Source organism: Euphorbia lathyris, chromosome 5, assembly GCF_963576675.1.
Source record: "Euphorbia lathyris chromosome 5, ddEupLath1.1, whole genome shotgun sequence".
NCBI classification, from domain to species: domain Eukaryota; kingdom Viridiplantae; phylum Streptophyta; class Magnoliopsida; order Malpighiales; family Euphorbiaceae; genus Euphorbia; species Euphorbia lathyris.
In genome coordinates this window covers 79,009,422-79,081,510 of record NC_088914.1, presented here as the reverse complement: position 1 = coordinate 79,081,510, position 72,089 = coordinate 79,009,422, and the positions used below count along the sequence as shown (strand labels likewise).

Here is a 72,089-nt window from a genome sequence, read left to right as displayed (position 1 = left end):
ACTCCTTTTACTTCTGTCTCCGACGCCGCTCCGGCCGGTGCATCTAGGTGGTTTCCGGGGACAATGGCCTCTTCCTCAATTCCTCCTAAGAAAAAGAATCCCCGAGCGGAGTCTACTCCGTCTCATATGAGCACCGCGGATCTAGTGGATCTGGCGAATCACTTCCCCTGGATCAAGAACTATGAGACTCAGCTTGCCGCATCTCATCAACGTCCTTCCTGTCCGCCTAGCGGTTTCCTTACAGTATACTGTAGTCAGGTGGAGAGAGGGTTCAGACTTCCTCTTCCGAAGATGATGGCGGACATCCTCTCCTATTTTGACATCACGGTTAGCCAGCTACATCCTAACTGCTGGTTGGATATCGTTTTAGACTGCTACCTCGCCTCAAATTTAGGAGTAGTATATACGGGTCGTATCTTTAGAGCTTTTCACAAACCATCAAAACGGAAGTCCGAATCCTATCTTTCGTTCGCCAAATTCGGAGTGTATTCGCCCTTTAGTGACAAAATGTCCAATGTTCATTACTGGGATGAGAGATTCTTCTACGTGAAGATAAAAGATGGCGAACCACTGGGTTTTCCTTCATTTTGGAATCGCAGGCCGTTACATATGGCGGGCGATATGCGAATTTTAACGGATAGTGATGAGAAGGTGGCGGAGCTCATGAAGCAGATCAAGGCGGATGCATGGACATATGCGGATGCCTTAGCTTTCATGATGAGTGATATTCCATTGATTCGCCGGGAAGGGGATCAATTCATTTACTCAAAGATTACGCAATTTGACCAAGGTACCTTTCATTTCTTCGTGAACTTTGATTACTTTAATGTTTTCTTTGGCAGGGGTTTATCTAAGGCCAATCACGCTCTTGCAGAGAAGCGTAAGAAGTTTCTGGAGGCTGAAGCACGCAAGAAAGATCAAGCGGCGAATCCTCAAGCGGATACTGGAAAACATCCTGCAGAAACAGTGGTTGAGCCGCCACTAAAGAGGAGGAAGACTACCACCACTGGAGGCCTTAAGCTTATGGCGGATGCCATGAGGCCCGCCAGGCCTGCTGGGGAGATTGCACAGGTAGGTTACCGTTTATTTTTATTTGTTCATCAAGTTTTGGGCTTGAGTTTTGATCTTTGAACGTTTGTGTAGACGGCGAAGCCCGATATTGGTGGATACTGGTCCGCCAAATTTGGAGCCCAAGGATCTTTCGAGAATGAATCCATCCTAAACGATTTGGATGAGGCCTTGGGTCAGGTGGGCGAAGTGCAGAGGAACCATAACTAGATTCCTGGTTCCATTCATGCGCAAAAGGGGAAAACGGAGCTCCTCATGGTGAGTTCCTTTAGCAAGGATTTCGTTTTGCAGAAAATACTGGTCCTTCATTCCCTTTTGCTTTTTGGCTGAATTGTTGAGCTTTTGACAGTTGTATTCTCGCATACGTACCATAGAAACAGAGCTCCTTCAAAATGTGGCGGATAAGGCAACCATCGAGAAGTTAGAGAAAGAGGTAGCGGAAGCCAATGCGAATATCGCTTCTGTTAATGCAAACCTCGCTTCCGCTAATGCAAACCTTGCTTTCGCCACAGCCGCCTTGGTTCTTAGGGACGCAGAAATTGAGAAGTTAAAGGCAAAGATCGTGTCTGATGCCAAAAATCATGAGGACGCCCTTGGAGAAGCGGAATATATGGTGGGTGAGCAAGCCTTTTATTACGGCGAAATGCTCATGGCGTACTTCTCACTGGCGCATCCTGAGACTAATTTCACAGATCCGCAATTCGCCATCCCTGAACCAGAGGATGTGGCGAATTTCAACAAAATGTCAGATGCTAAGGAGTACCTCCGTGATTATGTTCGGAGATGGATGAAGGGGCCTATGGAGGAAACCAAGCCGTCCACTACTGTCACGTTAGATGAGCTTGAGGAGGTGCCCCCTAAGGCGGATGAAGGTCCGATTCTTGACCAGACTCTTCCCCTTGGTCCCACATCCTCTGTGGATAAGGAGGTATCTCCGGCTGGCGTATCTGTGGATATGGAGAAGGAAGATCCCCAAGCAAGCGCAGTGAGCAAGGAAAGCGCAAAGGAGGATGCTCCCATTGTTACTTAGTTTGTTTTTATTTGTGACATTGTAAAAACGCTTTTAAGTACAATTTGTTTTAATCCTTTATGGAAGCTATGTTATTTTACCTTTACGTTTGCGTAAGGAAATATATATAGGCATTTAGGATTTGGAGTAGGTGGCCAGCCATACTCCATTGTATGAACCTTTGTGAAGGTTAGAAGCTGTTCTATTCCTTCTAGAGGAAGTAAAGCTGCCCAGGGGATCAATTTGCTACCTATCTTTGAGGTGAAGTGATCCGCCCGTAGGACTTGTGAATCCTTCTCTGGGAAGGATAAGAGAGTGTAAAGACCTTGCGTCCAAGGATCGTTTTAACTCTATTGGAGATTGGGATCCGCTTAGAGACGGATCCGCCCATAAGATTGATGTTCTTATGTCTTTAAGGCGAAAAGAAAGTAGCTATAAGATAGCGATACGTTGTAAATGTGGAGAGCGTTGGATGCCCCCCTTCTTTTTAAGACTGGAATATTGATATTGCTGCAATAAACTTTAAAAAGAACATAGATAATAGAACAAATGATGTTTATTAATGGGAGAGATGCTTTATTACAGCAAGTAGGTCTTATAGGTGAGCCTCGTTAAAACCTTTAATAAGAAAAACCACATGGGAAAAAGCTTATTAAAGGAAAAAGAGTACTCAAGACCGTGTGTACACTTTATTTTCTGACAAAATATTTGCGGAGATTTTGGAGGTTCCATGTGCGTGGCAGTGTGTTGCCCTCCATGTCTTGGATTTTAAATGTGGCGAATCCAATCTTGTCCACTATCTGATATGGACCCGTCCAGTTGAGCCCTAACTTGCCCTTGCCTTCTCGAGACTGGACTTTGTCAGCCTTTCGGAGCACAAGATCACCCACATTTAGATCCACAAGCTTGGCGTTTTTATCATGGTAAGCTGCGATCCGCTGTTTATATGCCGCCATGCACACATAAGATTGGTCCTTGCGATCTTCTATCTGATCTAGATGCTCCCTTAGTCGTTTACCGTTGTCCTCTTCACAATAAAAGGCCACTCTATCACTGGGGACCTGTATTTCGACTGGGATCACGGCTTCGACACCATGAGATAGGGCGAATGGTGTTTCCCCTGTGGCCGTCCTTGGGGTGGTGCGATAAGCCCATAGAACGCTTGTCAGCTGGTCCGCCCACTTCTTATCATGCTCTCCCAATCTCTTCTTTATCCCCTTTACGATCGTCTGATTGGTAACTTCAGTCATCCCATTGGACTGGGGATAATAAACGGAGGCGAATCTGTTCAGGATGCCCAACCCTTCACAGAAAGCTTTGAATTCGCCACAGTTGAACTGTGTTCCGTTATCGGTGATGATGGTATGTGGAACATCGTATCTGCCCACGATGTTGTCTTTGACAAATTCCACCATTCGTTCTGCAGTAATGGAGGAAATGGTCCACCGCCACTACCACGTACCTCCTCTGTCGGCGAGTCGGAGGAAATGGGCCAACAATGTCTATTCCCCAGAGGGCAAATGGACGTCCTTCTATGATGGGCCTCTGGATATGTTTGGCAGTATGTGATTCATTCGCATGAATCTGGCAACTGTGACAAGATTCTACCAATTTTTGGGCATCCAATTCAGCCGTGGGCCAGTAGAAACCCGCTAACCTGGATTTCTTCAAGATGGCGGCGGATGCTTCATGAGCCCCACATGATCCCTCATGTAGCTCCTTGAGGATTTGTTGTCCCTCTTCCGGCAGAATGCACTTCAACCAGGGATGGCTAAAGGATTTTCTGTAAAGGCCGTCATTGATCATGGAGAAATAAGCCGCTCTCCTAACTATCCGCCGTGCCTCTTCTTTGTCCTCAGGTAAGGTTCCATTTAGCAGATATTGGCGGATGACTGATCTCCAATCATCTTCTACTGTTGTGAGTAGGGATACTTCCTCTGAGGCGAAGGCTGGAGCTATTTTAACTTCGAAGGGACAATCCGGATCTGTCCAGTTCTCCTCACAAGAGGCCATTTTGGCCAAATAATCCGCCTCTGTGTTGGACTCCCTTGGTACGTGGATCAGTTCCCATTTAGTTTCCTTAGCCTCAAGGTGATCCAGCAATTTTTTGACTTCCGCTACGTATTTGGCCAGAACTTCGTCTTTCACCTCATAATTCTTGATTACTTGGTTGACCATTAGCTTAGAATCACTATAGATCACAATCCGCTCATGAGTGATTTCTTTGAGTAGGTGTAATCCCAATATCAGAGCTTCATATTCAGCAACATTATTAGTTGCATGGAATTTAATTTTGCTGCGTACCGTAATTTTATGTATTGGGGACCCTTGATCACAACGCCTACACCAGCTCCCTCCGCCAAGGAAGCGCCGTCGGTGTACATTGTCCATTCCTCTATTGGAGGCTTGGGATGATCTATCCCTTCATCAGTGAATTCATTCACAAAGTCTGCCAGGACCTGACTCTTTAAAGCTGACCTGCTTTCATATCTTACATCGAATTCGCCTAGGCGAATCGCCCATTCCATCAACCTTCCCGAAGTGTCTGGTTTCTGTAATACCTTTATCATTGGTATATTTGTTCGAACCACTACAGTATGCGCCTGAAAATATGGTCTAAGGCGGATTGCCGTGGTGACAACAGCCAGTGCCATTTTATCAAGTTTGGAATATCTGGTTTCGGCGTCTTTCAGAACCTTGCTCACATAATAAATCGGAAATTGCTGGCCATCCTCCTCTCGTATCATGACCGTGCATACGGCTTTATCCGTAACCGATACATACATGTAGAGGTCCTCTCCCTTCAAAGGTCGACTCATCATGGGTGGTTCCGTGAGGAACCGCTTGATTCCTTCGAAGGCCCTTTCACAATCCTCATTCCACTCGAATGCCTTTTGCTTCTTAATGACCTCGTAAAAGGGCTGACATCTGCGAGCTGAACAAGAGATAAACCTGCCCAAGGCTATGATATGCCCATTAAGGCGTTGTACTTCTCTGATATTCCGTGGGGCTTGCATTTCTAGGACAGCCTTAACCTTGTCAGGATTTGGGCTAACTCCTTTTTCGCTGATCATGAACCCTAAGAATTTTCCATACGTCGCACTAAAAGTGCACTTCTCCGGGTTCAGCTTAATGTTGTGGCGTCGGAGTACGTCCAGTACCTCCTTTATATCATCCGCATGCTTTTCTATGGTCGTACTTTTGATGATCATGTCATCCACATAGACAGAATAGTTATCCCCTTTACTATCTGCGAATATCTTGTTCATCATCCTCTGATAAGTTGCACCCGCGTTCTTAAGCCCAAAGGGCATAACTTTGAAACAATAAGTGGCTTGGTGTGTTATGAACGAGGTCTTGATTCTATCTGAGGGCTCCATGGGGATCTGATGATAACTTGACTTCACATCAGTAAAGGAGTACATGGCGTGACCGGTAGTTCCGTCTACAAGCATGTCAATACATGGCAAAGGATAGTTGTCTTTGGGGCAAGCTTTGTTGAGATCCGTAAAGTCAATGCACATGCGGTAAGATCCGCCTGCTTTTTTCACCAAAACGACGTTCGCCAATCACTGTGTGTAAAGCACCTCTTCAATGGCATCCGCCCGCTGGAGCTTGGTGATCTCTTCTTCTATCACCTTCTGTCTTTCTGGGCCATGATTTCTCCGCTTCTGAGCCACGGGAACTGCATCTTTATCAATGTTGAGCTTGTGAGTGATCACGTCTGGACTGATTCCGGGGAGAATTTCATCCTTCCACGCGAAGACATCCTCCGCCTCACAGAGTACCTTGGTGATTGCATTTTTAATTTCGCCTTTGAGCCCTTTAGCCATTCGCACCTGCTTTTCATCCGCCATAAGGTACATTTCGGTCTCGCCCAAGGCCATTGTGACGCGCTCCTCTTCATCTTCCTCCTTAGATTGTGGGCGAATCATTAGTGATGCCGAATATGTCTCCTGGGCCACCTTTTGGCTACCTCTGATCATTACACCTCCCTTGGCCGTGGGAATGTAAAGTATTAAGTGGCGTATGGAGATAAGGGCTGCAACTTCGGAGATAAAGGGCCGTCCGAGGATGATATTGTAAGCTAACTGACCATCCAAGACGGAAAATTCCAGATCACCCTTCCAGACCTGATCATCGTCTGTAAGCTCACAATCCAGAGTGACTTGGCCTTTTGTTTGGATAGTATGTCCCGTCACTCCCAAGATATCGACCACAGTTGGCTCTACTTGAACGGGATCAATCATGAGTTTGGCGAAAGCTCCTCTGGTGATGACATTGCATGAACTCCCAGTATCAATCATTACTCTTTTCATCTCCCAGCCTTCCACCATCATAGTGACAACCAGTGCATCCGCATGGGGGGATATTTCAGGACCTACATCGGAAAAGGGGCGATTTAACGACGTCCTGTCAAGGGCGGCAGTCCTTGCCTTTTTTAGCATTGGCTGGTATCCAGGTCCGCCTGCTATGACATTGATGGTACCCTTTCCTTTCTTCTTTGGGTCCTCCTTGGGTCTATCACCATCTCCTTTTTTGCCTTCAGTTTGGATGAACCGATCCAATTTGCCCCTCTCTATGAGACGCTCGATCTCTCGAGCTAACTCCCAGCATGCGTCAGTGTCGTGGCCATTTTTCCTGTGATATTTACAATAGTTTTTAAGATTTTTACCATTATTGGTGTACTCCCCTCCCTTCGGTTCGGGGTATGAAATGCTCCGTTTGTGTTGACTGTTCTCGATCCACATAAGGACTTCACTTTTAGAAGCATTGAGAGGTGTGAAAGAGGTGACAAACGTTGATTTGCTCTTAGAATCTCTTCACCGGTTTCTAGAGGAAGAGTCCTGACGCTTGTCCCTGTCTCTATCTCGGGGACGAGATTCGCCTTTGTCCCTTCTAGGCGACGATGGTGATCCTCGGCGAATGTCATCCACCTGTATAAAATCTTTACAACGCTCCATCAACTCTGCCATGCTGGTGGGTTTCTTTCGAATGAGATCTTCCTGCAAACTCTTACAGGTGGTGTTTCATACGAAACACTCCACATCTACGGAGATATCCACATCAACGATTTGTATGCACAGCTGGTTGAAATTGTCCACATACTCTCGAAGGGATTCATTCGCCTTCTGTTTTAACTCAAAAAGCTTCCCAGATTTCACCACTGCAGGAATACAGCCGGCGAATTTAGCACAAAATTCCCTGCTCAATTGATCAAAGCTGTTTATCGAGCCTGGAGGTAAAGATTGAAACCACAAATAGGCTGGACCCCCCCAGCGTGGTAATAAACATTTTACAAAGCACGGGCTCGGTGGCACGGTTGAGCCTAAGCAATATTCGATATTTTCTAACGTGAGCTTCTGGATTGTCACTTCCTGTGTATATTGCAAGATTGGGAATTTTAAAAGCTCTGTCTGTTTCCTCCGCCTCAATCCAAGCTGCGAAAGGCGAATCCCTATTGGCGAACGGGTTATGCCTAGCATTTTCTTCATTCATACGGAGCACCAAGGCCCTAACTCTATCATCAAAATTTTCTGGATCCGCCATGGGACGACCTCTTCGTGGCGATCTGCTTGGAGAAGAAGAAGAAGAACTTGAATCAGACGATGGATCTGATGGCGAACGCCCTCCCCCATTACCGCGTCCGCCTCCTCCTCCACTACCTCCTCCTCCGCCACCTCCACCTCCGCCTCCTCCGCCAGGGGGAGCCGGCCCGTTTCCCCCTCCCTGGCTTCCTAACGGGATGTGTCCAACAGTTCCCGAAGGTGGTGGTGGTGGTGGTGGTCCACTTGGATGGGGTGTCTCTCTTGGCCTTTTACTCCGTCCACGACCAGTAGATGGGGGCGATCTACCACGATGGGAGGATCTCGGTCGTCGGGGCGAAGGTGACCTGGACCGCCTGCCTTTCTCCTTTCTATGCTTTTTGTGTGTTCGCCCTTTAGATCCGCCAGGGGGAAGATTCGTCCATGGACGCCTGGGAATATTGGGTCCGTCCAGATTTAATCCAGGTCCCGCGGATCCACCCGGTAAGGATGAATTATTTCTTTGACTTCCTTCAGCGCCATCAGGAAATAACTCACGATTGATTTGCCGTTCGCCAGTCGACGTCGTGGTGGTTATTATAGAATCCGTGTTGTGAGCGTGGAGGAATGAAGAACTTTGGGCGCCCGGTCCAAAGCTTAACAAAGGCCAAGATGATACGGCCGATGTGGACGCCATGCTCCAATGTGGAGGGAGGATCATAAATGACCGCAGGCGATTCCCTGTCTCGGTTCCAAACCGTTCTCCAATTGCTTGGGCACACATATTGATGAAAGCATCTGGAGGCATACTATTTTCGACGTGCGTTGCAGGAGCAGTTGAATCAGTGCGGTCAGCACTAGATGGTGTAACTAATGGTGTTTCAATCCCTGAGGAGGGATTTTGATCTCCGTTTGTCATAGTTTTTTAGTGTGAACGAAAAACCCTTTGTTTGGTTAAGGATTCCACCTTCACCGCACCAATTGTTAACAAGTAGAGAAATTCGGATCAACTTCCGTCCCTGTGGGGGCGTCGTTGGGTTCGACGGGGGGAAGCTCCGATGCCAAAGTCAGTAAGATGATTCAAGGAAACAAACTGAATTGACAAAGGTTGTGAGAATGTGTACCTTGATAGCCTAGGGAATCAGGCTATATATAGCTGTGGAGTCGTAACCTTCAGGTAACTAGAAAGTCTCCATTAATACTCCATTAATGGCGGTTACGAGTTATCTTTAACCTGGCAGTTAGCTAATTGATAACTCATTAATGATCTTTATGGCCGAGTCGGCGGCCAGCCGTTATAATGGCGAATCAGGTGAATGAAGAGATACGCCTCATAGGTCCGCCAGCGGATCTCTCAGAACAGATCCGTGGAGATCCGCCTGCCAGCTCCCCTTTGGGGATCACTACGCGGCGTTCTTGAGGGGAATATCCCTTTTAGTCCTCGGGTTAATATCACGATGTTATCAGGAAAGATTATACCTGCGTCGAGGAGTTTGATTACCTCGGTCTTCACTACCTCTTTCATATTGGGGTTAAGTCGTCATTGCGGCTGCACGGAGGGTTTGACTTTATTCTCCATAAAGATGCGGTGTGTGAAAATGGTGGGGCTGATCCCCTTAATGTCGTGAATAGTCCACCCAAATGCGCCCTTGTGTTTTTGTAACACCACAATTAATGCTTCCTCCATTTCCGCTGTCAAAAGCGAAGAAATAACAACCGGTAAGAAATTAGGAGGTTGTAAAAATGCGTATTTTAAATTAGGAGGCAAGGGTTTAAGTTCCAAAGTTGGAGGTTCCTCAAGATAGGTCTTCGGCTTTGCTTTGCTATCCGGGTTTAAACCCTCGAACCGACTCCTTGCCAACAGTCATTGTTCTATTTCGGAGGAGTATTCAAACGGCTTGTTCAATGGCTCCTCGTCCAAATGCTCAATACCATCTATTTCCGAAGAGGTTCCCGCAGAAGACCTATCACAAAAATCCTCAACAAAAAGATCAATAAAGTCTACGGAATTTAAAAAATTACAGTCCTCCATGGTGTTAGACGGGAATTTCATGGAGTTATACACGTTAAACTCTACCTCTTCGTCTTGCAACCGTAGGATAAGTTTACCTTCGTGGACGTCAATGAGAGTCCTACCTGTTGCAAAAAATGGTCGTCCTAGGAGGATCGGTACCGTATCGTCTTCCGCCATATCGAGCACTACAAAATCGGCGGGGAAAATGAACTTGTCCACTTTCACTAAGACATCCTCCACAACCCCTTTTGGCTGGGCAATGGATCTATCGGCCAGCTGGAGCGTCATATTGGTAGGCTTTGGTTCTCCCAAGCCGAGCTTCCTAAACACAGATAAAGGCATTAGATTGATACTTGCACCCAAATCACATAAAGCTCTCCTAAACTCAACATTACCAATCGTGCAAGGGATAGAAAAACTACCTAAATCCTTGAGTTTAGGTGGGAGTTTGTTTGTTATAATCGCGGAGCATTCCTCCGTGAGCGCTACCGTTTCATTATAATCCAACTTCCTCTTTTTGGCGAGGATTTCTTTAAGAAACTTCGCATATATAGGCATTTGTTCCAATGCCTCCGCAAGCGGGATGTTAATGTGAAGTTTCTTAAAAATTTCCAAAAACTTGCCATATTGGTGGTCCAATTTTTCCTTTTTAAGTCGTTGTGGAAAAGGGAGCTTCGGTACGTAAGCTCCAATTGGATCACACACATTTTTATTCTTATCCAAGGAAGTCGCAGGTTTTGGATCCGAACCGGGGTTGCTTACCACTTCCGGTTCATCACTTACCTGTGGAGCGGGTGGAGTCGCCTTTGGAACCGGTGGTTCCAAACCCTTACCACTTCGGAGAGTTATTGCTTGCGCGGTCTCCTGATCTTTTGGTCTCGGGTTTTGTTCGGTGTTAATCGGGGGAGACTCATGTTGTCTCTCTTGTCGTTGGCGACTTAATTGGGCCATTTGCTGTCCCAAGTCCCTGCAAAATGCTTCATTGTTAGCAAGGCGGGAAGATATTTCTTTAAAAAGATCAATTACCATTGCGTCTTGCGCATTGCTAGGAGGTTGCAATTTTTGCCCTCCTTGGGCATGAGGGAATTGGCCCAAACCTTGTTCCACGAATCTACTATGGGGTTCGGATGGGGGCTTCAACACAGTCCGCTTGTTACCATAATAGAATCGGGTGTTCGTGTTGAGGCCTCCATCCGTTATTATTATTGTTATGGTGGTGATGAGCATGCGTGTTAGGATAGGAGTTATAGTGAGAATTATACCTTTGTTGTCCCCCTACATAACTTACGCTTTCGGTGTCGCCAGCAAAAGGGCTTCCGGCTTGACAATCCTTACCTTGGTGGTCACCACCACAATGAGAGCACACTAGGACTTGTGCTGTATTCTTGAGGCTCATGTGCGCCATTAAGGCGTCCAACTTCTTATTCATTTCGACCATGAAGATTGTGGGAGCCTCGTCTTCTACGGTAAAGGTTTGATGTTGCGAGGGTCCGGCAAGCCGATCTTCTTGCTATTGGACACTTTTCCTAGCTAATTCGTGAATGAGCTCATACGCCTCGCTTGCCGATTTGCGAAACAAATCCCCACCTGCGGCAGAATTAACGGTTGCACGATTAGTAGGTGTTAAACCATGATAAAAGGTACTTACTAGATCATGCTTAGGGATATCGTGATGGGGACAGCTTCAGAGCAACTTTCGGAACCTAGCCCAAGCTGAATGGAGGGCCTCATATCGAAGTTGCCGAAAGGAAGTGATATCTTTCCTCAACTTAACCGTTTTTGAAGGCGGGAAGTAGTAAGATAGGAACTCCTTCTCAAGTTCCTCCCAAGATGTGATCGATCCCGCCTCTAACGAGTGCAACCATTCCAACGCTTGCTGATGCGCCTCCCGTAAAGAAGCGCTACGTTATAGTCGGTGAGCTCGACATAGAATTCCCGCCTAGGTGTATGCTGACATTCGCGTTAGGAATTCAAATTCCTGAATAAATAATCCGTACCTGCAAAACAGATTATCAGTTTCAAAGAATTTTAATGAAAACAAAGGATCAAATTTAAATAAATTATGAAAAAGTTTAGTTTGCTCCCTTTTTGATTCTCTAGGTAGATCAAAGAGAATGAAATTTTCTGGACATGGAGCAAAACCGAACTCTTCTATTTTTGGATTCTTCTCTAGAGGCTCAATTTCAACTGATTCCTCAATTTAATATTGAAACTTTTGGTTTCTCATAATTAGGGATCAGTTCTTCATTGTTAATGGGAAAAGATATTACCTTATCAACCTGACCTACCAAATTGGGTTCTTTAATTGATTCGTCCGCGGTTGAATCAACTAGGATCCCTTTTTGTATGCATAAATTTTTAATTGAGGCATACAAATCGTCAGTTTGATCTTCGTGAGTAGATAGAAAGTTAAGCAAATGCGTAATAGACTCCTTATTTCCATTGTTTCTAGCCATTTTCTCAAAAAAGAAGAATCATTAGAAATAACAATAAAAATTAAAAACAAATATTCACAAAAAGAAAAGTATAAAGGATTATATATAAACAAGTATAAACGATTATAAACAAGTATAGATGATATTCACAAAGGAATGCCTAAACTAACAAATCAACCTTTGGTTCGATATTGCAGAAGAAATAAATCCCCGGCAACGGCGCCAAAAATTTGATGCGCCTCACGGCGTTCGGTACCGCAAGTTGTTGGGGTTTAGTGTCCTATAGACAATTGTTGCAGGATACAAACTTAATGTAAATGAATTGTTCTTTATATCATTTGTTTTAATGAGATATATGTTTTATAACTATATAAAGGCAATCCCTTTTAAGCACTAAATAAAGTCTAATAAAAGGAAATCCGTAAGTTTGTTTAAAGTGATTATAAAGTGTTCATACAAGCATGAAGTGAGACAAAACTTTATAATAAACTAATAAACTTAAAACCACCCCAAGTCAAGTGATATGTTTAGGATTGATATATCACTGTTGAGACTTGTATGTAACAATGTCTTCTGTCCGACAGAAAGCTGATCTCACAAGCTTCATATATATAGATATCTGGACAGTTACATAGATCCGATGAAACGTCGTTCATTAGGATTGGGGATCCGATTTGAGATAACAGGATGGGTAGATTCTTCCTTGTCACCTATTCATCTCATTGGTATTAATAGGTATAACTAATCCTCAGACTCAAAGGAATGTTAATTGGTCATCCTGAATTACTGAATGTGAGACTTTGATCCTGTGGTCCCACGATCCTTAACAGAGATGACTCTAGGGTGTGAACTGCAAAGGTTGGGTGTCACAGGAGGTAATGTCAGGGTAGTTATATATTGGATTGAGCATTTATCACTCCCGATTAATGGGAGATACATCCAAGGATCGCTTGTGGAAGACTCGACTCTAAATCCTTGCAAGGTGATAGCTTAAGAGTAGAAATACAGATTTCACTTAACCTATCTATTTGAGTTGACTCGGCCTGTACAAGTAAAATGAACGTCTCGCTATATGTGACTTGACATCACCCATAGTCATAAGATTCAGTTCAAGGATGTAGTTGATAAAGGATCGAATTATACTGTAACTAATACGAAAGGGTTAACGACAGAATCAACCTGTCTTCTTAACGGACTCTGGGGGAATGATTACAGACTTGCCTATAACATACTCAGTACATCATTCCGTTATGCAAGGATTAAATATAATTCTTGAAGAAATTAATTTAATAGTTGCATACGGCCAGAAGTAGTAAGAACCTAATGGATCACACATAAGACTTGGAACCAAAAGAGAGATGGATGTAATTAATAGATGGAAGCCCAATTGAGCCCAGTAAGGCCCATTTAAACAAGGGGGGCGAAATTTATATATAATTAGTGAGTAATTATTTTAATTCTATTAATCCTAATTTGATTAGGAATATGAATTAAATTAATTAAGAGATAATTAAGTTAGGAGTTTTAATTAGATTAATATACTCCTATTATTATCCAATAAGGTTATTTATTATTATCCTAGATATATTAAATATATAGTGAGATAATAATTAGGAATTCTATTCCGAATTGAATTCCTATTAAGTAACCTAATTCTATCTAACTAGGGTTTAGATACAAGTGATTATATATACCCCTTGCTATTAGAATTTCGGCCAATGCTCCCTAACCAACCCTAGTGGATTTTCGAAATCCCCTATTAGAGAGAAAGAGAATTCGACTCCCCCAGTTTGAGGACAAGAATTCATACGGCTTCCGTCGATTGATTAATTTTCATTCATCTCCTTTTCTCTTTGATCTTGTGTTGGTTAATTAGAGGCAATCTATTTTGGTTGCATAAGGGTTGATTCTAACTTAATCTCACCGTGTTCACGAAAGAAGGAAAAACAAACAAAAGGGAGAAATTCGTTTTTCTTCGCCTACATCAGGTCAGTTCACTATTTCGCGGATTCCCGGAGATTGAACCGTCGGATCGTCGCGATTTTTGGACAGTAGCTTCTAGACATATTTTTCCACGTTTGCACCGAAGGGATTGTCGTTCGGAGGTCTGGAAGGTCTGTTTCGGATAGGGGCAGATTGGTAAAACAGTTTACATCTCCTTTGAAGTTGTGGGCACTTCGTTTGCAACGGTAGATTGATCATCGAAAGGTATTTCTTCTTATCCATCTTTATATGAAATAACGATTAACGGATCCTATGGTTAAAAGGAAGTAGGCTAAAATTTTTATATTTCCGCTGCTATACCTTAGCCTTATTTTCCTTCAGTGGTATCAGAGCCATCGTTAAATCCGTTATTTCATATATGAAAATTTAGAAGTTTTTCAATAGGATTGAATAAATATTTATAGTTAGGATTAATTAACAAATTGTTTTGATTAATTGATTCTAAAGATAAATAAGTTTTAATTAATTGTTAATTAAAATAGATTATGCGTATGTTCCTGATTATTTCGGTTGATAATCATTATAACAAAATCTATTAGTTTTATAGTTAGGTTAATAAAATTAGTTTTATTAATTCTAAATGATAAAACGGAAATCTATTGTAGTTTTTCCTATTTCTGAAAATCGTTTTAAAACCGTTTTAAAATCTGATATATATATATATATTTTTAGATAAAAAAAAATTACAATACGACAGCGGCTCGGGTCGCGCCTCACAGCGCGACCAGCCGCTGTCGCGCGGCTGCTGCCTCGCGACAGCAGCCGCGTGCGCAGTCGCAGGGCTGCTGCCAAACGACATCAGCCCAGTTTCGGGCCCCGGCCCGAATCCCACTTGATTTTAATTGTTAAAATCGGCTTGAATATAATTTATATATATATATGTTTCGGAAATTAATAGTTTTCTGTTTTGATTATCGAATGAAAATTCGTTTAAAAGTTTGTTTTTTACAACTTTGTAAATCAAAGTGTTAAATGAATTGAAATCAAAATAATTGGGACGTGCATAATCGACGTTTTATATGGTTATAAGTCTTTTGGTATTTTTGAAATAGGGTCTGCGCGTCCTGCCTTTCTACTATCTATTGTAATTTCTCCTCTCATCTGATTCCCTTCAATTCAATTGAAGTTTTCTTATAGTAGTATAGAAATTAATATGTAATTTCAAGGCGCCATGGAGAAGACGGAGGACCTAAAGAGAAATATGTAATAGTTAGTATTTCCTTAGGTTTGGCCTTTTATTCCGTCTCTGGCTCGACGGAATAATTTAGATGATATGTCCATAACGCCAATGTATGTGAATGTATGTATGTATGTCTGATGTATGCTAAAGCAAATCAAGACTAAGTTAGATTATGAGACTTAAATAAAATCCCTCGTTAAAAAGTTAAGTAAATAAGCAAGTTATTAAAATCGGTTGCCCCTCCCTAATATTATAATTCAGCCGGCAGTACTGGGGGCCTTTGGGTTGTTGAGCAAACTCAAGCTCGGGGTCTTATGGTAACACCTGAATTATCGAAAGTCATTCTTTCATGAATATGGGGTAATACTTAAATTAGATTATGATAATTGGATGAGCAAACTCATGTTGTCATAAACTAATGGGCAATATGGTTGGGATTAATGTGAATAACATATTAGTTACTAATGTGGTTAGTAACCCAATAACCTAGGAATCACATTCAAGATGTGATTGATTACATGAATCTACCTAACAAATGGGACTAGCTTGTTGAGCAAACTCAAGGCGAAATCTCAGGAGTTAGGATCCTAGCTCACTAAAGGATTTGTGAAATTCTTCAAATTAATATGGAGGGCTATTAATTTGACAAAATAGTGGGAGCAATCTGAAATAAATTAAAAGGCCTATAATTTTAGATCGTTATACTTTAAAGCAAATGAATGACATACGTTTACTCTTTCTCACTCTCAGGTTTTGTTTAAACACACACTCTTAAAATCATGACTAAAACCAATCTGCAAAACATTCTTACCGATAACAAATTGAATGGTTCGAACTTCACCGACTGGTTTCGTAACCTCAAAATTGTTTTGAAGTTCGAGAAAATTGGGTATGTACTTGATACATCGATACCCCATGTCCCTGAAGATGATGCTCCCATCGAGGAAATTGATGCTTATCAGAAGCACAAGGCTGATGATGATCATGCCGCTTGCATCATACTTGCATCGATGACATCGGAATTACAAAGGCAAAATGAGGAGATGAATGCCTATTCCATCATCATGCACCTAAAGGAATTGTTTGGGAAACAAACTAGGTGCGAACGCTACGAGATATCAAAATTGTTATATCGTTGCAGGATGCAAGAGGGCACATCTGTCATGACACATTGTGTCAAGATGATAGGCTATATTACCAAACTTTCTAGTATTGGATTTGTGATGGACAATGAATTAAGTACCGACTTGGTTCTTCAGTCCCTCCCAGAGAGTTATTCACAGTTCATCATGAACTACCAAATGAATGACTTGCAAACCTCTCTTGAAGAGCTTGCAAACATGCTCAAATCAGTTGAGCCCAATATGAAGAAAGACAAGGCCATACCGGCTCTTGTAATCGAGGGATCGAAGAAAAGGAAAGGGAATTTTCCTAATCCTAAACATCCCAAGAAAGGTAAGAGAGATGTGTCCAAGGGAAAGGAAGTGAAGAAGCCCAAAGGAGAATGCCACTTCTGTGGTAAAGACGGGCATTGGAAGAGAAACTGCAAGGAGTATCTAGCCACCCTCAAGAAGGGAAAAGGCGGTGCTTCTACGTCTGGTATGTTCTATATTGAAATAAATACGGTTTCATTGTCTGAATCTTGGGTACTTGATACCGGATGTGGATCTCATATTTGTACAAATATGCAGGAGCTAAAACAGACTAAGGAACTAAAGAAAGGAAGCATAAACTTGCGAGTGGGAAATGGAGCAAGAGTTGCCGCCCTCGCAATTGGAGATTATGTTTTACTTTTGCCCTCTGGGCTTGTAATAGAATTAAGGAATTGTTTATACGTTCCTGAGATGTCTCGTAACATTATTTCTATTAGCCGTCTCGTTGACGACGGTTTTCATATTTCAATAAAGAACAATAGTTGCAATTTTTATAAAGATTCGATCTTTTATTTTTCAGGAATATCACAAAATGGGATTTACGTGTTAGATGATAAAACTCCTGTTTTTGCAATTGATACCAAAAGACATAAGCTAGATAATTCAACTTACTTGTGGCATTGTCGTTTAGGCCATATAAACAAGAGACGCATGCTAAAGCTACATTCAGATGGGCTTATAGATCCAATCGATTCTGAATCATTGGAAACATGCGAATCATGTTTAAAAGGTAAAATGACAAAGACACCCTTTAGCAATAAAGGTGAGCGTGTATCAGACACTCTAGGACTTATTCATTCAGATGTATGTGGTCCTATGTCAGTCCAAGCAAGAGGAGGATTCAGATACTTCATTAGCTTCATAGATGATCATACTCGCTATGGTTATATCTACTTGATGAGGCACAAATCAGAAGCCTTTGACAAGTTCAAATGCTTCAAGAATGAAGTGGAAAATCAATTAGGAAAGAAAATAAAAACACTTCGATCTGATCGAGGTGGCGAATATCTTTCTGATGATTTTCTGAATTATCTAACTGAATATGGGATATGCTCACAATGGACACCTCCCTATACACCACAACACAATGGTGTATCCGAGAGGAGAAACCGTACCCTATTAGATATGGTACGATCTATGATGAGCATGGCCTTACTTCCAAAGATGTTCTGGGGCTATGCCTTAGAAACTGCCCTCTTCACCCTGAACCGAGTACCAACTAAATCCGCTGTTTCCACACCATATGAATTGTTCGTTGGTAAGAAACCCGTGTTCTCGTTTATGAGAGTATGGGGTTGTTCAGCATATGTCAAACGCGTTGCGTCCAACAAATTAGATTCTAAATCTGATAAATGTTTCTTCATTGGATATCCCAGGGAAACCATAAGGTATTACTTCTATCATCCAGATGATCAGAAAGTAATAGTATCCAAACACGCAACCTTCTTAGAGAAAGAATTTCTCGAAGAAACACAAAAGGGAAGCGTGATTAAACTCGACAAAGTTCAAGAGGAAGAAACAACGACTGAAACAACAGAAGCGGTAGAGGTACCCGAAGAAGTCCCATTAGATGAGACTCCAGTGGCACCTATTCGTAGATCAAGAAGAGTTCGTGAACTCCCAGTTAGATATGGTTTTCTAGTGGGAGATGATGACGAGGTTCCCGTGTTAGACGACGAACCCGAAAACTACGAAGAGGCTCTTACTAGTCCAGATTCTAAAGCATGGCTTGAGGCTATGGATTCTGAAATGGATTCCATGTATACTAACCAAGTTTGGACTTTGGTTGATCCACCCGAAGGGATAAAACCCATTGGGTGCAGGTGGATCTTCAAAAAGAAGACTGACATGGATGGAAAGGTTAGCACCTACAAGGCTAGGTTGGTAGCGAAGGGATATCGTCAGAAACAAGGTGTTGATTATGACGAAACCTTCTCTCCTGTTGCTATGTCCAAATCAATCAGAATCATGCTTGCAATTGTCGCTCATTTTGATTATGAGATTTGGCAAATGGATGTGAAAACAGCTTTCCTAAATGGAAATCTGCTTGAGGATGTATACATGATGCAGCCTGAAGGTTTCATATCAAAGGATGCAAATAAAGTTTGCAAACTTCAGAGATCCATTTATGGACTCAAGCAAGCATCTAGAAGCTGGAACAAGCGTTTTGACGAAACCATAAAACAATTTGGTTTCGAACAAAATTGCGAAGAAGCTTGCATTTACAAGAAAGCAAGTGGGAGCTCTATAGCATTTCTCATACTATATGTGGACGATATACTATTAATGGGAAATGACATTGCTCTATTACAATCGGTGAAAGTTTGGTTATCTGGTAACTTCTCAATGAAAGACCTTGGTGAAGCAGCCTATATACTTGGTATAAAGATCTACAGAGATAGATCGCGTAGACTGCTTGGTCTTTCACAGGCTACATACATTGAAAAGGTGCTAAATCGGTTTAGCATGCTTGAATCGAAATGAGGTAACTTACCCATGGTACATGGAGTAAAGTTAAACAATCATCAATGTCCTAAAACTGATGATGACAAATGACGCATGGCTATAGTCCCGTACGCCAGCGTGATCGGTTCGATTATGTATGCTATGCTATGCACTAGACCTGACGTAGCGTTCGCGTTATCTGTAACGAGTCGTTACCAAGGGAATCCGGGAGACGAGCATTGGATTGCCGTCAAGAACATTCTTAAGTACTTGAGAAGGACTAAAGATATGTTCCTAGTGTACGGAGAAGGAGATCTGAAAATACAAGGATTTTCAGACGCTAGTCATCTCATAGATGAGAATGATTTTAAATCCCAATCAGGATACATGTTTATCCTAAATGGGGGCGCGGTCAGTTGGAAAAGTTCCAAGCAGGGAAGCGTAGCTTTCTCTACGACCGAGTCAGAGTACATCGCTGCTGCGGAAGCGGCAAAGGAAGCAGTTTCGATTAGAAAGTTCATTACAGAACTAGGTGTGGTGCCTGAAATTGTCAATCCCATTACTCTGTACTGTGATAACAATGGAGCCATTGCGCAAGCAAAGGAACCACGGTCTCATAATGCATCCAAGCACTACCTAAAGCGATACCACATCATAAGAGAGATTGTGGCTAGAGGAGATGTGAGAATAGAAAGAGTACCTATAGAGGACAACGTTGCAGATCCGTTGACAAAGCCTTTAACCCAGAAAGTACATGATCGTCATTTAACTTCTACTGGGATAAGTTTTAGAAACAATTGGCTTTAGTCCAAGTGGGAGTATGTTGGGGTTTAGTGTCCTATAGACAATTATTGCAGGATAGAAACTTAATGTAAATGAATTGTTCTTTATATCATTTGTTTTAATGAGATATATGTTTTATAACTATATAAAGGCAATCCCTTTTAAGCACTAAATAAAGTCTAATAAAAGAAAATCCGTAAGTTTGTTTAAAGTGATTATAAAGTGTTCATACAAGCATGAAGTGAGACAAAACTTTATAATAAACTTAAAACCACCCCAAGTCAAGTGATATGTTTAGGATTGATATATCACTGTTGAGACTTGTATGTAACAATGTCTTCTGTCCGACAGAAAGCTGATCTCACAAGCTTCATATATATAGATATCTGGACAGTTACATAGATCCGATGAAACGTCGTTCATTAGGATTGGGGATCTGATTTGAGATAACAGGATGGGTAGATTCTTCCTTGTCACCTATTCATCTCATTGGTATTAATAGGTATAACTAATCCTCAGACTCAAAGGAATGTTAATTGGTCATCCTGAATTACTGAATGTGAGACTTTGATCCTGTGGTCCCACGATCCTTAACAGAGATGACTCTAGGGTGTGAACTGCAAAGGTTGGGTGTCACAGGAGGTAATGTCAGGGTAGTTATACATTGGATTGAGCATTTATCACTCCCGATTAATGGGAGATACATCCAAGGATCGCTTGTGGAAGACTCGACTCTAAATCCTTGCAAGGTGATAGCTTAAGAGTAGAAATACAGATTTCACTTAACCTATCTATTTGAGTTGACTCGGCCTGTACAAGTAAAACGAACGTCTCGCTATATGTGACTTGACATCACCCATAGTCATAAGATTCAGTTCAAGGATGTAGTTGATAAAGGATCGAATTATACTGTAACTAATACGAAAGGGTTAACGACAGAATCAACCTGTCTTCTTAACGGACTCTGGGGGAATGATTACAGACTTGCCTATAAGATACTCAGTACATCATTCCGTTATGCAAGGATTAAATATAATTCTTGAAGAAATTAATTTAATAGTTGCATACGGCCAGAAGTAGTAAGAACCTAATGGATCACGCATAAGACTTGGAACCAAAAGAGAGATGGATGTAATTAATAGATGTAAGCCCAATTGAGCCCAGTAAGGCCCATTTAAACAAGGGGGGCGAAATTTATACATAATTAGTGAGTAATTATTTTAATTCTATTAATCCTAATTTGATTAGGAATATGAATTAAATTAATTAAGAGATAATTAAGTTAGGAGTTTTAATTAGATTAATATACTCCTATTATTATCCAATAAGGTTATTTATTATTATCCTAGATATATTAGATATATAGTGAGATAATAATTAGGAATTCTATTCCGAATTGAATTCCTATTAAGTAACCTAATCCTATCTAACTAGGGTTTAGATACAAGTGATTATATATACCCCATTGCTATTAGAATTTCGGCCAATGCTCCCTAACCAACCCTAGTGGATTTTCGAAATCCCCTATTAGAGAGAAAGAGAATTCGACTCCCCCAGTTTGAGGACAAGAATTCATACGGCTTCTGTCGATTGATTAATTTTCATTCATCTCCTTTTCTCTTTGATCTTGTGTTGGTTAATTAGAGGCAATCTATTTTGGCTGCATCTCATAAGGGTTGATTCTAACTTAATCTCACCGTGTTCACGAAAGAAGGAAAAACAAACAAAAGGGAGAAATTCGTTTTTCTTCGCCTACATCAGGTCAGTTCACTATTTCACGGATTCCCGGAGATTGAACCGTCGGATCGTCGCGATGTTTGGACAGTAGCTTCTAGACATATTTTTCCACGTTTCCACCGAAGGGATTGTCGTTCGGAGGTCTGGAAGGTCTGTTTCGGATAGGGGCAGATTGGTAAAACAGTTTACATCTCCTTTGAAGTTGTGGGCACTTCGTTTGCAACGGTAGATTGATCATCGAAAGGTATTTCTTCTTATCCCTCTTTATATGAAATAACGATTAACGGATCCTATGGTTAAAAGGAAGTAGGCTAAAATTTTTATATTTCCGCTGCTATACCTTAGCCTTATTTTCCTTCACAAGGGTCACTAAGGGATAAGTGTACCCCGTCGTTATCAAGTAATAAAATTCTGGAAAAGTCTAGGTATCGTCCACAGGATTTATTTCTGCAAGTATCGATCTACTTGGTTTCAGGTGTTATCTAGGCTTAGGGGGTTTTGAGTTTGTTTTTGTTAAGTTAATCTATTCCTAGGTTGAATTATACTATTCCTAGCTAAGTTATCTAATTCTAACTAAGTTATTCTACGCCTAATTAAGTTACTCTACCCCTAATTAAGTTAAACTACTCCTAAGTGATCTTTTACCAATGCAATTATCTGAAGGAACATGAAGGGATACGATGATAATGAAAATAGGCTGTTTAAGCAATTGAATTAAAATCTAAGTCGCTTGTGTCCGAGGCGATTAACACTACCTATCCTCCTGAGGTCCCTAGTTCGTGATTCCCTTGTAAGGCCGAAACTAGCTCTAAGGCTCAGTAATTTGGGCTTAATCTTCTATAGGGTCGTCAATCCTATAGGCACTGACTAGGTCAGATTCAGCTCGCAATATGTGCCAACTTAATTTTGGGATTATCGAATGAGTTAAACCAATCAGACAAAGCGTAAGACAAAGATTAAAGCATTAAAACAATTGAATGAACAAAAACTATATATATATATCAAAGATGAAAGTATTGTCACGAAGATACAATGAGCCTAGGATTCATAACATGGATCAGAGGCTAGACAGAATATAAAAGAAGAAAAATCCCTTTCAGGGAACCTGTCTACCAATGCAGGCGTCTTCCTAGGACTTAAGGATGGAGCTTGAGCAATCCTCGGTGAGCGGAGCTTCGGAGGTGTCTTCAATGGAGGTTTGAAGGATATGGAGGAGGTGGAGAGGATTTCTCAAGGTGAAAAGCTAAGAAAATTACAAAGATAAAAGATGTTTAATTTACATTGGAAAAATCCTATTTATAGACGCGGCTCGGGCCCTCTTCTTGACCTATTTCGTGTCCTTATGCAGGTAGGAAGTCGTGGGACCGGTCGTGGAGTCATGGGGGCGAAATTGGTCTTTTTGACCAATTCCCGCAGGTCTGCTCGCCGAGCAGAGCGAGCTGCTCGACGAGCAGGCACTGCTCGTCGCAAGCAGGCTCCCTGCTCGCCCGAGCAGGCCTCTGAGGGCCTGCTCGGCGTGTAGGAGCAGTGCCCGAGCAGTGCCTGGGCAGTGCCTGGGCAGCTCACCGAGCAGCGCCTGGGCTGCTCGCCGAGCAGCGCCCAGGCTGCGCGCCGAGCAGCGCCTGGGCTGCTCAATTCGCTGAGCGACTGTTGGGGGTCCCTGAGACACGATTTTTGCTTGAAATTGATCATGTTTTAACCTGCACACACACATAAACTCCAAACAACATTAGTCCAAAGGCTAAATTGACCCGCCAATCGCTTATTTTGAGCAAACGCTTCGTTTGGTGCGACTTTTGACGGATCAATTAGCTTTAAAAGATAACGGAATTATAATATGCATGCCATTTTGGCCGTATTTGCCTAAATTGATCATAAAATGAGCCTAAACAACGAAAAGTAAATAAAACATTTCCAATTTCTAACTAACTCACACAAAAGCATTTAAATGCGAGAATTGCTCGCTTATTAACTAAATAACGCTAAAAACCGTTCTAAAACCGTACCCAAAGATAGGGGTTTTTGACCCCTATCACTTGCCCTGTCAAAGAGAAAGGAAATAGTTTTAGTTGGATGGCCTCAACTAGAACACCGTTTTGCCGAGAAGTTTCGGCACACATAAGAAATTTATCAAGGTGTTCGTTAGGGTTTTCATGGGGTTCCCCTCCGAATTAACCGAGTTGTTGGATTAATTGGATCATGCTAGTCTTTATTTCAAATGTGTCGGCCGGAATGGTGGGGGCAACGATTCCATGGCGGATTTGAGGGCGATATGGAGCAAGAATCTCCGACATCGAACGCGTGTCATTGCCTCCACCATTACGGTTGTTATTCACGGGTTGTTCCGGAACCCTTTGGTTGACCTTGGGCTAGTTAGCTTCATTATTGAGGTTTGCCATTCTCTCTTTTCGAATCCTACAAAGAGTACGTTCAATTTCGAGATCAATAGGAATAAGAGAATCACTCCGAGATCGGGTATGCATAAAATAAGTGAAATAAAATATAATATCAACAAGAAAAGAATGATGTTAGTAAAAGTATATATAAACAATTTATACAAAAAGAATGCTTAAACTAACAATAAAACGTTTTTGTCTAATATTACAAGATGTTATAAATCCCCGGCAACGGCGCCAAAAACTTGATGCGTGGCGCCTAGTAGTGTTCTTTTTAACGACGAAATGTATATTGCGATGATTGCGCTATGACTATGGATGTGGTCTTTCTAAGTGCTTTGTTTCTACTAGACGTCACTACTTAGGGGCAAGTGTACCCCGTCGTATCAAGTAATAATCTGGTTAAGACCGGGTATCGAATCTACGGGATTTATAACTACAAGTATTAAATGACTCGGTTTTATATGTTATTCAAGCTGTGAATACTTTGAGGTTGATATGAGAACCAACTACAAACTACTCCTAACTACGGGTGAGGCAAATTTATATGTCGAAACTCTTAAGAAGTGATACGGTTGGCGATAAGTTATAACTATGACAAATAACGACTCCTAATACATATACGGTTAATGTTTTGCTCTTGCAAAGACGACTACATGTAGTTCGACCGACCCGTGAAGTACTTAGACTACGTGGTTCCTAGTCAAGGCGTGTCTAATGCTTGCGACCAGAAATTAGGGCCTGTAAGTTCCGTGGCTTGTCAATTCCTACGGTTTCCAGAGCGTCACTTTCGGTAAGGCAACACCTATATGAATCCCTAAAGATAGCCCGAATGGCGTCGGAAATCGCGTTCCCCTACACAATAGTCAATTACGAATATCAAAACAAGCAACAAACATCAACACATATATAGAAAAAGAGGTTATGAATCATAAATTATAAATATGGAAAGTGTAAATATGGATTACAAACAAGCCTAGTACATAGGATGAGATCAAGCTAATTAGCAAGTGTAAAGGGAAGAATCCACCCTCGGAACTAGCTAACCGGACTCAAAAGTCGTCTCTAAGGACTTGAATGGTGGAGCTCTCGATCTTGGTGTGCGGAGATGGAGCGAGACTTTGATGAAATGTCGGGAGCAACAGACAAGCTCTCGAGATGGAAGAGTTTAGTTACACAAAGCCTAAAAACAAATCTAAAACTACAATAATAAAAACAAGTATAGTTTGCTCTCTCTAATATATCGTGTAATGAGTGCTAGTCACTCTTATTTATAGATCAAGCTAGGGGCAAGATTGTATTTTCACAAGGTGCAAGCATGGGGGAACATAATTTTATGCAGAAATCCCATAATACGCCCCGCGTATGGTGGAGTACGCCCCGCGTGTATGCCCATTCCGTCGGAAATCTCCTGCATGTGGACCAACTTCGGATCTTGTTGTCTCAAACATGCCCCGCGTAGAATGGACTACGCCTTGCGTGTTTGAGTCTCTGACTTTTTATTGCTTGATTTGGTTCTTTTACGCCGTGCGTAGCTTGAGGCACGCCCTGCGTAAATGAGTTTCTGATCGTTTTGCATTGAAGAACTCCCTTACACGCCCTGCGTGTAAGGTGGTACGCCCCGCGTATGGATCGTTGACTCAGGGAGACCATGCAGTCTGACTTTTCAGGATTAGACAATTATTTCTGACATGTGTTATACGCCTCGCGTAAGTTGGCATACGCCTCGCGTATGCTGACTAGATTCCGCGTGGTGTTTGTGGATAGGGCAATCATTTTTGACTTTATGTTTTACGCCCCGCATATGGGATGATGCGCCTCGCGTATTTGAGTGGATTTTCACTCCTTGCTCGTACCTGAAATACAAATCTCGGGGCCGAGTTAGCTTGACGTTTTTATTTCCTAAATTACTCAAAAATAAGGGAAAATAACTGAAAGCATGGAATTTATTTTTATTCCGTTGTTTTATTAAAACACTCTATTTTTGTAATTAAACTTATTTGTTTCTTCTAAAATTAACAAGTAAATCACGCTAAAAGATAGGGGTAAAATACCCCTATCACTTACTTTGCTTGACATAGGTGAATGTCGTCATTAGAGTATTGAATTTCAATGCCTAAGAAGTATTCTGCTCGACCAAGATTACGAATGGGAAATTCAGCCTCAATAGGTGATATAGTACTGACAATGTGTGCTGGTGAGTTGCCTGTGATGAGGATGTCATCCACATAACAAAGAATGTATGTCTGAATCAAACCATTTTTGTGAACAAATAGAGATTATCTGCCAGAGACATATGAAAACCAATCGATACTAGAAAGTTTCGTAGGCGAGTGAACCATTCACGTGGAGCCTGTTTTAGTCCATAAAGACTCTTTTGAAGAAGACACACATGGTCAGCATTGTCCGGATCCCGAAATCCTTGAGGTTGTTCCATATAAATCGGTTCAAAGAGATTTCCGTGTAGAAACGCATTTGAAACATCGAGTTGATTGATGAACCACTTGTTTGCAGCAGCAATAACAATAATAGTTCTAATCGTTGTGGCTTTCACAACCGGGCTGAACATCTCCTTGTAATCAATTCTCGATTTTTGAGTGAATCCACGTGCAACAAGTCGTGCTTCATAACGATTTATCGACCCATCAGATTTCCGTTTTGTGCGAAACAGCCAACGAGAGGTGATGACATGTCTCCCGATAGGACGCAGAACAAGTTTCCAAGTTCCATTGTCAATTAGGGCTTTAATTTCATCCGACATAGCTTGCCGCCATTCGGGCAATTTGTGAGCCTTGCTGAAGCAGGATGGGTCGATTACCCCATTTTTGTGAGAGACCGGAAGTGCCTCAAACTTGCTGCGAGAGTGCAGCGTCAAATGTCGTAGTTGCATCACGTGGCGTCTGGCTGTGTCATGTTCAAGCGATGGAAGAGGTGTAGCACCGAGACCCTCAGGTTCAAGGGCAACAGTTGTTGTTGTCGATGAGATACGGGGAAACCAAGTCACCGTTGGTGAGTTCGACACGCCTGTATTTGCCATCGGTGAGCCATTTGCATTTTCCATTTGCATAAGTTCGAGCGCACGCCCCGTCTGCATCTCGTCCTGCATAGGCCAAGGGGCAGTAGTACCCGATGCAGCAGACAGTGATGGAGATCGTGTAGTGTTGCTCGATTATGCACATACATGAGGTCCTATTCCATCACACCAAGAGCAGGTTGATCGAGCACGCAAGTCATGCGATTGCTGTGGACGATAGGTGCAGGCATGCTGCCTGGTGAGGACATCAGCGACGTGGAACCCGCAGCGGCAGAAACTTCAAGCCTACCCAGAATTAGACCAGCAAACATACCAGGTAGGTTGCTAACACTCGAGGGTTCACTGTTTACAGTAGTGGTGACCGTAGGAGGTATATAGGATGGGGATGAAGAGATATGCAAAGGATGAATGAAGTTTGGAGGATTACCTAGATACGATCCAAGTAGAAAAGGTAGCTCATGCGTTGTCGCTTCCAACCCTGTGCTAGAGGAGATAGGCGCGGACGGTGTCTGTGTTGCCGGGAAAACTCCTTCATCATGTTTCACAAATTTGCATATGTATATCCTATTCATTGAGAAATCTAGACACACATCTCCAGAATGATTTGAGGAGGGTCCTAGGTATATACATAGTTTGGAACGAAAATCAAACTTGTTTTTATTATATGGACGAAGTAAGGGATAGATCCCGCTACCAAAGGTACGAAGTGATGAGTAATTGGGTCGTTCTCGATGAAACAATAAGTAAGGAGAACGATTTCGAAGTGTTTTAATGGGGAGAATATTGATCATACGTACACTATGAATCATGGCATAATTCCATAATTGCAAAGGTAAAGAAGCATTGGCAAACATTGTTAAGCACGTATCTACCACATGTCTAATTTTTTGTTCAGCTATGCCGTTTTGAGCATGAGTATAAGGACATGCAATTTTGTGTACAATTACATTTGCTTGAAGAAAGGGTTGCAATTTTTGAAATTCACCCCAAGACCAGAATAAAAGTTCTTAACCTTAGCATTAAATTGATTTCTAATCATGGCAAGAAAGTTCTGAAAAGTTAAAGCAACTTCACTCTTATTTTTCAAACAGAATACCCAACTATAACGAGTAAATTCATCAATAATAATTAGAAAATAACGATGTCCATTAAAAGAAAGCACAGGAGCAGGGCCCCAAATAGATATAACTGATAATGTTGTGATTGCATTTGAGATTTTACACAGTATGAAAAGGAATCTTAACAAAAAACAGGGGGTGGTAGCTCTTATTTAGTTATACACTTTTAGCCTATCAAGTTTTTGGCATTAACTATTCCAAATCGGGTCTGATGTTAGCAATAATGTAACCCTTAAGCTTTTCGATGGTGTCTATTTTATTTTGGGTGTCTCTAACCCAATTAACACAAGCGGTATTTGAGGCTTACTTCCCTTGTTAGAAAGAGTAAATGGTCTATTTTCTCACACCTTAATGATTGTTTATGGAATAAATTACAGAGTTGGAGGGGGAAACATTTGTCTAAGTTAGGTCGAGCTTTACTTATTCGAGTTGCGGGTCAAACTATTCCAATTTATTATATGGTTTTCTTGCTTCTTCCTATTGAGACAACAAGAGAGCTTCAACGTATGTTAAATTCCTTTTGGTGGGGGAATAAAAAGAATGGCGAGAGATCAATAAATTAGTTGGCTTGGGAGACGATTTGCATTCCTAAATTTTTAAGAGGTTTGAGTTTCAACGATTTTGCAGCTTTCAATTTGGCAATGTTGGGAAATTAGGAGTGTCATTTTATGACGGGCCCAAATGCTCTGGTTAGTCGAGTTTTCAAAGTAAAATATTATCCACAAGGGGAATTTCTCACCGCTTGTTTAGGACATTCTCCGAGTTTTTTTGTGTGGAGCATTTGACATTCTTAGTTATTGTTAAGGGAAGGTTATTATTGGAAAATTGGGGGTAAGAGTAATATTAAAGTATGGAATGAACTGTAGCTTAAGGGTCCTTAAACTAGGTATATTAATACTCTAATTAATGTCAACTTCGACCAATTGAAGGTTAGCGAGCTCTTTATCCCCAACTCGAGAGAATGGGATTTCGAACTCCTTGAAGAACGGTTTGAAGATCATGATGTAACGGAAATAATAAAACTTCAACCCTAATGGAATATGGGGGAGGATTCAAGAATCTGGAAAGGCAGCAAATCAGGATTATATTTAGTGAAATTATCCTACAAGATTGCAGTTGAGGAGCTGACTTCTTTTAATCACCTGACGATCAAAGAGGATTGGCATCGAATTTGGTTGGTAAAGGTTTCGTATAAGGTACGCTACTTTGCTTGATGGGTTGGTAAGGATTGTCTTTCTCACCGTGTTAATTTGCATAAACATGAAATTGATCTTCTGACTTATTGCCTTTTTTTTTTCAATTCTGAAATTGAAGACAATTGACACATATTTATCGAATGCGTTTTTTAGAAACATTTGGGAGGCGGTGGGGCTGCTGGTTTAGTTCACAGTAAGGCGGCTAATGTAGATAATTTCTTGAATTTTCTGTTTGAAGTGTTTACGGTTGTGTCTAAATCAGTGGCAGGGAAATTTCCGATGCTCATCTTGAATATTTTGCGCTGCACAATGAGAAATTCTGGAACAATAATATTGTTTCTCCCTATCGAACTATGACATGAGAAAATAAAATGCTTGGTGATTGGGTTTAGGCTAAGAAATTCCATCGTTCTTAGTCTCCCGTGGCAGCGACTATCCAATGTACTCTTTGGCACGTTCCGCCGACTGGTTGGATCAAATGCAATATGGATGTAGGCTCCTTTGTGCATTTAGCTCAAGCTGGTATTAATGCCATCTTTCTGGGCTCAGGGGGCAATTTCTTGGCAATTGTATGCTAGGATTTGTACTCAAGATCTAGAGACCATTAACCACTCAAGCCAACCTTAATTGGTTAAAAAAAAAGGGCGGTCCAGTGCACTACGCGTCCCCGCTGAGTGAGGGTCCGAGGAAGGATCCCACCACAAGGGTGTACTGGGGGCAAGCCTTCCCCTGCCAATTTATTTAGCAAGAGGCCGCTCCTAAGACTCGAACCCGTGACCTCTTGGTCACACGACAACAACGTTTACCTTAATTGGTTATTAAGAGTTAATTTTAATAGTATAATTTAATTGTAATTTTATAACTGATTATGATTTCACGTAATTTTATAACTAATTATTAGGGATTGCAATGGGTACTGTACCCACGAGTACCTGGTACTATCCGATCCTAATGAGACTATCTGTACCCTATATAAAAGGGTATGAGACGAGTTTGGGATCAAAACCATTACCCATTAGAGTAATGGGAATGATATGGAAATACCCCCCTAGGGTACCTGGTACCCGTTATAACTCTTTTATATATTAAATAAGATTATTATTTTTTAGACGTAAGATGTGAGATTTGAACCCCAACCTTTAGTTATTTAAACATTGAGTGATACCACTAAGTTACTTTATTCTTATTGATCAAAATTCATTTTGTTCAATTTTTAGATGAATGATTTATTAAATTTATACTTTGTTAAATTCGTAATATTTTTTATTTTAATTATTAATTCTTAAAGGGTAAAGGTACCCGCAGGTACCTGTGAGTTAAATGGGAAGGGTATGGAATGCAAAAAGTATACCGTTAGAGTAATGACATGGATACGAGTAATTAAAAAATAAAAAGATAAAGGTTTGAGATTGACACTACCGGCGGGTACCTTACCCGTTGCCATCCGTACAAATTATAAACCCTTGATTTTTCTTTGAAAAACACACACGAAAGACTAAGGCCTTTAAATAAACGAATCTAATTACTAACAGGACCCCAGGCCCAAAACAACAAACAAACAAAAAAGTCACCAGGCCCACTTCACCAAGCCTTACGATCTCCATTCTCCTTCCCCAGACAAAATTCCTAATTCCCTGAAATTTCTGAAAACCCTAGAAGTTAAACGGTCGATCATCACATCACTCACCTCCGGTCGTCCCTGCGTTTCCGTCCATCCTTTCTTCGAAGTTCGATTTCTCTGTCTGCTTTTCTTCCCCAAGAGGTAATTTCTCTGTCCTTGAGTCAATTAACAGGGATCTTATACTGCTTGAGCTTTGATGCTTCTGCTTCAGTTTTTGCTCATTGATGCTTGAGCCTTTATGCTTTTATACTTCTGCAGTTCTGCCTCTTTTTAATGGAAGAGGGTTTAATTGAGAAGTTTGGTCTTAAATATTAATTGCTTAAAGAAGAACCTTGTAAATTTGTAATTGCTCTATGAATCCTATTGGTATGAATCTTCTAATTGCTTAAAACATTAAATTGTACATTCTTGATGTTCTGTTGAGTATTTTTAATTAAATGTGTGTATGATATATATATTAATGCTTAAAATAGAAGGGGGGACTATGAAATGAGTCAGATGGACTATGAAATTAGTTGACCACAAAATGAGTCAGATGGATGCCTAGTTAAAATACTTAGAGCTGGATGCTTAGTTAAAATACATAGTTAATCACTTAGAGTTGGATGCATTAGTTGACCACAAAATGGACTATGAAACTGATGTAAAAATGGTAGACACGACATGACCCGATCTTTAAACAACTTAACAACTGTCAGTAACAGAAATTTACAATAGAGTACCCTCTATGCTTATAAATGATTTCAATAATCAATTCTGTCAAAAAGGGAGCAAAAGGAGAACAATGTTTTTCACATAATGATATTTCCATTTATTTGGCAGGAAACATGAACCCATGAAATGAAGTCTTTTCTTGTGATTATTTGTTTGACTATATAGTTTGCCCCCAGATCAGTAAGTCCTTAATGCCTAATCCTCCCTTATCTTTTTGCATACAAATTTGATCCCAAGAAACTCTAGCTCCCTTACTCATCTGACTAGATCCTATCCATAAGAAATTTCTGCATATGAAAGACTTTTAGTAGCCCAAGCATCAATCCTAGATGTAATTTTATTAACAAGCATCATTGGACAATGGCTCTTAGATAGTCTTGTTGAAATTAAGGGGACTCCTAGTATCTGACTGACAGCTGACCCTCCTTGAAAGAAATCTGATTCAATATAACCACTTTGTCCGTCTTCAATACCACTGAAAAATACTTCACTTTTTTTTTTTTTTTTTTTTTAATTAACTCGTAAGCATGGCATTTCTCCAAATCTCACAAAATTCCATGTAACTCTATAACTGAACTCAATGTCAGCTTTAAAAAATAGAAACAGGTCATCCGCGAAGCAAAGATGATTCAATCTCAGCTTTTTAAGAGCAGAGGAAAAAGTGATATTCGATATTCTGGACAAGTAATCTATGACAATGACATATAATAGGGGAGAAAGAGGATCACCCTTCCAAATTTCCCTTGAAAAAAAAACAAAATTGGGTCCATTCAAAGAGATAGTGTAATGAGTAGTTCTCACACAAGGCATTACCCGTCTGATGAATCTGTTTGGAAGTTGATATCCGCATAACCTCCTCTAGAAAATCCCAAGCTACTTTCATGAGCTTTATGTAAAGAAACTTCTAAAGCACAATTGTTTCAAGTATTAACCTAGTGATAATTATGAATAGACTTGTGTGCCAACAGTATATTGTCAACAATTTTCCTTCCCTTCAGAAAAGCACTCTGATTCAAAGAGATGCTCCTAGGCAATATGTTGCTCAATCTAGTGCACATAATCTTAGACATGATATGACTTTATAAAACACAGTGCAGCAAGATGTCTTCCTACTTTTAAGGCATCCGCGACCTGGTTGGTCTGTCCAAGCTTATATTGAAAGAGAACTCACTTCAGGAAATAGCTTCCAACCACAGTCGTATTGACTTGCTTTAATAACTTCCCAGAGTGAGAAAACTCTTTTACAACTTTGCAAATGCCCTTGCCAATAACATGCCACATTTTCTTGAAAAAGTGACTATTAAATCCATCTATGCTAGGACTCTTGTCAGATCCAATACTCCACATAGCTTCTTTAATCTCTGTCAGTCACAGAAGCTAAAAGATTTCCAGCTTCTTCATCAGTAACATGAGGGACAAAAGAAAATCCTGCTGTTACAATGCTTTCTCCCAGCCTTCTCAGTACCCAATAACTTCCTATAGAAATTAACCATAGCTTTTCCAATGTCCTCCATCTCAGCTAAAACCTCCCCACTATCAATCTTCAAATAATTGATGTGATTCCTTGTGTTTCTAGCTTTAAAATATCTGTGAAAATAACCTGTGTTTGAATTTCTTTAATTGTATATTGTCGTATAATTCATTTATATATATATATTTATATATATATTATGTTATTTCTGGGGACTTATGTATAGTTTTTGTTTGGAAGTTTTTGATTGCAAGAAGTAATGAGGGAGATAGTAACTGTCCAAGTTGGAAATTTCGCAAACTTCATTGGCTCTCATTTCTGGAACTTCCAAGTAAGAGCTTTATACTCCATTAATTTTAGAAACATGTTATCTCCTTTTATTTTGAATTTCTCAATGAATTTTGGATGCTTTGTGTGCTAAGGATGAGTTGCTTGGGTTGGCTGATGATCCTGGTAGCGATACAGTGTTCAAGAATTATAATCAGTATCTAAACATGGATGTATTCTACCGTAATGGTGAAACACAGCAGGTATCCTTTTTTCTTCTCATTGGATTTTTTCACATTAAGGAAATGCTTTGAATTTACCATTAGTTAGAAAAAACAAAGTGTTGGATGTTATGTTTTAAAAGGCGGTTGTGGATGTTAATTTGTTAGTGTTAGTGTTAGTGAATATCAGATACTCCAGGAAGTCTGCATTCATGTAGTTATTCTTTCGGATAATACATCTTCCTTGTTACTGAAAGATGGCATACTACCTGTAGGCTTGGTTGCTTTATTGCTTGTATGAAACAATATTTTGCTTATAGTTGTGAAACAAAAACTATATATCTGTTCTAACATTCCTTAATTCAAATAACTTGAGGATGTATATCATTTGATGCATGTATGAACACTTGAAGTCTTTTCTACTGAATATTCTATTTTTGTAACTTACAATGTAGTCACGTTCTTGGTTGTTTTGTTATTTTCTTTCAAGCATTACACCAGTTTCTTATAGCATGATTGCTTACTAGAGTTCCACGAGGCACAAAATTATTGGCAGCCATTTGACTCACTTGCTGTGATCATTTTGTCTTAATTAATTGCCATGGAAATGAAATTCTCTTATCAGTGTTCCTCAACCCTTTGCAGGGAATCCCTACTTATACTCCTCGCCTCATATCCATAGGCAGTCAAGGTAGTTGTTCACGTTCAATTTTAAGAAGTGATGGTCTAGTTTATGTTTGGATTTTCATGGTCAACCCGGTCTATAATCATTACATTTAAATATAGTCAAAAGCATACATATCCTATGTGAAGATTTTGTACATCTCTTTTCACATTCTGAAGAATACTGACCAACATTGCAGAATTTTTTTTTTTTTATCTTGATTGTTTAAGCAGTTAAGGTGAAAATCATTTGTATAACATCTAGAGGTGTCTGTTCTTCAGTCTAGTGTCAGGAAGTGTGTTCTTCAGTCTAGTGCTGAAGGGTATGATATTTTTTCTTCCTGAGGTTTTAAGCTTTAGTCATGCTCTTAGCAATTATGTAAAATGGGGTCTGTAGCTACCATGCCTCCTTATAAAAGAAGTTGGCTGTGGTTAAGTTATTAGTTGAACTTTGACATTGCAGGGTCCCTTGGATCTATGAGTTCAGATGGTACACTGTATAATGAGGGCACATCGGCACAATCAGAAATTACTACATGGTAAGACTTCTAATATTGAGTTGTTAAGTTGCTGCTTCAGTATTTTTTATAACTGGATCAGAGTTTTTTTTTTTTTGCCCCTCGAGTCAAGAGTGAAAGGCATAATCAAGGGGATTGGTCTCTCAAGCACCTAAAGTGCAAAACTCAGTGGAAGTGCTTGTTTTATTTTTATTTGATAAATGAAAGTGCTTGTCGTCGAGGTCCAGCCCAATTGAGAATTAGAATGGTGACACGGGCAAAGAAGGAAAGAAAGCGAAATTATTAGAATGGACTAGCACTTTTCATTAGACTTAGTAAACAAAATGACTTGTAGATAGTTTATTAGTAAAAACTTGTTAAGCCTGTAAACTGTAATTCAATGAGCTCTATGTTTTTATCTTAGAAGTGGTGCATTAGAGCCAACGATGAGCTATATATACATTCTGTTGTAATGGGTCATTGATGAATTCAGACAATATTAAAAAATTTGCTCTTTTTCTGATTATCTCTTCTCTCCTATTCTTTCTCTCACTGATTGGTTCTTTTTATGATTCATCTCATCTCTATAAGAAGCTAAAAACACATTATTTTGAATGGATTTTCCCTCTCTCCTGACTCAAAAATTATGTTGACCTTTTTTTTTGTTCCTTTTCTAACTGAATTTTGTTTTAATTTCCTCAGTTTAAGGCTTTTCCATAAAGTGAATTTACTTAGGCTTAATAAAGATTTAAGAAAATCTTGATCATTAATTATGCTTTGGCTGTTAAGTACGGCACATTTTGTTTATTCAGTACCCTTTCTGACCAAATATGATCTCTTATTCTTTAGTGGTGTCCAAACGCCTAAACTCCAAACACTATGTGCAGGACTGGCAAGGTTTCCTCATCTCCATCTGAACCTCATAAGAAGAACTTGTTCTTGCAAAGATTGTATGAAGAAGAGCTGAAGAACTTAAGCCTTAGTGAAATAAAAAAATTGGATAGTACTGGAGAAGGAAAAATTCAAGATGGGGATATAGTTGAAAGCTTAGAGAATGGTGTTCAGTATTGGACTGACTTCTCAAAAGTACACTATCATCCGCAGAGTTTATATGAAGTATGTGGATTGTGGATGGATACTGTGGAATTTGACAATTATGGAGCTGGAAAAGATATCTTCTCTACAAATTTACGAGGGGAAGATATAAGTGAGAGGCTTCGTTTTTTTGTGGAAGAGTGCGACCATATTCAGGTTTTTTTTTCTCAAGCAAATTTTACTACAACTTAGGCTTGTTTGCGAACTTAAAAGTGATCCTTTCCATTCCTCAAAAAAAGAAGAAACTTTAGTTAGATGGTTGGCTCTTGCTTGTTCCTTATGATGTTTGAACTCGCTGCTAGTGTTCTTACCTGTCATTCAGAAGTAAAAGTAAGGCCTAAACCATACGCCGCCCCCTGAACTTGTCACTTTTAGTCATTTTGCCCCCTGAACTTACGGGACGACCCATTTGCCCCTTCAACTATTTAAAAGTGGTATTAGCAACCCCCTATTTTCATTATAACGGAAACAATTATTACATTTCTCATTGCAAGCACCAAGGTCATAATAAAAAGGGTTGTGCACTACTAAAATAAGCTGCAAATGAGGTTAGTATAGACAATACACAAGTTCTCTTGTAAAAATTGCATATATGGTTATGCACTACTAAAACAAGCTGCAAATGAGGTTATATATATGCATGCTGGTTACAATACTTCCATGAACACTTGTACTAATGTTGAAATTTCATTTTGTTTCTGTTATAATGAAAATAGGGGGTTGCTAATACCACTTTTAAATAGTTGAGGGGGCAAATAGGTCGTCCCGTAAGTTCAGGGGACAAAATGACCAAAATTGACAAGTTCAGGGGGCTGCATATGGTTTAGGCCTAAAAGTAATTATGTAGAAATATGAAAGACGAGCATTGGATAAGACCTTGATCTATTCTACATTCATTAGTGAATGTCATCTCTCTTGGAAAAAATTGTATAACATGATAATATTGGATATAGGACTTCCCAATGTATAGATACATTAAAAATGATTATGACATGTTGAGATGAAAACTATTGCCTTTTGGTAAAAGAATTGGTTAATTCTACGCAGTCCCTTTGGGAGAGGATTTTCATTTGATCAATTGCTTCTGATCTGGAACATCTGTATATACTTTGGTTAATCCTAATCTTCAATGCGAATTTCATTGATCTATCAAAGACTTTTCCTTGATTCTGAATCTTTGTTGGAATATACAGGGTTTTCAATTCATTGTTGATGACTCAGGTGGCTTCTCTGCTCTGGGTGCAGACTTTTTGGAGACGATTGCAGATGAATACACTAATACACCAGTTTTACTCTACTCTGCTAGAGGTCCAGGTTCCCATACAAACCCAAAAAGTCTGAAGCAAACAATTTCTACGAATGTTCATGATGCTGTATCATTTTCAAGACTATCATCCTTTAGTAAATTGATTGTGCCGATTGGTGTACCCTTCCTAAGTAGAAGTAAGCAGATTTGCATTTTGTTTTTCTTTTCTAACACTGTCACTTCACACTTTCGGCTAAGAAGTTCTTTAAAGTTGCTTTACATGTTTGTGCCGAAGAAACTTTTTAATCATATGTTTGCTTAACAACTATATTTTTTTTTTTGCGACTTCTTTCACCTTACTCTAGTTTCCTTTTTGGACATCTTCTTGGTACTCAAGGTAAAGCTTCTGTGAACCTCTGCATCAAAGATGAGAAGCCTTATCACTGCAGTAGTGTTTATGCTGCTGCTTTGCACTCTATTAGTCTTCCGTTCCGCATGAACCCAATTCAACCAACTGCAGACTCTAGTTGTGTTTCTGGTGCTATGAACCTATATGAGCTTGTACAAATGTTAGTAGGGCAAGATAGACAGAATACGGCAACCATTCTGGACGTTGCAATGCCAGCACCTCATCTATCAGGTAATTATCTAACAACGTTTTGCTGCACGCTCTTATATTTACCAATGAATTGTGATTTACTATTTGGCTTTATAAAACCCAGGAAAACAGGTTGAGCAATCTTTGCTGGGGAAATTGCAGCCATTGATACCAGAGATAGCAGAAGTGGAAGATTTATTGGCAGTTGAATCCATGACTGTTCATGGAGCCCTATGGTCAGGTACTGGTTATGTTAACATTAGTATACGTGCTAAACAAAGATACTTAAGATCCCTATGGTCAGTTGAATCCAGTTGACAGCTCTTATATGCGATCTGGTTTAAACTCTCCAATATTTCTATTGTCAAATAAACTCTAGAATAAGGACCCCATCGGAATCAGGCATCTTATCCTGAAAAGTTCATTTCTTTCTTTCCAACCATACTCAATACGCTGTTACTCCTAGAACAATCCTATGAAGACGAGCATTCCCATTATGTCATTCCATGCAGCTGCTAAACCAACTTATATACCTTTTTGTCACATAAATGTCCTCTATGGACCCCCCATTATTGCAGCATAGAAATTCAAATCAAAATAGCAAACGGGCATTCGAAAAACAAATGCTCCACTTTCTCGAGCTCAACTTTATACAAACATGTACTAAATTATCATTTGAAAAACAAATGCTCCACTTTGGTAGGGATGCAGTTGACACCCAAAAGAATTTCCCATCATGTCGCAACAGGGTCCTTTCTTCGCTTAATATCATGAGAGTGGTGTTATGCTAACTTGAATTTGCATGAAAAATGTTGAAGATGGGAAATGTGTTCTTCTGTTACTGTTGTTAGTTAGAATATATTGAGCATGATTTAATGATTTAACGAATTGTGTCTTTGCGTTTACACAGGAGATCGACCGGCCTCAATCTCTGAAGTAAGGGATACAATAAATGAGGCCTATGAGCATGCACTAAGTAGACCGAAATTCTGCCATCTTTCGACTGCTCTTTGTCCTCTCCCTATACCCTTGCCATTTCCTTCAATTTTCAGGAATATCATTGGCCAGCATGGTGAGCTTTTGAGTAGTCCAATTCCAGGTTCCTCATGCAGGGGATCGCTAGACGTTCATTCCATCCCTATGGCAGCTAGACTCCGATCAAGCAGTGCTATCTTGCCATTTTTGGAGAAGAGATTGTTAAATATTCGTAAATATGGAATTGATCGAGGAGCAGGGGCCGAATTACTTAGAGATTGGGGGTTTGGAAAGGAAGAAGTAGAAGAAATTGAGGAAAACCTCCACAAAATGGTATCTACTCTTGATCAGCGATATCAGGATTCCTCAGACTCGGATTAGGTGTTCTTGGACTGTAAATTATTATTATTATTATTAATTTTTTCTCTCGTTTTTGAAATTAGATTCAGAAGGTGGATAATTCTGTGGTATAAATTTGAATGAGAGAGTTATGGATCTAGAACTTTTCCAATATAGTCTATAGGCAAGAAACAGAAGTTGTCCAAATATAGTTAAGTTCTTTAGGTAAAATGAAGCAGTTATTATTGTTATTGTTATTATTATTTAGAAATTTAGCTTCATCAGAAAAGAAAAAGAGATTCGTGGTGCCAATGACAATAAGGATGCAAATGGGCGGGGATTCCCGTCCCCGTCAGTGACCCGTCCCGGGAATCACCGATAAGAATTCCTATATGATGGGGATGGGGATACTTTTGTCTCCTGTAGCGGGGATGGGGCAGGGATGGGAATGGTGTCTCTGCCCCACGGGGATCCTGATCCCGTCCCATTAATCCCCGATAGATTCCTAATTATTTTCCGTGATGATTAAATTTATGTGTTAAATATTATAATTTATAACTTTTAAATTAAATTAAATGAACTTATTTTTCAAAAAAAAAAAAAAAATAAATGGGATAAAACAAAATATTAGTTAGGGACTAAATGAGGTGTTTTTTCTATCTATCATAAAAACAATTTTATTTTTAGAATGATTATTGATTTTTTGATATTTTTTTTTAGAAGTTTTAGTTTATATTGAATTTTTTAAAACATAAATGGTGATTTTTCGTGAGGAATGAGGAAAAGTTATTTTGAACATATATAAATGCGGATGAGGATCCCCGCGGGACGGGAATGGGAACAAATATGTTACCGTTTAGCTCGCGGGGATGGAGACGGGCAATCCCCGACTAGTCGGGAGACGGGAATGGGAGATGTATTTCCCACCCCGTTTTCTCCTGTTTACATCGCTAGACTTATGATTTATTGGTTTCTTATTGGAAATTATATTCATGCCAACATCTTATTATTGTTATAATAATTGCGGTCCAATTTATTTTGCTTTCAGTTGTGATTTATCCATAAAATTTTTGATAATTTGATTGTTGTTTTAACAAAACTGAGAGAGTTAAGTGCTAGAAAAATAAGTATTGAATTTGGAGTATTGAGTGTTGAATATTATAAGTCGTGAAAGTATTAAATATTGATAATGTAAAAATTAAAATTTTAAAGTAAATATTTTGATAGGTCAAAAGATTTAATTTAAAATTTTAAGGTAAATATTTTGATATAGGTCAAAAGATTTAACTTAAACTTTTAAATTCAGTATTTATTCTTAGGATCCGTTTAGCATGCCGTAATGCAATGTAATATAATCAAATTTGTAATGTAATGAAATGGTGATTCTATTACAATGTTTGGTTGACAAATAAAAGCAAAATGATCGAATGTAATGTTCATTACAATACTTATGTTTTTCTAATTAAATGTAATTATAAAATTTTATTTACATAATTAAAATAAACGGAAAATATGAAAACATGAAAAATGAGAAAAGCGTGAAAAACATAAAATACGAAAAATGAAAAAAATTGAATCGATATCAGATACAAAATTATATTAACTGAAATCAATAAATTAATGTATAGTTTTTCGGTTTTTCATACTTTTATGGGTAAATAATTTATTAGCCCCATAGTTTTTACCTAACACACCGTTTAGTCCTCCTATTTTGAAAAACATATTTTAAAGTCCTGATCATTTGCTAATATTAACCTTTTGGTCATTTTGTCTAGTTTTTTTAGACTTGTAACCGTTATATTTTAGCATAAATAGACATATAAAATAATATAGTGACATGGTCAACTTATATTGTACCGTGGTTGTCCTAAAAGCTAAGATATGTTCGGTTAAAAATATAAAAAAAATAGATAAAAAACCCACAGGGTTAATATTAGTAAAAGATTGGACCTTAAAATGTGTTTTTCAAAATATGGGGAATAAACAGTGTGTTAGGTAAAAATTAGGGACTAAGAGTATCTCCAAGGCAAATTTTCATTTTGGTCTTCCCTATCCCCAATTCTCTATATTTCTATCGCGAATCCCTATTTTTTCTCCAATCCATTTATATAAATTCTTCCCTATAAAGTATATTCCATACTTTATTCTATTTCAATTACTTTTTAACTCTAATTTATCACATAATTATTTTATTAATTCCCCATTAATTTAGAGAAACATAGATTATTCTCCAATTATAGGGAAGAATGGATTTCTCCCCTACAATTAGGGAAGACAATGGGGAGGGTTGGACTGCCAACTCTCCCCAATTCACCATTTTCAACCCTCCATATGGGGAGGGTTGGAGATGCTCTCATAAATTATTTACCCTACTTTTATTTACATTTTTCTCGTTTTTTTAGTTTCTATTTTCAACATTTTTCACTGTTTTTTATTTTCCGTATTTTTTTGTTTTTTTCTCGTTTTCAATTTTTCATGTTTTTATACTTTTTACGTTTTTGACAATGATGAGATGTGAGATTTAATAAATGAGAGATTAGATGGAGTTTTGAAAGTAGGAATTAGAATTACATGCTTTGGATGTAATTGGAATTCAAGTCATTTTTCTATGTAATGAGGATTACAAGAGTTGTTGAACAAAATTTAACTAATGGTTTTCTCATTCCATTACAACAAAATTGTCACATGCAACCAAACATGGTAATGAGCCTTGAATGTAATGGTCATTTCATTACAAAAGCCATTACATCTTACCAAACGGGACTTTAATATTTATAGAATTGTTTATATCATTTAATATTTTCAGCATTTATAATATTAAGTGCTTAAAATTCAGTACTTGTTTTGTCAGTACTTAATTTTAAGTTTGATCAAAAACCACCTTACTTTACTCTCATTTTAATCTGATGCGCTTGAAACGGGAAATGAAGTGTCATCCATCCTCTCATTTCTTTGTGACATTCACGGTAACTTGGTCACACATGCTTCAGACTCTACATAGAAGAATTGATTATGAAATTGCATAATGTAAACACTGGGATAAGGTGGAGGACCATGTAAATGTCAACCCATGTAGGAGTTGGGAAATAGTTGCAATTCGTAATTTTCAAAATTAACAAAAGTTGGGCAATTCTCTTCACTAGATTGTAAATCTCACTGGAAGTTCAAGATAGAAGGTACATCCTCATCAGATAATAAACCGAATTTTGGAATTCGGTACTCCGTGCATAAGGAATCTTGTGATCAAATGATGCTTAGATACAACTTGTGAAACTCACATCCACCACCTTGTCAAAGTTCGGGCTCATATAATTTCTACACAATATTTCTTATAACATCAACACTCGTTACTTGTAGGGCCGGTCCTGACAATTTAGAGGATCTAGGGAAAATAAGTAATAAAAGCCCTTTTAATAATAAAAAATTTATACATAATAAAATGAGCCTTTTATTTTTTTATCAATAGGGTTTTGGAAAGAAATAGGTCCTCCTATGTAATTTTATCACTATTTCATTTAAAAAAAATTAAATTTCATATATATATAAAGGCTAAAAAAAATTTGGGCCCCCTTCGGTCCTGGGCCCTAGCCCGGCGCACCCTGGACCTATGTCCAAGGCCGGCCCTGGTTACTTGGTTCAAACTTGGAAGTTGCTAGATGTGAACTCGATGAATGTGAGGTCCACCAATAAGAATTCCCCCCCTCCTCTCATTTTCGGCATCATGAGTTGGCTCCTCCTTTCTGACATAATTGTGAAGAAAGGTTTGTATGTTAATGTGACCTTGCAAATGGACAACGATAACAACAATAAGAAGGATGAACTCCAGGTCATCACGTCTTTAAAAAGTGTGGAGTTAATTTGTTCAATCAGATTAACAACTTAACATGTGTTAATAGGCACATATTCTGCATCTTCGGACATAGTTACATCCAAAATGTCCCGTGCTTTCATTTTTGTGAAAAATATATAAATAAAACAAAACCGTGCATTGTACAGGTTTAAAACTAGTTTGATGCTCTTTCAAAAAAAAAAAAAACTAGTTTGATGCTATTTATTTAATTAAGCAAGAAAAAGTAATTAATTATAAAACCAGTGGAATTAAAATATGAATATATAAATATAAATTTGCATAAATTACAACAAGTTGGGTACCTAATATTATATATAAATTCTACATAATAGTATATAGTAAGAAAGAAAACAATAAAAAAGTGTTTATTCTTTTTCCAATTTTGTATGTTTCAGGAAGCAATAAATATTCAATGAGAGGCACTATACCTTTATTCTTTGCTTCCTGCCTTCTCATCAACGCAAAGTCCACCCTTCTTTTTCTTAATAACTTTAATTTTTACTATACGTTCTTTAATAATAATAATAATAATAATCTTATTGTAATATACAAATAACGTTAGACGCTAGACGGACGTATATGATTCTCGAGAATTAATCGAAAATTTGTTGGGGATTAATCGGATCTGTATTTTTTATTTGTTAATCAACAAATTGTTATATAAATTCAATTAAAATATGTATTATACTATCTATTATACTATCTAAAAATAATAATATGAAAAATATATGTGTAACATATATCTTTAAAAATATTCAAATATCAATATTTCAACAACGATATCATTAAAAAAACTCAAAAGCGAATTATAATAAATCAAAAAATAATTTAACAATAAAAAATACTTTTGTTCATCATTGTTTAGACGGCCATAGAAACAGCTACAAATTGTCTAGAGTAAAAAAAAATGACTAAAAAATCTAACAGAAGAAAATCGAGATATATTCTCGATTTCGAACGTCAAAACCGTCGAGATATCCTTAGTTTTTAACAGTGTAATATCTAGTTTTGTATCAGTATGGTTTCTATGGTTTCTATTAAGTACAGGACACAAGCACAAGTTGAAGCATCTTTATGACAATGAAAGAAGAGAGTATAAAGAGCCGCAATAAGTACATACTTATAAAAAGGGAATAATTAAATTTGAAACTTGGTATTTAAATTTGGTCCGCAAAATTAATTTTGCATCAAGTTAAATTTTAAATGTTAATTTAGTCTATATATAGTTTGATATTTTTTCATTAAATTAATCTGAAAGTGACGTGTGTATCATTATATGATTGATAATAACATATAGATCAATGCATCGCATAAGAATGTCTTTCACATTTTTTTCAACCCTAAAAGTACATTTCATAGTTAAAAATAACTTTTGGCAAATGTAAAATTGCGACAATTTGTAGCTTTTAGAGAAAATGTTTGTCATAAATTATCAAAAAAAATTAATATTAAACTTTTTTAGACAACAACAGTCAGAATGTTCAATATAACCTAATATTATATAGTTTTTATTTTTTATTTCTTAATTTTAGAACTTTTATTGTATATGTTTCAAATGATTTGGGTGTGAAATGACGTATTAAATGACTCACATTGTTTAATTCAGAAGATACATGAGAAAATCCTTTCCTTTTGAATTATCTTTTGGAGTGAGTTAGACTTTTATTTACATAATATCGAAGCATAAGATTGCTTCTGAATTTTTTTTTTTAAATCTTCAGAAGATTTCATAGATCTTCTAAAAATGACAAATTGTTTTCAACCTCTTAGAGTAAAGGATACTCTTAGAAATCCTTATTTTTTCTAGCGAATGAAAACTCACGCTTTCACTGATATCAAATCTTCTTATCGGATCTAATTACCACAAGTGCTCAAGGTTAGTGAAAGTTGCGCTGATGACTAGAAACAAATTATATTTTGTTGATGACACAATAACATCTCCTTCCATTAATGACCCTTTATATGCAACTCGCGTTTGATAACGTCATTCCGTCACTTGATTGAACAAAGTGATCCATAAACTAATTATAAATTTAATTTGATGTCATATCCTATTCTAACATTACTAAAAAATATGTATTTGGCATATATATATATATATACCAGTCTTGATCACATACACCTTAATGAGCATGTAGAATTTGCTCATTCACCGTTAGATCTAGGTTTATTAGAATCCTAAGGTGGAGATTACAAGAATATTCACATACACCTTAATGACCAAATTCATTTGGTCATTCACCGTTAGATCTATGCTTATTAAATCTAAGCTGTAGGATGCTTTCAATCTTCACCATACGATTCTAATAAGCCTATATCTAACGGTAAATGACCAAATATTATATGGTCATTAAGGTCCATGTGATCAAAACCGAATTACATATATATATATGAATGGTTCATCTTCTAATTTTTATATATGTGTGTATAGAAGTTTTATTAAGAATAAACCCAATGGTGACACTCCTAATACCTATAATTCTATTCAAAATGGAGAAATCTTTTAATGTTTTTTTCCCCATGAAATTATAACATAAGGTTTTATTGAATTGGAATATGAATCTCAAAGAAAATCAATAAAACATGCATGACTAAATATTTGATACCAATCTTGTTTTGTGGGTGACCTTTTTTAGCTGTCAATATTTTCCTTTCTCTGTTTATTTGATGCCTTTCCTTTATTCTTTCTCTGTATTGCTTCTTTTTCAAAGTACATAACCTCATTATATACAATCTTGCTAAGCTATAAATAACAACATATTGCATGTTTCATATTCAAACACATTGCCTTATATTTTACTTATAACATTACTAACCCTTAGCCTACCAAAATATATATATGGCAAATCAACAACAACCATCCCGTCCATGGTTCCGCTTGCCTTCAATAGCCCGTCCAGTCATTGATCCTACTCCCGCTCCAGCTACAGCTACGGCTCCTCCCGCTCCTGTCGCAGCTCCTCCAGCTCCTGTTGCTCGACCTGCATTTAGGCCGGGCAATCAAACTCAGGACCCTACTCCCGCTGCTCCTACACAAAGATCGCCCCCGAGACCAGGTGGCGGCGGAGGTGGCACCACGTCTGTACCAACATCTCCTGTTGTCAGACCAACCGCTCCTTCCTCTTCATTGCCAACTTCTCCGGTCGTCCCGGCCACCACCCCGACTGCTCCAGTTGTTACTACTTCCTCTGTTCCATCGTCTCCGAAACCTAGAGTTTCCGCTCCTACCTCTTCGTTACCAACTTCTCCCGCTGCACGAACCACAACCCCGACTGCTCCATCATCACCGAAACCTAGGGTTTCGGCTCCTACCTCTTCACTTCCTCCTTCTCCTACTATTTCGAAACCCGCTCTGTCTTCTTCTGTCGTGAATTCCCCGATACCTAAGCCAGTTTCAACCGCATTTTCAGCACCTACATCTTCTCCTAGAAAAACACCAATCCTAAATTCCCCGGCAACCTCTCCAATTCCCACGGCGGTGACCACCACCACCGCGGCTGTCACCGGAGCAACTCGCCCCTCACCACCTACCACCACCACCACCACCGTCAAACAACCAGCATTCCAGACCACACCACCTGATTCACCGAAGCCAAAACCAACAGCCCCGCCGCCTTCCCCTCTGATCCTACCGCCAGCAAAGATCAAGCCGGAGGCGGAAATTCCATTAGAGGCAGAGCAGAAAAGGGTGCTGGTTCAGAAAACAATCAGCAGCGATCAAAACAAGCCGAAACCCCGACTCAACGGCAGCCAATCCGAGCAACATTTCGGCGATGCTCTCAAGTCCAGCATTGGAAATTCCGGCAAGAAAGAAACACCGAAAGATCACGGTCAAGGAAAAGAGAAAAGTCACCAAAAGAAACTAAATTCGGAACCGGAAAAAGGTGGAATGAGAGTGATTACAATTGCCGGAGAAAACAAAGGTGCTTATATGGAAGTGATCCGATCTCCGAATCGGAAAAATCAAGTGTTTGAAGGAATTTCTCATAATCTGCAGAAGAGCAGCGGAAGCTCTAGCTCTAGCAGTAGCAGCAGCAGCGAGGAAGAAGAAGGGAGATTTAAGAAGAAAATGGAGAAAAGCCAGAAAGGGAAGACGATGAGTTCAGGTTTTATGAGTACATTTATGAACAGTAATGTTCAAGGTGTTAATAATTCGATTGTGTATAATTCAAGCTGCAGCCACCATGATCCTGGTGTTCATCTTGCTCTGTCTAGAAAACCGGCCGCCGGAAAGGATCACCGGAGCAATGGCAATTAAGGTTGAGATATTTAATTAATTACTGTATTATGGAGAATAATTAATGATGAAAGAATTGGGGAGAATGGATTCAGATTCTTCAAATGTTGTTTCCCACTTATGGTGGTGGATGACAGTCTTTGAAGATTTTCCATTGTTATGAATTGAATTGGAATATGTAATAATTTATGAGTTGCTTTGTAATATATTTCAACTTGGGACCAATATATTCTTCTTTTTATTTTATTTTATTTTCAGCTTTATTTTTTTTATTTTTTTTTTTTTGTATTTTACGGTTGCAGATAGTTTGTATTTATGTTAGTAGTTTTTATGTGGTGCGTTTGTTTTCATTAAGATTATGTTTTAGAAATAATATTTTTCGTGTCTTATAATATGAATATTAGTTGATTTTTCTTATTAAATAACCGTTTTAAATCCCAACTAAACACTTTATAAATTGATATTAACAATGATTACTATCAAATCTATTCTATATATAATTACGGAAGCAGAGATAATTTGTAAGAAGAATTTTAGAGGCTTTTTGACTTAATTAGCATCGTAGGAGCAAAAAGAATAAATGAGTTAATAAGTTCTAATTATCATTAATAACAGGTGTCCGTTATGGTTACTTGTTTTTTACAAAGTACCGTTACTTGGTGCTCATTTTCACCATTGGATTAATTTTATACTCCATCATCCAATGGTGAAAACCACATCAAGTAACGATACTTTGTAAAAAACAAAGTAACCATAGCGGGCACCTGTAATAACATAATGAGCCATATAATTTGAAATGGAAAAAATAAATGTTGGAATTTTTAGTGGGATAAGTGAATTGCTTTTTTCATTAAACACTGTAAATCTAGAAGAAAAAAAGAAATTAATATCCCAATTATGTTGACACCTCTAAGATAAAATTTAGAGTTTCTCTAGTTCGGAAAATTTTGTTGTTACTTTGGCAAGTTGGTCGTAAACAATCATCATATTGGTTGTTATATTATTTAGTTTGTTGTTATTTTTTTATTTCATTAAATTTCTTTTTCATCTTAGGGTCTGTTTGGTTCAGCTGTTAGGTAATAGCTGTTGTGGTTGCTGTTAGCTGTTTGCAGTTGCAGTAAGCTATTAGTTGTTGTTGTTGTTTGCGGTTTGTTATTAGTTGTTTAATTACTAGTGTTTGCTAAAATTATATTGAACTGTTGCTGTTTGGATTTAAAATGTCTAAAATGGACATGTTTTAAATTAGGGATAAGTACAAAAAAAAAAATGTCTGTGGTATACCAGTTTTGCGAACTCGAACCTGTGTTATTTTTTTTTGCAAACAGATGTATGTGTTACAGGCCGTTAGCAAACAGAGGCTAAATTGACTAACGGTGTTAAAATTCAAAGAGAAAAGAGTTAATTTGGTCCTTATATTTATTTATTTTATAAATTAACCTCACTAATTATCTAATTATCACAAATAAATCCTAAAATCAAAAATAAAAATAAAAAATACCATCTTCTCCATCCCCTTTTAATTTTCATTCTTCTTCTTCTTCGTTCTCTCTCCTCTCTTCTTCTTCTTATTCTTCTTCTCTTCTTCTTCTTCCTCCGTATTCTGTAACATATTCTGTACTTGTGATCCGGCTTTGGCCTCAACAACAAAGCAAATACCTGAAGTGTTGCAAAACAGAAGAGGGTAATTCCGATGTTTCTGTGCTTATCGTGTTTAATTCCCGGAGAATCACTGCCGAGTTTCATGCCAGTAGCCCACCCAGCAACACCAATACCATAGGGAGAGGTTTGGCAAGCAGCATGAAGGTAAAACCAAGCAGGATTTGCTACTTTGAACACTTTCAGATACCTTGCTATCATTATTCCCGCAGGCATCATAATCCCCCAGCTCACTGCGTTTAATACCCCATGAACCTGAAAATTCGAATCAATTTAACTACAAATTCCTCCTTCAATTCAATTATTTAATTTATAATATTTAATATTAAAAAAAGCTTACATTCTTCTTCTTGGCTGAAGGGGCAGCAAACTGTTAGGAAGAAGAAGAGACATGGGACCTTCTTGCCAGACTTGATTTGTGCTTATCAAACTGTTAGGAAGAAATGAAAAAGAGATGGAAAAGATGGTATTTTTTATTTTTGATTTTGATTTTGGAGTTTATTTGTGATAATTAGATAATTATGGGGGTTAATTTATAAAATAAATAAATATAAGGACCAAATTAACTTTTTTCTCTTTGAATTTTAACACCGTTAGGCCCTGTTCTTTATTACTTAATTTTAGTAACAATCAGTTCAGTTCAGTTCAGTTCAGTTCAGTAGTAATCAGTTCAGTTCAATTCAATTCAGTTCAGTATTCAGTTTCAGTATTCAATAATTTATCATTATTTATTATAATTATTATATATTATTATTATTTATATATAATTTATTATTATTATCATTATTTATTTATAATTTCAGCAATTTATTATAATTATTATAATTTATTATATATTAATTTATCTATTTTCATTATAATTATATTTATATATAATTTATGTCATTATATATATTATCATTATTTATTATAATTATAATTATTTGGTGCAACTTATTTGCAAATTTTGCGAAAAGTAAATAAATATTATATTAATATGTTTACATTACAATGCTCTAAAAAATTAACTGGCTCAACTACCTTAATATCTCAAATAGTGCAATTTTATCCCTAATATTAGAAGCCAATAGCAATTTTATCCTTAACATTGATAAATTGAGTCAATATTTTGTATTCATATGAAAATTCATATTTAGACGTTAGGAGTAAAATAACCCCGGACCCAAAACGTTAAAGATATTTTTGTACCTTAATACTTAATTGTAATAAAAAATTAAGAGTGTGTATTCATATAAAAATTTGTATTTAATTTTATAGGCTTTAAATTATATATAAATTTGTGTTTGTATGTAATTTATATTTTTAATTTAAATTAGACTCATTTTTATTTAATGTCATAGGATTTTATCGAGCCTAGATTTTATTTGATATTTAATTTAGTTTAATCTTTAATAATATGTTTATTTATTATTGATATTATTTTTTTTGGTAGAAATATTATTATTATTATTATTATTATTATTATTATAAGCTTATTAATGTCCAATATTATCATTAAATTATTTTAAAGTCTAATATCATTATTATTGTTACGTTCGATTAAATTCGGTTAAGTTCGGTATCATTCAGTTAAGTTCAGTAGCATTCAGTTAAATTCAGTTCAATTCAGTATTCAGTATCATTCAGTTCAGTTCAGTTCAGTTCAGTTCAGTAGCATTCAGTTCAGTTCAGTTCAGTTTTTTTCAGTAATAAAGAACAGAGCCTTAGTCAATTTAGCCTCTGTTTGCTAACGGCCTGTAACACATACCTCTGTTTGTAAAAAAAAAAAATACCACAGGTTCGAGTTCGCAAAACCGATATACCACAGACATTTTTTTTGTACTTATCCCTTTAAATTAATCAACGATGAATTTATAAAAAGGGAAAATGTGAAAAAATTCCCATAAAATTGCTTTTGGCTGCCAAAATTAGGAGTATAATTGCACCATTATAGACGTTAAGGGTGAAATTGCTCCTAACTACAAATGTTAGAGGTATTTTTACACCTTATCCTATTATAAAATAAAAAATGTGTTACACAAATTAATAAAAATAAAAAATTTATTGAACGCAATAAAATCTTGTTCTTCCTGTTATGTTGTAGAAATATAAATAATGTTAAAGAATAAACATATTTTTATGGAAATAAGAAGGATAATTCTGTCAATAACAACTAACTACAAACAACTGTTTATGATGAGGTTTTCGTGAAATGTTCCAAAACGCTGCAGTTTCCAGAGAAAATGCTAAACGCTGCGGTTATATAAATCTAACCAAACGCTATATTTCCTGCGGTTTGGAGTGAAACGCTAAACGCTCCTCCGAAAAGCTGAAACAAACACCCTCTTAGTGATTGTATATCAACTTGTCACGATGTTTTTTCTAGTCTTTACAGTCATGTTCTTTCTGAAGCTCTAGCTATTAAATAAGTTATCGATTGGATAAAGTATTGCAATTTGAGGAAGGTGCAAATTCAATCGAATTGTTTAATTGTTGTTTAAGCTACCAGTCATTTGGAGTAAGCTCATCCATCTGATGTTTTTTCTTGTTGTTTTAGTGTTTTGAGAGAGTTAGATCATTGCTCTATCTTTTTTGTTAGGCGTTTAAAGATTTTGGCAGATCATTGTCTAGCGAGAGCGATCATTTCTAAGTATGTCCGCGTGGTGTGAGCTTGTCCACCACATTTTATTGTCGATGTTCTTTTAGCTGATTTGGGTTAATAAAATTGTTTCTTAAAAAAACAAAAGTGGAGTTACTCTATTTAGAAAAACGTCTCTTGATCTTCCGTCGATATATGTCGATATATGATCAATATCGACAGTTACCACGAGAATGCATCGTAGATATATGTCAGATATCGACGGAGGAGTTAGTCTTATGTGTCGATATGTTGCCGATAGGTGTCGATATTTATGTTATATCGACATATATCGACGGATCTTATAGTTTGAAATGTGTATACCATGATATGTTTCGGTAGCTTTCTTCGTTAATTTACAAATAATATATAATTTACTTCTGTTTTTATGATAATGCAGAAATATGTCCACCTCGAATACTTGTCTGTGTATGCTTTCGTGGGATGGAGAATGGAAAAAAGAGGGACCCATGGACATAATGATATACGTTGGTGGTCAATCGAAGGTGCTCTATTTTTCAACGTCAACTGATTATCAAACTTTGAGAGATAGAATTCACGCTTCGTTGAACGTTGATGCAACCTGTTTTGACATACAAATGGCAATGCACACAACATACGGTCCAAATAAACTTTTTGGAAGATTAGCAGACATGTGGATGACAGTGATATTGCTGGATTCGTTGAGTTTTGTCGATGGAATAAACCCGATGTGATGCCATTATATGTTTCTATGACTCCGTGAACAAGTGTTGCGGAAGTAAGACGGCCAATTGTTGCTGAAGTACGGCGACCAAGTGTTGCGGAAGTAAGACGACCAATTGTTGCTGAAGTATGGCCGCAAAATGTTGCTGAAGTAGAGGCAACCAGAATAAGTTCTTGTGTTCCCAACATAGCAATTGAGACTCGTGCTCCGGCAAAACATGTCATGAATCCATATACCCAATCCGTGGGTGGCATCCCATACTTCGAACAACCAAGCCTGCAACAAAGTTCCAATTCATTATTTATGCCTATTACTAACATTTCTAGTATATAGAATATACACACATCATACCTGAAATACGTGTGCAAAATCATATAAGTTGAATGAGACACGGTTATTCCTCAAACCACGACTATAAGCACGTAACTGATCAATTCGGCCTTTTCCACCAAACATTCCATTGACAAGAGACCTGTAGGTCACATCCCAGGCCAAAACACCCCACGGGAACTCGTTAAACAATGTTGGAAATTCAGCAAGTTCCAAAACCCAAGGCAGAGCTTGTTTGTTCGCAGTGTTATCCAACACACAACCAATGACAAAGTACAACATGGCAAATGAAACTGCATCCTGATCAGATTCATTCTTCCAAACAGTTTGCTGCATAATTGTGTCCACGTCTTTAAAGGTTGGTGTAGGGTTGCGTGAAAAAAACTTCTTCCTAAATTTATATGGCTTATTTAGCGCACTAAACCTTTCGGTAAGTGCTTCCATGTCTCCAAACCGTAACCCACTTAGGAGTCCAAACTCCCAATCTCCAAATCTCAACTCAACACCTCTAACTTTAAAACAAAGCTCCCTGGGTTTGAGATCTTCACATATGATCTCCCTTATTAAAAGGATGACAGAGGACTCCTGTAAATACTGTATTGGTCATATCCAAATACTGCCCGAAGCAACTCTTCCTAAATAGATTTACTTGGTTTGGTGTTAACAACTCCTTTATATGTTTTGCTGCTTCTAGGTTACACCTAACTGTGATGACGCTTTCTGTTCCAAATGTTTTTTTATATTTATATTCAGAGTCCTTCTTGGCTTTCTTCTTCGAAGAAGAGCCATGCTCATCTCTCTTCCTCTTGTCTCCACGAACATGCTGAAATTTATTGTAGATATATCATCAGGTAACATACAATTAAGCTAATTATAACGTTGAGCTAGAATGAGCTAATGTAGGCTAAAATAAGAGAGTTATCGACAATTAGGTCGTCGATATGAATGTTCTATCGAAGATTAGGTCATCGGTATCTATGTTCTATCCGCAATGAGCCTGTCTATATCTATGTATTATCTACATTTCGACCAAACCGAATGACTTCCTAACACCAGACGTACCCAGATAAACCCTAACACCAGAAGAAGTAAACGAAACGAAACGAAACGAAAGATTCCTTCTCAAACCCAATAAATGTACATACAATACAAGAGAGAATCGCAAATGTAAAGTCAAGTTATTTACCCTCTTTTTCATCATTCCTTCTGAATTCGATTCGTTGTCTGAGCTTCGTGTTCTCGTCATGTCCACTCGAAGTAACAGAGATTCGTCGGATGAAATGTACAGAATCGGGCAATGAATCGCCGAAAAAGTTAGAGAGAGGGATAGCGAGGTGTTAGGTTAGAGAGATGAAAGTTCGAATGTTAAAGAGCGGGGAGCGGAGTGTTAGAGAGGAGGGCAAGGTTGGAATTTAGTTAATGAAATGTGTTAGTTTTGGTGAGTTTTTCAAAATGGGTTAGAAAAGAAAACTAACACCTTAAAAGGTGCTAGTTTTGTAATTGTCCCATGCTATATATTATTTAAAAAGATAGTAACACCATTAACAAGAATGGACCTAAATGGTAAGACACTTAGGGTCGTTTGGCTACTTGTTGTTTGTTGTTCTTGTTCGCTGGTTGCCTTTGGGAAATCCTGCTTTTCCAAAAAGCAGCGATTCTTTGCTTTTGTAAAAAGTTACTTTTCAGCTTCAAAATGCAAACAGAAAGTATCTAAGAGCAACTCTAGTAGTTCTTCAAAAGGACTAATCTGCAATTATAAAAAAATATAAAGAGTGTATCCAGCTGTTAGAAAGAGAAGAAAGTCTTGTATCCAATGTTAGAGGGTATCTAAATTTGGATACTGATCTCAAATGTAAAAGCTAAATATTGGTTGACTCTACCTATTTTTTTTATGGCAAACATATCTTATTTTCTTTTTGAGATCAGTGTTCATTTTACATTTTCTGCGTGTATTTTTTTTTACACTTTTTTACTTGTAGTTTAACAGTAAATTAAAACATTTTTTTGTTAAAAATCTATAATAATATGGTATGATTTTAATGATTGGTTTAAAATTGTATTTAAAAAACATTTAATATTATTGAATAATTGAATAAATATTAATAATACAAAAAATTAAATTAACGTAAAGAAAATAAAATATTATGACGTGTGGGCCCATTAAAATAAAATGATAGTATCCAACCATTGGAGGAGATTTTTAAAAAGATTGTTTTATATGTAGGGTGTTTTGTAATAGTGTCAAATGATGACGTGTCAATGGTTAGAGTGTCCAACCATTAGAGATCCTCTAACCAAACACCTAAAATCTACCATTGAAAGCGCAAAGACAACAGGATATGAAAAGTAGGTAAACAAACGCCTCATTGTATTTCTGCTTGAGAGGTTTGAATTTAAAAGTATCTCCAACCATCTTTTAGTTGAGCTTTTAAGTTAAAATTTAAAGAGGGAGAGAGTTAAAAACTAACTCAAAAAGCATTTCCATTCTCTTTATTATTGAGGAGCTTCTAGTGCTTTTTTATTTCATTTTTTATTAATAATTTATTATTTAATAGTCTCTCACCTCTTACTTACTATTGGAAATATATCAATACTTATTAATTTTAATAATAAAATAATAAATAAATATTGGATATAATAAGTATTGTTGGAGATGATATGGGAGAAAACCTGTTGTCCCAATTTGAGTGTCCCCATCCATGTCCCTCCCACAAAAAACTTGTCACTTTTTATTCCAGATGATATGTCTTCGTCACTCTTCAAATCACTAAAAGCTAATTGTTTATATTATTTTTAGAGAGATGACTAAGAATCACAAGATTTATATCTGAGCATGCAAAAGAGAAGGATCGGAAAAGAGAACATACCAAGAGGAAAACCTCTACAGTTTCGAAAAATACTCCCACTTCCTGTTGCACCCGGAGCACCAAAAGCCGACCTGTCAGTATTTACTTTAATCCAGTCAAAGGAGAGAGCTTTCCAATGAACCATGATAACATATGGTGCACGAGGCGGGCGCCAAGGTAACTTCTCATGTTATTAATTATTTCTTTGAACTCTTTAGATGCGTCAATATTAATCATAGACCGGTGAATGACGTGATTCCTAACATGGTGATTGTAGAGGAAAATGACGCGTTACTGGCAAAACCGTCCGCTACAGAGATCAAACAAACAGTTTTCAATATGGATCCTGATAGCGCTCCGGACCCTGACGGGTTTGACGGGTTATTCGTTTCGTAAAGAGCTTTTTGAACCACTTTAGAGAAGGTGGAGATTTATACCTGTTTGCTAAAAAGTTGACTAGAATAAATATAGGTTTGAAATAGTTTATTGGATCCAAAAAAACTAATTTTGAAAAAAATTGGTTTTATAAATTTTTTTCAATTAACTTATTATTACATTTTTTTTATTTTTACTTCTAATTAATACCTTCGCCTAATAAAAGCTTTACCAATTTAGATGGCTAATCGCTAGGGCTGTAAATGAACAGAGCCGCTCATGAGCAGCTCGGTGATCGGCTCGATAAAAGTTCGGCTCGATTTGTAAACGAGCCGCTCGTGAACACGATTTACTAGCTCGGTTCGTAAACGAGCCAAACTTGAGCAGGACAAAGCTCGGCTCGAAAGCTCGCGAGCAGACTCGATTAGAACATTTATGAACAAATTTTAGTTTTGTAAAAAACTATATAGTTTTGTGTTAGTTCACAAATATCTAAACTTAATATTATTTTATTTACTATTAGATGAGTTCGTTCACAAACATAATAAATGAGTAATAGACAAACTATTTGTAAGTATCTTGTTTATTTATTCACGAACTTTGCTTGTGAGCTTATTTATGTACACAATTAAAGAGTTATTTGCGAGCAAACTTCACAAATATAATTAACAATTTACTCACAAACAATTCATGGTTAGATAATTTTCTTAATCATCAAGTCCAAAAGAGGATTTTGAGTTCGAAACAAGCTCAAAGCTCGGCTCAAGCTCGTTGAGCAAGCCAAAGCTCGGCTCGGACTCGGCTCGTTAATTTTATAGCAAGCTCGGCTCGAGTTCAAGTTCGTTAATTTTATAGCGAGCCGAGCTTGAACATGCTAAAGCTCGGCTCGGCTCGATTACAGCCCTACTAATCGCTATTTACCGAACAGAGTTTTATCCCCACCAAAACCTTATGTTATATAAAAAAAAAAACGGAAACACTTGACTTTGACTATAACAATAATAAATAATTGAGAATGATTCTCAATTCTGCAATTATCTTTTACAGTACGTAATGATGACTATTTGGTTCATATAATTGGTAGATCAACTTTAAATTCTTTTTTTCTGCTGGATAATAGTTGGACTCTTATAATATTAACCATTGGTTTTAATAAAACTTGCTATTTTATATGTCAAATGAAAGAAAAAAAGAATGAAATACGTTGATTATTCAACAAAAGGCAACCCATCTATCTATCCAAAGAAGGAAAAACAAAAAGCTGTACTCGAATATCAAAATATTATCTATCTTCTTCCCATAAAAAGTGACCTGATCTGATCTGACCCTTCTTCTATTCTTCAAACCCCTAACTAAACAATGCTTGATTTGACTTCAGATCTCACTTCTCCTCTTTCTCTCCCTACATATGTTCATCACTCTCTGACAACTATGACCTGCACAGAACAGACAAGGATTATCATTCTACAGGATATGCTTCCCCTTTTCTCATATTTCTTATCTGTCCCTCATACTTCTTATTCATTCTTTATTCCCTTCAAGAATGCTTCTATGATGCCCTTAATTCTGGAATTAAGGGTAAAATATGGCCTCTCAAGCTATATGGGATGAGTTAATGCCATACGGGCTCAGTTAATTTAGTCCAAATCGAAGTTAAGGTATCAATAATTTATCACGTTTTGATAACTCTCAATTGATACCTAAAATTTTGATTAGATACCTAAAATTTCCAATCTTAGACCCTTAATTCCTTGATTCTGTGTGTGATCTATGCTTTGAACTAAGATAAGTTAACAATCTCACAATCACCTATGAGAGTTGAGGGGCCTAGATGTAATTTACCCTAGCAAAATAGGCTTCCATATTGCTGAGGTCAGCTGAGTAAAGCTATAGATAGGCATATTTGACAAAGGAGATATGTCACAGGAGTGAAAGACAATAATTTTGTATACCAAAAGCAACCCTTTGTCCCAAATGCAATAAAGAGTAATGGAATTATGGTAGAAACAGACAAATCATTACCTATTTGTGAAAAAACAAAGCAGATTTCAACTAAAACCATGGAAAGTAGTGATAAATGCTAAGCTTTTACAGTGATAATTGATGTACGTACCTAGATAGATTGAATTGGAAATGTTGCTTTAAGGAATTAGAATCAGTATGGAAAAGCTATATGAAAATAGCTAGCATCAACAAGATGACCCTACAGGTCCAGCGTCATCACTTCCAGAAGGGCGTGGTTGAGATATTTGCAGAGGCTGAATCAGCGTCTGATGAGGCCGCTGCTGCTGATGAGGATGAAGAAAAAGCTCCGCCTGAAGCTGTTGTTGTTCTTGATGAGGATGGCCAGCTGGATTAATCTGATGATGTTGATGTTGATGCCGATGTTGATGCTGATTATGATCTATTTGTTGAGCTTGAATGTTGTAATTCGAGGAATCAAAATTTCCTAAACCTAAAGAAGGAGACATATTTGAAGCAACTGTAACTTGAAAATCTCTATTAAAAATCTGATCCTGCTTCTGTTCATAAGCTCTAGCCATCATCTCCTGTTGTTCTGCTGCCATTCTTTGCGCATGAAACACTTGTTGCTGTTGCTGCTGGGCCTGAAACCGCCGCTGCTGATCAGAATCCCCAAGCAGAAACTGTTGCCCTCCGCTGCCACTGCCGCTGCTGCTGCCGAGTTCATGGGTACTAGAGTTTCCCATTAAGGGCAAAGCATTGTTATGTACCATCATAGAGGAAGATGGATTATTAGCCATCAGATGTTGTTGTTGCGTCAAATAGGCTGGGGTTTGCAATTGGGGAGGAAGCAAAGCTTGAGGACCAATATACTGAGCGAGTTGTTCTTTTGCAGAGAAAAGATCTGTTTGGATTTCTTTCAGCCTGTGTTGAAGGATTGAAATTAAACCAACACAGCCATAAACCGGGTCTCGGAGACGAGCTTCCGCTTCATAAGCAAGAGAATTGACTGCATCTTCGCGCTGTGTGGTGTTGAGTTCGTTGAGAAGTTTTGATACGTTACTGGCTCCGAATACTCTGTGAACATTGGCGAATTTTTGCGGCTGATCAGGTGGAAAATAGGGTGCAAAAACGCATTCCTGTGTGCATTTTCGCCGGAGAAATTTGCAGGCTGCACATGGAGAATTGGGCGCTGACATTGTCGTAATCTGTAAACAAGAAAAACGATAGTTAAAAACCAGACGAGATCTAAATATGAATGGAAACTGGAAATTCACAATCTCGACGCACACTATTTCTATATTATTAAACGCAAACATCGAAAAGTGAGAAAAGTTGCATTCCGATTCCTTTCTTTCCTGGACTGATAATCAAATAAAAAAAAGCGATCGATCGATTGCAGAACAAGTGTTTGAAGAAAGATCAAAGTGAGAAAATACTGAGAGATTAATTAAAAGTGAGAAACATAATGAGAAAGTTGCATTCTGATGATTCTAAGTTAATCTTTTCTGTTCGGTACTAATAATCAAGACGAGAAAATTAAAAGAGGTTTTGCAAAATCAAACTCATAATCAAATGAAAAAAGCAATCGCAGTTCAAGAAAAAGATGAAATCGATAAGAACAAAAGCAAGATCGGAGTGAGAACATACTGAGAGATTATTAGAGAAGAAGAGTTAGAAATAATGGTGTGCTTTTGCGCATACAAAGATTGCTTCTGTAATCATCATCGTTCTAACTTCCTACAAATTCAAAAAATCAAGATCCAAATTCCTAATTTCGAAAATCAAGATCAAAAATCAAAAATCACACAATCCCTGAATCTTCGGACTAAAATAGCAAGAGATAGTTGGGAAGTTTGAGTATAAATAATTTTCTCCAATACATTCCAAATTCTCTTTACGGTTTTGCATGGGCCCGGCAGGCCCATCTGATCCACTCCTAAAAATTTATAATTTAGACTTACTAATTTAAAATTTAAAATATAAAATATTTTTTTTACAAATGTATACCACAAAATATTATTAGTATTTTAGTGTTTTTTTTTTTAAATTTTGCGCAATGCGCTTACATTAAAGAAGAAAGAAAAATCCCCACTAGATCCGGATGTGATTCGAACCCATGACCTCCCAAGGCATAGGTAAACTCTTAACCACTAGGCTAAGAGCTTCACCACCATTAGTATTTTAGTGTTTAAAATTATAAAAGCACACCAAATTGTCTCAGTTAACGACACGTTTGTTTTTAGCTGTGCATGTTTGTTGTTGCTGTTAGCTATTTGCTACTACAGATAGATAACATATATTAGTTGATTTTTGTTTAAAAAGCAACTGTTTCGAATTTTTATTTGGAGCTAGTTTATTTCAGCGGTTTCTGTTTGCAGTTTGCTATTGCTGTTACTTATAGGCATTTGATATCAGTTGTTCTACAAAAAAAACAGAAATTTAACCAAAAACTTTATATCTCTTATTTAGTATTGAAAGACAAAAAATAGTTTCAAAAAATGAAAACAAACGGATACTTAAACCTAAAAAACAAAAAGCAATTCCAAAAAATAGAAACAAACGGACGCTTGTATAATTTTTTTTCTAGAGGATTGTGAATTAGATAGAGGAGCCATATTGATTCAACAGCGTGACCTTAAATCCTTCATTGTACGATTTCTAAGGTTAGAAATAATATTGCTTTTGGTTAACACGTTATGGGTATTTTTACATCTTATTCCATAAAAAAAAAATTAACTATAAAAAGAAATCTATAGTGCACCTTAGCTTAGCTGGAATGTCAATTTTAGTTATCTTTCTTTAAATTAACTTTCTAATTTTTCTTTACAATAAATGTGGTTTTGGCTCATAGATTTTACATATATAATATATTTAATTAAATTTTGATAACCATGTGCTGATTAACAATTCCCAGAAATAATAGTATATATTTTGCACAGACATATATAAGAAATAAATAATATAGTAATGTCTTTGATAATTGTCAATTAAATTTAATTTGTATCTAGATCTACTTTACTGTTGTCATTGAAATTTTATTCCAATGAGTATTAGAGCATCTCCAATACAGGATGTTTAAAAGAGTGTCAAAACTTAACACATAATTTTAAAATATAATATTTTATTGTCTCTTTCATCCACATCACTTTTGACAACTTTTACTTAAAAAATGCTTCAATAGAGGTTGCTTGAAAAGTTGCTATTATAATACTATAAATTATTATTTTATTATAAATATTAAATATAAAAAGATCCAGATTTTATTATTTATAGGAGAGGGACCACATATTTTATATTAAAAAATATAATAAACAAGGTTGCCGAGAGGTTGCCAAAAATTGGTAACTTTTCTTAGCACTCACAATCACTCCAATAGTGGACACCCTTTAAAAGTTATCAAACCTGATGTCACATCAGCTGTCACTTTTTTAGACATTTTCTATTGGAGATGCTTATAGTAGCCTATACTTGCAATCTGGTGGACATTTATTTATTTTACATCTATTTTTCTTTTTTAAAAAATTTGCGCAATGCGCTTACATTAAAGAAATAAAAATCCCCACCAGACTCGGATGTGATTCGAACCCATGACCTCCCAAGGCATATGTAAGCTCTCAACCACTAGACTAAGACCTTCACCACTATTTTACATCTATTTTTCATTTCCACACAAACTAATAAAAATAAAGTTATTATAAGTTTCGTTTTATTTGTTTTTATAATATATATACTCCTATATTTATGTATTCATATTCTAATCAATTCATTTTTGTGGATTAGGCCCTTAATCTTTTAAGTAGATATGTTCATAGGCTGGATTGGACCGGATTTGGATCTGGTCTAATCGGGTTTTCCATATATTTATATTGTCCAAGCCCAGCTCAACTTGCATTATATTCACATCAGACTCGGATCGGGCTGGGTTGGATTAAAAAAATGATTTCCCAAGCTCAATCTGGCCCGTCCAACTAATATATATATTAAAAAATTTAAAAATAAAAATTAATTATATTTCTAACAGATAAAATTGTAAGTAAAATTTAATTGATTCATGTGTACTGGTCAAATGTGAAGTTATATATGTAATTTTTAATTTTAACAAAATCAAATCTTTATAATTATAAATTAACAAACAGTGCCTTCCAAAATCGTAATAACTTTCTTATGTTGCATCTAAGATACTCTTAATCTTCTCATGTTCCAATGATTCGCGGAATCGCATGAATTGGTCATGCTCGTCGTACCCTCTATGTAAACAACCTACCCAAATGCATTCTTGCATCTAAGCATGCAACGACTCTAAATGACGAATAATTGTCTCAATATCATTCCAGTATGTTTACTTAAGAAACACCTCCTTGTGTTCCATTCCATTTGGCTCAATCTTGCATATTGGTGGGAAAAACGAGCAAGGATTGGAATCCTCGCAGTGGCGACCATAACTGGCAAGATACCGACAAAAAGAGAAAGATCATGTAATAAACTAAAATTTTTGGGAATCAAAAACCAACTTAAATCCATTTCTTTGAGGAATATATGACTCGCGATAAAAACAATTTTCCAGATTATATGTATGTATGATTATATTGGTTACACCATATTTACAAACTGACTATAGTCATATATTTATACACAACAGACAATATATAAATTTTAAAAAATAATATTTGATTATCTATCATAAATTAATAATCAATGAATTAGAATAAATTTCTAATAATTATTTTTAATTACACATTTATTCAAATATATTAAAAAGATATTTTAAATATCTGAAAATTAAAAAAGTATAATAATCTCTTATTAAAAAATACTTTTAATTAAAGACGGGTCTCGATAAATTGAATTTTAGAATTTGAAAAAAGTTTTATATTTCTGTAATTTAATTTTAATTTAAGTAATTTTTTAGGTACTTATAAATAATATTTACACATTAAAAACATTTACAGAAACCTAATTAATTCAATATCATTTATTTTATACATCCAAAAATAAATTAAAAGTCACAGATAAAACCTTAAAAATATTTCGAGTAGTTTGTAAAAAATCAAGGCCAAACAGACATAGGGAGGTTTTGGGGTTTCTGAATTCGATAGTATAGTCGGTTTCAGGTTTTGACGAATGGAAATATACAGTATAGAGCAAATAGACTCTAATTGACACTTATTAAACTGTTTAAACTGAGTGATTAATTAATTATATTTTAAATAAATTGAAAGGGTTATGTTGATATTTTATACAAGTTCATGAAATTATAACCAGATTTTAAAAATTCAGCAAAAAATAATTTATTAATCATATGTATTTCCTTGAAGAAAGCATTCAAATTTAGACGCAACTCGAAACTAATGCATTTAGACGTGATCATGAATGAAGTGATCTTTTTGAAATTTTGACCATAACTAGCGATTTTAGATATTATATTCAAAATCAAACATTGGTTTCTACATATTAATTTATCTTGGAAATTCTGAAATCTTTCCAATAATATTAATAAGTATATTTATATCTATTTTCTTTTTACAAATTATCAAATTACTCTGTGGAGGGTAATCATAAAATCTTTTTAAGCCTGTGAAAGTGAATAGCTACTGCTGTCGGCGATGGATACACTTACGAACAAAAAAAAAACCAGAATCTTTTTAAGCGGATAGGTACTAGTTTTCAAATTTGAAATTTCTAAACTATTTAAGGGGTGTTTGTTTGCTCATTTTCATATTTTTTTTTTGTCTTTTCACTTCAAAAGGGAGAGTTTTAGGTGTTTGGTTACTGACATCATATTTGCCTTTTACATCTGAAAAGCAGTATTGGGTGTTTGGTTAGTGATCTCCTATTTGCCTTTTAAACCCAAAAAGCAGCTTTTTACAAAAGCAGAGAATCTCTGCTTTTTGGAAAAGCAGATTTTTCAAACAGCAAACCGTAACAGCAACAACAAACCGTAACAGCAAACATACAAACACTAGATAAAACAAACGGGTCCTAAGGTTCTTAATTATTATTTTCTTTTTGAAAACTGCTCTTAACTATTTAAACTAACTATAATCAATTATTTATATGTGAAAATTCTATATAATTATATCTAGGGTAAATTTCAAATAAAACCCATGTGGTTTCACTAATTTTCAGATAAAGGACTGTGGTTTACTTTTTGTTAAAATGAGGATTGAGGTTTCGCACTTTTAATAATGCTATTAAAACTATCTTTAACGACCTGAAAATGAAAATTTTCAAGAATTAAAGTTGTTCAATATCATATTTTCTATGAAACTACATTTTCGATTTTACAAAATCATCTTTTTTAGAAATTCCTCTCTCTAAACATTAACTTTCTTTCTCTTTACCAAACATCATCTAAATAATCTCGAAATAAAAAAGTTGAAGAACTAAAGTTGCTTAAAATATTAGTAGTTCTTAAAATATGTCATTTTTTAAGTCGTTCAGGGTGATTTTAATAGTATCAATCGAAAAAGTCCTTATTTTGCTAAAGTTGAAAACTTCAGTCCTCCTTTTGACAAAAAGTAAACCACAGTCCTTTATCTGAAAATTAGTGAAACCACAGGGGTTTTATTTGAAATTTACCATTATATCTATAATCTTCAATTATTTTTAGGGTTAATTACAAATAACTACCATTTGGTTTGGCCGATTTGCGATGTGGTACCTGTGGTATTTTTTTTTTTTTTTGCAAATAGGACCTCGTGGTTGTCACCGTTAGCAAAATCAAGGAAACGGATGTTTGACTGTTAAATCGCAGGGGTATTTTCGGAAACAATTTTGTTTGACTTTTTTTTTTTACTTTTTTTGTTGACTTTTCTCTCTCTCTCTCCCCTCCTCCCTTCTTCTTCCTCCTCCTCAGTATCGATTTTCTCTCTCTCTCTTTTCTTTTCTTTTCTTCTTCTCTCTTCTGTATCCATTTCACCATGTCCACTTCTCCTTCGTCTTCTTCTTCCTTTTTTCTCTTCTTCCTCATTTCTTTTTCTTCTTCTTCTTCCCCATTTCTTCTTCTTCCTTTCTCTTCTTCTTCTTCTTCCCCATCTTCTTTTTTTTTTGTTTTTATTCTATAAATTCCAGAATTCCGGAATTTCACTAGAATTCTAGGAATTTTTTGGAATTCCAGAATTAATTCTAGAATTCTGGAATTTACCAAAAATTAAAAAAAAATAGAGAGGAGATGAAAAAGAAAGGAGGAAGAAGAAGAAGAAAAGAAAAGAAAGGAGAAGAAGAAGAAATGAGAAGAAGAGATCAATGGAGAAGAGATCGATGGAGAAGAGAGAAGGAGTGAGAGAGAGAAAAAACTAAAAAAAATTAAAAATCAAATTTCCTAAATTACCTATGTGCCACGTCAGTTTTTTAACAGAATTCTGCGAGTCTCCTTTATTTGTGTAACGGTGGCAACCATGATGTCATGTTTGCAAAAAAAAAAAAAACCATAGGTACCACATCGCAAATCGGTCAAACCATATGATAGTTATTTGTAATTAACTCTTATTTTTATGCGAAATTTCTATATAAAAATTTGATAAATTATTTAAGTAAAATATAAGAAGTCCAAACATGTCCTCGAGACGAGAAATTAGACAAAAATAGGATGAAATAAATATTTTTTCATTATATGTTCGATAAATTATACTATTTAAATAGTGATTTAATGATTTGATATCACGTTATATATTTAAAGTTTAAAATTTAACCAATTAAGATTGGATTGTGTGGTTAAGAGTCTCAAATCGTTTAATTTAGATTTCGAATTCGAATCCGAACGTACATCCACCTGAAAGTTCTTGATGAAATAAAAAAAATTATAAAAAATAATAATTTATCTTTATATTTTTTTATATAATTTATCATTAAAGGTGCATGAATTTTATACAAATAAATAATTGAAAATATTAATTAATTATATAATATTAATATTTCATTAATTAAGATATACGACATTAAATTATTTTTTTGAGAGAAACATCCAATTATTAATTCAATATATAAAAATCGTAATAGCTAAAATTTCTCACAAAAATAAACCATGTTAATATTTTTTTTTATGTTTTATCCGATTTTTGGGTTCGAAACTTATTAGACACCCTTAGATAGATAATCTTCCAATTAAAATATGTAAAATTAAAGTTTTTTTTTTTGTTTGGTAGACGGGGAAGACTCAAAGCCCGACAAACAAACAAAAAACACTAAACACAAACAATTCTACTAAACATTAACCATCTACTTGTTGATCCCTTATAACGTTACAAGTATAGTTCCAAGGGGGGGGTTAGGAACTATTTAAACTTTTTAAATTCTTAGGGCAGACTTCTTTTCTTAAGAGAAAATGTTTTAACAGCGGCGCTGAGTAATCAGTAAGATACTGGCATAGTCAACTGGTGACTAGGTCAGTTTCTTGACTTGAGTCAGGAGATATCACTTAAAGTCTATTCCTGAGCTCAGGTGTTCGATGCGCACAACTCAGCTTGACCTCTTTACTTGGTCAGTTTTTGGTTATTTAAGCAAGCAATATATATAAGGAGTTTAAGGTAAGAAATACGTTACTCAGCAGATTTATCCAGGTTCGGCTTCTTCTAAGCCTACGTCCTGTCCCCGGAACACGTTTCGAGATTTCGAATCCTCTACTGAGCTCTTTAAAGGTAGAGCCTCAAATCTTTTACAATCTTAGCAACTGAGTATAACAAGAGCACCTTCCTCTATACCTCTACTCAATTCTAATCTCTCGCTGAGTACTATAACCGAGTACTCAGCCTCTCCTTTCTAATCTCTAGAAATGATAAGTGTTTGTCCTAAACAATGATTGCTACGACACCTTAGATGATTGAATAATCACTCTAGACTTTTACACAAATATATGAAATGTAGTGTAAGATTTGCTTTGCTTTTTGCTTGTAGAACTTGCGTAGAAATTTGGTCAGCGTAATGGCTTGATCAAGTTCTGTGTTGAATGAAGCTTCTGATGGCACTATTTATAGAGACGTCTTGAGGCATCGGTCATTTCGAATTTCGAAATAACCGTTGGATGGAAACGGCTTCCTGTCGTTGTCATCCTGACTTGCTCAGAGCTCTCGGCCAATCAGATTTGAGTATCTTCTGTCCTCGGTCAGCTTTTGGTCAGCTCGGCAGAATGTCTCTCCTTTTATGGTAAAGTCAACTGGACAGCATACTGTGTCGTCTGAACTTTATCCAAAGTGGAAACACTTTGTCTGGAAGTTTTCTCTAGCCAGCTGCTGTCTTGTACGCTTTGTCGAATCTACTTTGCAGCTTCGTTCCGAAGTTGTTCCTTGAAGGTCTTCTAGATCCTTCTCTTGCTGAGCTGCGTTTTGTACACAGCGACATCGTTTTGATAAACACGGGCCGAGTTGTCTTGAGTTGTTTGACTTGGGCTTTGACTTTCGTATTGGGCTTGGGCCTTTTAATCCCTATGTCTTATAAGCAATTTAACTCAACATTGAACAAACACATTAGTAGAATAAATCAAAGCATTTAAACTTAGTGTGTTTAGAATATGTTTTTAATTATACTTAAACAATTTTGTCAAATCAAAATTATGTGGAAAGGTGTTTCAACAAACTCCCCCATTTTGATGTTGGCAAAACTATTCAGCGAGGAACTCAGTGTTGAGCTCCCCCAAGATAGTTGACCTAATATAACTTAGCACACTCCCCCGTAAGGGTTGAGCTACTGATATAGGTCAGCTCATGGAACATATTCTATTTTACTCAGTATAAAGCGGAAGGTTTTATCATTCAGAGGGCGCTGAGTAATTTGTTGTTCAATGAGTTTAATAAGACTACATGTAAGTCAATGTCAAACATGTTATCAGCATTTGGTTCAATCAATAAATTTTGTAAGCATTTAAACATAGCTGATTTTAATTGAAGATACATAATGACATAATACACAGCATCGTATGAAAACAATTCATAACTCAGTGTTTGAACAAAAGATGCAAGTATTGATATTTAATATAGGTAGTCAGTGTTTACAAACAAAAGTTGAAGACAGGCATACAGGCATAGAGATAGAGACCTACATACTTAGCCTATACTGAGCTAGCCTATATCTATTTCTTTCTCTTCTGTTTGGACTGACTAGACTCATGCTGTGTTCTCGCTTGTTCTTTCTCCCCCGTTTTGTCAGCATCGGGAGGAGGAATCCTAAAGGCGTCGGTTAAGACGACTCTGGTCAGTTCAGTGGACAGCGCTTTAAGTCGGTCGGCGCTTTCATTGACACCATCAAAAATAGCCACACTAATGTCTGAAACTTCGGTGGGTATTTTAAGCTCAGCAGCGCTGATCATGCTGACAGTGAAGGCTTCAGCTTTGCCTATCCATGTAAGTGCATCAGTCAGACCCGCAATGACTTGATGGAATGTCTTGAGTAAGTAGGTGTCATAGTATTGACGCTGAACGTTGCTGTGATGTATGTGATTGAAGGTTTGTCTAGTGATGGACAACATTTCATTTTGTTTCATAGCGTCAGTATCCATCTCTTGCTTGTTCAGATTCAGCAATCGAACAGCCTCACCAATTTGCTCAACGGAGCACTGAGAATAAGAAGCCATTTGCTCATTGGTTTTGAGTTGCTCGGTGTGAAGCTGAGCAAAGAGCATCTTCACTTCATCAGAGGTAGCGTAGCGTGTGTTCGCAGCTGACAAGGTCTGAACTTGTTGTTGTAGAGCATTTAAGTGTTGAACTATTGTCAGCTGGATCTCAGCCAACTTTGCAATGGAATCCTGCTGTGCTTACTGTGCTTGAAAAGTAATGATGACATTCAGCAAATCCTTGAATCCCTTAACTTCATTGAGAAGATGAGTGACTTGGGAAAGCTGAGTAGTCTCAATAGTGGAAGACCCAGCAGCAGGAGGAGTAACTTGTTGAAGGTCTTTGATCAAAGCTTGCACTGAGTCGATTATTCTTTTGCCAGACTCAGTGGCATTTAGGTAACTTTGAGAGCCTTCAATGACATCAGTATGACCGGTAGGAAGAGGAGTCAAGGAAATGACGTGGTCAGTGACTGGTAGTGTGGTTCCAATCTGTACTTGAGGTTCTGGTATAACTGATTGATCGGCAGATATGTTGATTGGAGAAGAGGTAATTCTCATGCTGTCAGTGCTGACTGGAGCAGGAATGTCCTGAGTCAGTGTAGTGCTTGAGGTAACAGCATTGACAGGAATTTGCTCAACTTGACTTGTTAAGTTGGCGGAAGCATTCAAGTCGGCGTGTTCCTTTGGTGAAGAAACAGAGGCTTGCTTTTCAATGGAAGCCGATGTAGTAGAAGTTGGTTGTCTTTTGAAAAATTTCAGCTTGAGTTGAGAAGGGTCTTGGGTTGGCTTCTGAATAGCAAAGTCAGGTATAGTTGGTAGTTGAATAGGAGGCACACTGACTGTATTCTCACTTGCCTTAATCAATTTTCTTCTGCGAGGAGGAGGGTCAGCTTGAATAGGCTCTCCTGAGAGAGATGGAGAAGATTCTTCTTGTTCAGCGTTACGCTGGTCAGCCTGCTCATGTACTTGATCAACATTGTGTTGGTCATGTCCTTGTTCTTCTCCAGCAGCCAACTCAGTATTGGCTTGCTCAGCTTCAGCGTCACTGGTTGTCTCCTCATTATCCTCAGCGTCATCCTGACCGCTGGCCTCTTCTTCTTCTTCATCATCTTCTGAACTTTCACCATCTAGTTCTTCCTCAACTTGTGCAATGAACTGATCGTCCAGATACACCTCTTCTTCTTGTTCCTCAGTTACAGTTCCTAGAAATTGTGTGTAGTGAGAGTCACCAGGCACAACAACATCAGTAGGAATAGCATCAATGGGAGTCAGTGTAGAAGACTTCTGCTTCTTTTGAGGTTGTACGTCAGCATCAGTTCTGTCCTCAGTTTCAGTCTCATCTTGCATGTTCCTTTTCTCAGCTGACTTAGGTCTCTCCTGACCTGTTTCAACAACTGACTTAGGATTCTTTGCCTTAGGCCCAGCCTTCTTTGAAGTGGTCTCAATAGCTTTCCTCTTACGAGCAGCTGGAGCCTTAGTTCTTCTCCCTTTCTTCGGGACAGCTGTTTCCTCAGCTTCTTGTTCACCAGCAGCAGCAGTTTTTCCTTTCTTCAGAGGCTGATTGAACTTCAAAGCCCTCAGCGAAGCTGCTGTGATTTCAGATCCTCTAGTTTTAACTTCATCAGTTAGGTCTATCTTGTGATCAATGAGGATCCTGGTGATGAGCGAGCCCAGTCTTAGAGTTCCAGTGCTTCGGAGGAACCCAGCAATGAGGAATACTGGCATGTTGATTGGCTTATATGTCAGCATATGCCATATGAAGCATTGCTCAAAGTTCGTTGCTGAGGTGGTGCAGTTGATCTTGGGGTAGATGAAGTAACTCAGCAAATAGTGAGCCATCTTTTGGTGATGACCCATAGAGGAACTGGAGACTTCTCTTGAGTGGCCTTCAGGTTTACAGAAGGTGACATCGTACCCAGTACCTTCATGATCTCCAGATCTTCTCAGCTTTGCTCCTTCATTTTTCAACTTTAGCAAGTTTGCCAGATAGTTAGGGTTTATGAAAATGGTCTTTTCTCTTACCACGGTTGCCAGATAATCCTGGTTGTCATCAACAACACGGAGATTGTGGTAGAACTCCCTTACGAGGTCAGGATAAGTGTGATCCCTAATAGAGAACAGCTCTGTCCATCCATTTTGCGATATCCATTCGCAGAAGGGTTGCTCGGAGGTTACGAAGGACTCAGAGACCCATCGTGAGAAATCCACCTTCCATTCGCTAATGTTACCAAAGACCTTGGTATAGGTTCTGGTTTTGGTTGGTTTTTCTTGGGAGGAGGTAGCTTGCCCAGTTTTTCCTTTACTCGGCGTAGTGACCTTGGTAGGTTTAGGCACAGAGGTTTGCCTGGAGGTTTCATTGGAGCTGGGCTTAGGGTGGCCGGCACCGGAAATGTTGAAGGAAACTTTAGTCATAGTTTCAGAGTTTGTTTGGGAAGCTTTGAGAGTTTTTAGAGAGAAAGCCTTTGCCTTAGAATTCGGTAGATGTAAAGAAAATAAAGAATGGAGATTTACCCATTATTTATAGCGGTGAAGAGTGGATCTTATCGAATCCATGTGTCAGTTTTGCCTTGGGATTGTCAACCGACAAAGATCCTGGCATTTATGACACATTCGGCGCGTACGTCATCCTAGGTGGCTATTCGCGTACTTAAGCAATAAGTGCAATGGATCTAACACTCAGCATTTAGAATACTAAGCGTTTTGAATTCTGAGTGGTCAGTAGTATATGAAAGAATGATTTCTCAGTTTAAGATTACTACTCGGTGTGCATATTGACTCAGTATTGATGTGAATTTTATGTTAAGTGCTCAGCATAACAATCACTCAGCATGCATTTGCATAAATCATTCAGCATAGTAATTCACTCAGCATAGATTCACATTTTAGAACAGGAATTTACTGAAGAGGATTAAACATACCAATGGCTTCTCTCAGTATGCTGAACTGTTCACGAGCCAGTGGCTTTGTGAAGATATCTGCAAGCTGCTCATCCGTTGGGACGTAGGTCAGCTTTATCTCACCTTTGAGTACATGGTCTCTAATGAAGTGATGCCTTATGCTGACATGCTTTATTCTGCTGTGTTGAATTGGGTTCTTTGATAGATCAATTGCACTTTTGTTGTCGCATTTGACCTCAATTATCTTTGTTTGAACACCATAGTCTTCAAGCTGTTGCTTAATCCATAGGACTTGAGCAACACAGTGACCAGCAGCAATGTACTCAGCTTCACTGGTAGACAAGGCTACTGACGCCTGCTTCTTGCTGAACCAAGATACAAGACAGCTTCCTAAGAAATGACATCCTCCAGAGGTGCTTTTCCGTTCTAGCTTGTCTCGACCATAGTCAGCTTCAGTGTATCCAACGAGTGTAAAGCCATGTGTGTTGGGATACCATAAACCTGCGTTCATTGAGCTTTGCAAGTATCTAAGGATTCTTTTTACAGCTATGTAATGAGATTCCTTAGGGTTAGATTGATATCTAGCACAGTAGCATACTGAGAACTGAATGTCTGGTCTACTGGCTGTTAAGTAAAGTAGAGAGCCTATCATACCTCGATACAATTTGCTGTCTACTGACTTACCATTCTCGTCAGCGCAGAGGACAGTGTCAGTGCCCATATGAGTGGATATTGGCTTGCAATTTTCCAAGTCATATTTCTTTAATATCTCCTTGGCATATTTAGCTTGACTGATGAAGATGCCATTCTTTCCTTGTTTTATTTGAAGTCCGAGGAAGAAGTTGATTTCTCCCATCATCGACATTTCAAACTCAGTCTGCATTTGTTTGCTAAATTCCTTGCACATTGATTCGTTAGTTGCACCAAATATTATATCATCAACATAAATTTGAGCCAGCAGGGTATCTTTACCCTTTCTC

At 37.4% G+C, this 72,089-nt stretch overlaps 3 protein-coding genes across 5 annotated transcripts; 2 read left to right on the top strand and 1 right to left on the bottom strand.

Moving 5' to 3' along the window:
* Window positions 1-30,980: 30,980 nt before the first annotated feature.
* On the top strand, window positions 30,981-39,335 carry LOC136230625 (uncharacterized). 2 transcript variants are annotated; one of them, XM_066019750.1, is made up of 10 exons: window positions 30,981-31,139; window positions 33,424-33,514; window positions 33,606-33,713; window positions 34,317-34,362; window positions 34,798-34,873; window positions 35,719-36,082; window positions 37,120-37,369; window positions 37,570-37,812; window positions 37,895-38,011; window positions 38,681-39,335. In XM_066019750.1, exons 2-10 carry the CDS (start codon window positions 33,443-33,445, stop codon window positions 39,124-39,126), a joined length of 1,722 nt encoding a protein of 573 aa, XP_065875822.1. In that variant the 5' UTR covers window positions 30,981-31,139; window positions 33,424-33,442; the 3' UTR covers window positions 39,127-39,335. The 2 variants fall into 2 exon arrangements, with proteins under 2 accessions (XP_065875822.1, XP_065875823.1); XM_066019751.1 differs by lacking the exons at window positions 30,981-31,139; window positions 34,317-34,362 and having other exon boundaries at window positions 33,497-33,514.
* A 6,357-nt stretch (window positions 39,336-45,692) lies between these two features.
* Window positions 45,693-47,421, top strand: LOC136228709 (SH3 domain-containing protein C23A1.17). Its single transcript, XM_066017162.1, has one exon. The coding sequence runs from the start codon at window positions 45,774-45,776 to the stop codon at window positions 47,190-47,192; it is 1,419 nt and encodes a 472-aa protein (XP_065873234.1). The 5' UTR covers window positions 45,693-45,773; the 3' UTR covers window positions 47,193-47,421.
* Window positions 47,422-56,891: 9,470 nt separating this feature from the next.
* LOC136230383 (LOB domain-containing protein 36-like) lies at window positions 56,892-59,436 on the bottom strand. 2 transcript variants are annotated; one of them, XR_010689362.1, is made up of 3 exons: window positions 59,314-59,436; window positions 57,815-58,871; window positions 56,892-57,137 (listed from the first exon to the last, which is right to left on the bottom strand). XR_010689362.1 is itself a non-coding variant. In XM_066019437.1 (2 exons), exon 2 carries the CDS (start codon window positions 58,860-58,862, stop codon window positions 57,891-57,893), a length of 972 nt encoding a protein of 323 aa, XP_065875509.1. In that variant the 5' UTR covers window positions 58,863-58,871; window positions 59,314-59,436; the 3' UTR covers window positions 57,672-57,890. The 2 variants fall into 2 exon arrangements, 1 of the variants encoding a protein (XP_065875509.1); XM_066019437.1 differs by lacking the exon at window positions 56,892-57,137 and having other exon boundaries at window positions 57,672-58,871.
* Window positions 59,437-72,089: the final 12,653 nt, after the last annotated feature.

Bases quoted from the DNA above. Each gene is read 5' to 3' on its own strand.
- LOC136230383 (XM_066019437.1), bottom strand. From the start codon at position 58,862: ATGTCAGCGCCCAATTCTCCATGTGCAGCCTGCAAATTTCTCCGGCGA.
- LOC136230625 (XM_066019750.1), top strand. From the start codon at position 33,443: ATGAGGGAGATAGTAACTGTCCAAGTTGGAAATTTCGCAAACTTCATT. The intron at 36,083-37,119 runs GTTTTTTTTTCT...TGGAATATACAG, and splicing joins AAGAGTGCGACCATATTCAG to GGTTTTCAATTCATTGTTGA. The intron at 37,813-37,894 runs GTAATTATCTAA...TATAAAACCCAG, and splicing joins GCCAGCACCTCATCTATCAG to GAAAACAGGTTGAGCAATCT.
- LOC136228709 (XM_066017162.1), top strand. From the start codon at position 45,774: ATGGCAAATCAACAACAACCATCCCGTCCATGGTTCCGCTTGCCTTCA.